The 69,087-nt window shown below is 33.9% G+C and overlaps 11 protein-coding genes and 6 non-coding genes across 18 annotated transcripts; 4 read left to right on the top strand and 13 right to left on the bottom strand.

Moving 5' to 3' along the window:
- Positions 1-1,737: 1,737 nt before the first annotated feature.
- LOC125864643 (protein LHCP TRANSLOCATION DEFECT) lies at positions 1,738-4,810 on the bottom strand. Its single transcript, XM_049544669.1, has 2 exons — positions 4,523-4,810; positions 1,738-2,196 (listed from the first exon to the last, which is right to left on the bottom strand). The coding sequence occupies exons 1-2, from the start codon at positions 4,781-4,783 to the stop codon at positions 1,939-1,941; spliced, it is 519 nt and encodes a 172-aa protein (XP_049400626.1). The 5' UTR covers positions 4,784-4,810; the 3' UTR covers positions 1,738-1,938.
- A 98-nt stretch (positions 4,811-4,908) lies between these two features.
- Positions 4,909-4,980, top strand: TRNAM-CAU (transfer RNA methionine (anticodon CAU)). Its single transcript has one exon. It is a non-coding gene; the product is annotated as a tRNA-Met (tRNA).
- Positions 4,981-8,044: 3,064 nt separating this feature from the next.
- LOC125864644 (uncharacterized) lies at positions 8,045-9,193 on the bottom strand. The gene has a single exon (XM_049544670.1). The coding sequence runs from the start codon at positions 9,156-9,158 to the stop codon at positions 8,658-8,660; it is 501 nt and encodes a 166-aa protein (XP_049400627.1). The 5' UTR covers positions 9,159-9,193; the 3' UTR covers positions 8,045-8,657.
- Positions 9,194-14,100: 4,907 nt separating this feature from the next.
- On the top strand, positions 14,101-21,963 carry LOC125864632 (microtubule-associated protein TORTIFOLIA1-like). The gene is made up of 7 exons (XM_049544659.1): positions 14,101-14,958; positions 17,864-18,055; positions 18,547-18,649; positions 18,731-18,784; positions 18,881-19,326; positions 19,404-20,285; positions 21,368-21,963. The coding sequence occupies exons 1-7, from the start codon at positions 14,245-14,247 to the stop codon at positions 21,563-21,565; spliced, it is 2,589 nt and encodes an 862-aa protein (XP_049400616.1). The 5' UTR covers positions 14,101-14,244; the 3' UTR covers positions 21,566-21,963.
- On the bottom strand, positions 21,951-24,741 carry LOC125864635 (probable serine/threonine-protein kinase PBL23). Of its 2 annotated transcripts, none has more exons than XM_049544661.1 (5): positions 24,572-24,741; positions 23,807-23,988; positions 23,392-23,581; positions 22,732-23,123; positions 21,951-22,460 (listed from the first exon to the last, which is right to left on the bottom strand). In XM_049544661.1, the coding sequence occupies exons 1-5, from the start codon at positions 24,726-24,728 to the stop codon at positions 22,167-22,169; spliced, it is 1,215 nt and encodes a 404-aa protein (XP_049400618.1). In that variant the 5' UTR covers positions 24,729-24,741; the 3' UTR covers positions 21,951-22,166. The 2 variants fall into 2 exon arrangements, with proteins under 2 accessions (XP_049400618.1, XP_049400619.1); XM_049544662.1 differs by having other exon boundaries at positions 23,807-24,008; positions 24,572-24,673.
- Positions 24,742-25,510: 769 nt separating this feature from the next.
- On the bottom strand, positions 25,511-28,551 carry LOC125864631 (protein PLASTID MOVEMENT IMPAIRED 1). Its single transcript, XM_049544658.1, has one exon. It carries the CDS (start codon positions 28,415-28,417, stop codon positions 25,760-25,762), a length of 2,658 nt encoding a protein of 885 aa, XP_049400615.1. The 5' UTR covers positions 28,418-28,551; the 3' UTR covers positions 25,511-25,759.
- A 2,112-nt stretch (positions 28,552-30,663) lies between these two features.
- On the bottom strand, positions 30,664-30,744 carry LOC125866484 (small nucleolar RNA R21). The gene has a single exon (XR_007446539.1). It is a non-coding gene; the product is annotated as a small nucleolar RNA R21 (small nucleolar RNA).
- A 254-nt stretch (positions 30,745-30,998) lies between these two features.
- Positions 30,999-31,078, bottom strand: LOC125866420 (small nucleolar RNA R21). Its single transcript, XR_007446487.1, has one exon. It is a non-coding gene; the product is annotated as a small nucleolar RNA R21 (small nucleolar RNA).
- Positions 31,079-31,370: 292 nt separating this feature from the next.
- On the bottom strand, positions 31,371-31,450 carry LOC125866485 (small nucleolar RNA R21). Its single transcript, XR_007446540.1, has one exon. It is a non-coding gene; the product is annotated as a small nucleolar RNA R21 (small nucleolar RNA).
- Positions 31,451-31,811: 361 nt separating this feature from the next.
- LOC125866486 (small nucleolar RNA R21) lies at positions 31,812-31,891 on the bottom strand. Its single transcript, XR_007446541.1, has one exon. It is a non-coding gene; the product is annotated as a small nucleolar RNA R21 (small nucleolar RNA).
- A 330-nt stretch (positions 31,892-32,221) lies between these two features.
- LOC125866419 (small nucleolar RNA R21) lies at positions 32,222-32,297 on the bottom strand. Its single transcript, XR_007446486.1, has one exon. It is a non-coding gene; the product is annotated as a small nucleolar RNA R21 (small nucleolar RNA).
- Positions 32,298-35,624: 3,327 nt separating this feature from the next.
- Positions 35,625-40,036, top strand: LOC125864639 (vacuolar protein sorting-associated protein 22 homolog 1). Its single transcript, XM_049544666.1, has 7 exons — positions 35,625-35,758; positions 35,858-35,968; positions 37,370-37,505; positions 37,791-37,945; positions 38,792-38,899; positions 39,381-39,470; positions 39,591-40,036. The coding sequence occupies exons 1-7, from the start codon at positions 35,708-35,710 to the stop codon at positions 39,693-39,695; spliced, it is 756 nt and encodes a 251-aa protein (XP_049400623.1). The 5' UTR covers positions 35,625-35,707; the 3' UTR covers positions 39,696-40,036.
- Positions 40,037-40,596: 560 nt separating this feature from the next.
- On the bottom strand, positions 40,597-44,147 carry LOC125864647 (protein FATTY ACID EXPORT 5-like). Its single transcript, XM_049544673.1, has 3 exons — positions 43,773-44,147; positions 41,976-42,063; positions 40,597-40,832 (listed from the first exon to the last, which is right to left on the bottom strand). Exons 1-3 carry the CDS (start codon positions 43,969-43,971, stop codon positions 40,760-40,762), a joined length of 360 nt encoding a protein of 119 aa, XP_049400630.1. The 5' UTR covers positions 43,972-44,147; the 3' UTR covers positions 40,597-40,759.
- Positions 44,148-48,521: 4,374 nt separating this feature from the next.
- LOC125864634 (purple acid phosphatase 18-like) lies at positions 48,522-53,540 on the bottom strand. Its single transcript, XM_049544660.1, has 5 exons — positions 53,366-53,540; positions 50,819-51,487; positions 50,019-50,207; positions 49,859-49,947; positions 48,522-48,902 (listed from the first exon to the last, which is right to left on the bottom strand). Exons 1-5 carry the CDS (start codon positions 53,513-53,515, stop codon positions 48,683-48,685), a joined length of 1,317 nt encoding a protein of 438 aa, XP_049400617.1. The 5' UTR covers positions 53,516-53,540; the 3' UTR covers positions 48,522-48,682.
- A 1,438-nt stretch (positions 53,541-54,978) lies between these two features.
- On the bottom strand, positions 54,979-57,948 carry LOC125864642 (reactive Intermediate Deaminase A, chloroplastic-like). Its single transcript, XM_049544668.1, has 6 exons — positions 57,684-57,948; positions 56,957-57,072; positions 56,795-56,839; positions 55,974-56,047; positions 55,834-55,883; positions 54,979-55,363 (listed from the first exon to the last, which is right to left on the bottom strand). The coding sequence occupies exons 1-6, from the start codon at positions 57,865-57,867 to the stop codon at positions 55,269-55,271; spliced, it is 564 nt and encodes a 187-aa protein (XP_049400625.1). The 5' UTR covers positions 57,868-57,948; the 3' UTR covers positions 54,979-55,268.
- An 814-nt stretch (positions 57,949-58,762) lies between these two features.
- LOC125864645 (protein translation factor SUI1 homolog) lies at positions 58,763-59,161 on the bottom strand. Its single transcript, XM_049544671.1, has one exon. The coding sequence runs from the start codon at positions 59,159-59,161 to the stop codon at positions 58,763-58,765; it is 399 nt and encodes a 132-aa protein (XP_049400628.1).
- A 5,741-nt stretch (positions 59,162-64,902) lies between these two features.
- On the top strand, positions 64,903-67,548 carry LOC125864646 (autophagy-related protein 8C-like). Its single transcript, XM_049544672.1, has 5 exons — positions 64,903-65,054; positions 66,108-66,163; positions 66,280-66,332; positions 66,884-67,002; positions 67,274-67,548. Exons 1-5 carry the CDS (start codon positions 65,018-65,020, stop codon positions 67,366-67,368), a joined length of 360 nt encoding a protein of 119 aa, XP_049400629.1. The 5' UTR covers positions 64,903-65,017; the 3' UTR covers positions 67,369-67,548.
- The last annotated feature ends 1,539 nt before the right edge of the window (positions 67,549-69,087 follow it).

The raw sequence follows: 69,087 nt of genomic DNA, 5'->3' as shown, positions 1-69,087 counted from the left end.
AATCACAAAAAAAATTGAAAAAAACTATTTAAAAGAATAAAAATCTGAAATACATAAATATTTGATGAATATCTAAACAAAATCACATAAAAATCAAAAAAATTGACTGGAAATCCATAATATATAGAATCCGGAATATACACCATAATCGGTGATGTTAAACAGCAAATCAAAATAAATCCAAATAAATAATGGAAACTACCTTGCCAATCGAGAAATCTCTTGAATTAATAAAGAGATTTCGTTTAACAATCGAGAAAATTTCTTGAATTAAAATATATATTTTGATGAACAATTTATGAGCATCTTGAAGAAAGAGAATCTGAAACGTGAAAGGTGGGGGTAGAAATGTGAAAGATGAAGAAGGAAGGTTAATGGGTATTGGCTTTTTTTTTTTTTACTTTTTAAACGGTTATTGGTTTAGAATTTGATCCAATATAGGACTGTTTTCATTTTTATAATTAATTTTAAATAATAAAATCTGAATACATATTATTTTCTAAAAATATTGTCATTCTGACATTTTAAATAAATATTTTGAAGTGTTGTTGTTTTGACTAATTATGTTAGGTATTATGACTTAATTGCTAATTTTCCCAAAAAGGAATTAAACCACATGACGTTTTTGGAATTTAAAGGTAAATATACGTATCTTTTGTTAGAAATCGAGGATATATATGCAAGTTATTGCATCTTCAACCTTTGTTGCTCGGATTCTTCAAAGTGCATGTCAAATCCTCTAGAAATAGTACATTTTTGAAAGATTCAACAATAATTTTGAAAAGTCCGAGCAACATAATCTTCATAGGAAACAAGATTCTAAGACTACTTTACAAGCAAACCAACTTTTCCAGTACTCGAACGAACGTTATAAATCACACAAGGGTAGATTAGTAGTGCATTTTTGAAAGATCCAACAATAATTTTGAAAAGTCCGAGCAACATAATCTTCATAGGAAACAAGATTCTAATACTACTTTACAAGCAAACCAACTTTTACAAGTACTCGAACGAACGTTATAAATCACACAAGGGTAGATTAGTAGTGCATTTTTGAAAGATCCAACAATAATTTTGAAAAGTCCGAGCAACATAATCTTCATAGGAAACAAGATTCTAATACTACTTTACAAGCAAACCAACTTTTACAAGTACTCGAACAAACGTTATAAACCACACGAGGGTAGATTAGAAGTGCATTTTTGAAAGACCCAACAATAATTTTGAAAAGTCCGAGCAACATAATTTTCATAGGAAACAAGATTCTAATACTACTTTACAAGCAAACCAACTTTTACAAGTACTGGAACGAACATTATAAATCACACAAGGGTAGATTAGTAGTGCATTTTTGAAAGATCCAACAATAATTTTGAAAAGTCCGAGCAACATAATCTTCATAGGAAACAAGATTCTAATACTACTTTACAAGCAAACCAACTTTTACTAGTACTCAAACGAACGTTATAAATCACACAAGGGTAGATTAGTAGTGCATTTTTGAAAGATCCAACAATAATTTTGAAAAGTCCGAGCAACATAATCTTCATAGGAAACAAGATTCTAATACTACTTTACAAGCAAACCAACTTTTACTAGTACTCGAACGAACGTTATAAATCACACAAGGGTAGATTAGTAGTGCATTTTTGAAAGATCCAACAATAATTTTGAAAAGTCCGAGCAACATAATCTTCATAAGAAACAAGATTCTAATACTTTACAAGCAAATCAACTTTTATAAGTACTCGAACGAACGTTATAAATCACACAAGGATAGATTAAAAACCTCAGGTAAAATGCCCGCCCGTAACATACAAGCTCTCAAAACAGATACATAACAGAGCTCACATATGGTAAAATGGCGTTGATCTAAAAAATATGACGAAAACGAGAAGATGAAACTTACGCTAATGCTAATAACAAAACTAGATACTCTTATGCCTTCTGGGCTTTATAGTTAACGATGAAGTCTTTAACTTCATCATTAGCAGCCCTGTCAAGGGCAGTACGTCCGTCTGCATCTTTGACTGTGTAATCTGCTCCAGCTCTCAGTAGCTCTTCGATTTTTGGCAAGTCGCCTTCTGTGGAAGCCATCAGCAGTAAAATATCGACCGGGTGTATGTTTTGGCTTAAAAGAGCCTCCATCTTGTCATATGTTCCTTCAACTGCAAGCATGCCCATGTAGTTGAAGTACTACAAGAAGTAACACGAAATTCAGTAAGTCGAATCAAACCCTCACCAACAAGGTGAAAGTTTAGGCAGCCAACCAACTGAGCTGCTAAGATTTCTCGAAATTCAGTGAGTCATTTCCATGATAAATATATTATCTTCATGAAATTAGCGCTCCTCACAAAATGATGGTGAAACATTGACACTATTCTACAACAGTTGTGGAACCAGGAATTTACATAAGAGGATTCACAACATAAACTTTGACCAATATAATTTTCCGACGAAGAAGATTTTGTTGAAACCCTGTGTATGACATAGCAAAAACGTGTTTTTACCCAACATAGTTTTTCCATGTCATACACAGGGGTTCACAAGACACAGCTCTATCAAGTAGAGGTGTTCAATTGGTCACTACTCACTAGGAAAGTTAAGGTGTCTAACTGAAAATTGGTGCAAAGTTTGAGGGGCTATCCACGTATTTGGCCCATCATTAAAGAATCTTGCCACCACAAATTATCACAAGATATTATGATTTTGTAGTATATATAGTACCGTTCGCGAAAACCAAACTATAGATTACAGACACTGATCATGAGATAATTCTATTCAGTTAGGATTATAAAATGAGCAACAGATCTCTGCAACATACAGAGTCTGATGTTAGCATGTTTGCTACGGATTCAAATGCCCCAGCAGTTACAACATAGTGTATATATACATCTTTGTAGAAATTACAAAAAGTTTCAACAAATATTAAATCTTGAACTCGACTATGCTCCTACTATCCTACATACCGAGGCAGACCTAGCGTGTTTGCTACATATATATATCATCTATGTAGAGTGTACTTAAATTCCAAAAGACCAACTTATTAAGGTCGAACACATAAAGCTTAAATCTTGAACCCAAGTACAAAAAAGGGCAACCCGATGCACAAAACATCCTTCACTCAAGGTCTTGGGAAAGGTCGCACCCCAACTGTGTGATGTAGATTGTAGACAGCTCAATGCTAAAATTTTACTGGTCGAACACATCAAGTTTAAATCTTGAACTTGACTATGCTCCTACTCTCCTACATAACAGAGGCAGACCTAGTATGTTTTCTACGGGTTCAACTACCCAGCATTCCCAACAGAGAGTATATATATCAATTATCATCAATTAATGTACAATGTACCACCATTCCAAGAGGCCAAATTTTTTATGGTCGAATACATCAAACTTAAATCTTGAACTCAAGTAAAAAAAAAAAAGGCACCCCCGAACATAAAGCATCCTCCATGCAAGGTACGGGAAAGGGCCACACCCCAACACATTAAGCTTACATCATCTATGCAAAAATTACTAAAATTTTCAATAAATATCAAATTCTGAATCCATAATTCCAAAAGATAAAAAACTGCAACAATCTCAATGCTAAAACTTTACTTGTCGAACACATTAAGTTTAAATCTTGAACTCGACTATGCTCCTATTGTCCTACATACAGAGGCAGACATAGCATGTTTGCAACGGGTTCTACTACCCAACATTTCCAACACACAGTATACATATATATCATCTATATGAAAAGGCAGCCTAGTGCACTAAACCTCCCACTATACATGGGGTCAAGAGAAAGACCAAACCATAAGGGTCTATATAAGCAAAGTAGCCTTACTTTGCATTTCTACAAGAGGCTTGAAACCATGACCTCCAGATCACATGACAACAACTTTACCAGCTATGCTAAGACTCCACACATAATTCCAAAAAAACCAATTTTTTAAGGTCGAACAAATAAAGCTTAAATCTTGAAATCTCAACTAAAAAAAGGGCAACCCCGTGTACAAAGCATCCGAAAAAACTGCAACAACTTCTGCTAAACACATAAAGCTTAAATCTTGAACTCGACTATGCTCCTATTGTCCCACACAACTGAGGCAGACGTAGCATGTTTGCAACGGGTTCAACCACCCAGCATTTCCAACACAGAGTATCATCTATATAAAGGGCCAGCCCGTTGTACTAAAGCTCTCGCTATACATGGTTCCGGAGAAGGGCTGCACTACAAGTCTATATAAGCAGCCTTACCTTGCATTTCTGCAAGAGACTTGAACCATGACCTCCTGATCACACTGACAACAACTTTACCAGTTACGCTTAAGGCTCCCCTCATAATTCCAAAAAAAAACAATTTTTTAAGGTCGAACACATAAAAGCTTAAATCTTTAACTCTCAACTTAAAAAAAAAGGGCAGTCCTATGCAGAAAGCATCCCAAAAAACAGCAACAGCTCAAATGTTAAGAATTTAGTACTCAAAACACATCAAGGTTTAGCATTTAGAGAAAAATTAAAGAAATCCCACCTGCTCAACATCATCTCTATCAAAATCATCACGAGATTGACTACCATAAACTCCAGCAGTTTCAGCATTTTGTCTGAAATTAAACCAACAAGTAGTTCTTGAACCACAATTTGGCCCTAATCCACTTGGTCTACACCATCCTATACTTTTCAATTTTGAAACACCCATAAAACAAGAATTCAATTTTACTGAACATGATGATGAAAAATTGGGTCTTGAAGAAGAGAAAGTTAAGTGGAGAGTACATGGAATTGAAGCCATTGTTGTGTTAAAAAAGTGATTTTAGAAGCTCAAATATCAACTACCTTATCAACTATCTTGTTTTGGATAGAAATGTTTGCTTTTTATGAGTAAAATAAATTGGAGTGTGAAATGTTAACAACAAAATCAGAGTGGCGCAGCGGAAGCGTGGTGGGCCCATAACCCACAGGTCCCAGGATCGAAACCTGGCTCTGATATATGTGAAAAGAGAGCAAGCTTCCCAACCACTATTTTTTTTCCTCCGTGCATTTTTATTTTATTTAGGAAAAACCACATATTTAGACACACTTCTAACTTCACTATCATAATTCATATATACTGTTATTATTACCTATACTTTCAAAATATTATGTATCTTACTATTAATTAAGAGTTTTTTATTATATATTGAAAAGAATACACTTAGATACATGTATTTTTGTTATCAGCTACACAAAAATAGGGAGAGAGATGAGCGAGATTGAGGAGGAAGGTGAACGAGATTCATATGTATACAGATACATGTGAAACACACAAGATACACCCTAGATACATGTATTTATATGTATTTGGGATGCCATATACATAGGAGAGTGGCGAGCGAGATTTATTATGTATCTCATATACATGTGAATCCACTTGTATACAATGTATCTAAATCAAATTACATCATATATTGAAAAAAAAAAGTACACTTATATACATGTATTTTTGCTACAAGTTACACAAAAATAGGGAGAGAGGCGGGTGAGATTGGGGAGGGACGCGAACGAGATTCGTATGTATCCTAAATACATGTGAATCACACAAGATACACACTAGATACATGTGTCTGTATGTATTTGGAATGATTCACATGTATCTGGGATACCATATACATGGGAGATCAGTGGTGAACGAGATGGGAGAGAGGCAAGTGAGATTTGTTATGTATTTCATATATATATATATGTGTGTGTGTGTGTGTGTGTGTGAATCCACTTGGATATAATGTATCTAGAACAAAATACACGTAATTTTGATCCCAGATACATGTATGTAGACTTATATGGAGACATCAAAATCTGGTAAGATACGTAATATTACGAATTGGAGTATATCTTATAAGTAACTAGCTCTTAAACTAGTCAGATTTATGTAAAGTTCTCATTTTATTTATCCACTTTAAACTTTGCTAATACTTATGTCTTATTTCTTATTTTCTCCACCGGAATAAGAATTAAGTAAAAAAAAAATAATACTCTCTCCGTGCATTTTACATATCCACTTTAGACTTTGCATATCTCTTATAAAACAATTAATTGATATGAGTATTTCAATGTAATACTTATATATTTTATTAGAGTCCAAATATAAATATATATATACTAAATGCTAAAAAAACACTTTTTTTTACATGTGAATCTTAAAGTCATAAATATCATGATATTCGATAATTATTTTATGCTCTTCTTATTAATGAGAATTCTATTAATGTAGAAACTAATAATCAACAATTAGTATATTTGGTAAATGGAAAGGTATCGATAAATACTTTTCCTGTTAAAATAACTTAAATATATCTAAAAAAAAGTTGCGGAAAAATATAAAAATACATGCATAGGTATGAACAAATGATGAAAATAGATAGAGAGATATTTTTAAAACTATATTTTATTTTTTTCTCAATAAAGGATACTTCTAAATTACTCGTGACCCCTCTAAAGAATTCTTTCATAATTCACATGACCACCGCAATAAAACTGCAAGTATTAATTTCAAGATTAAATCTATTAATTAATATCAGTTTGTCCTAATGTAGATGGCAAAATTGAAATTTCATAATTTTAAATTTTGATTGTAAATTCAAATATAAAAAAGTTTTAAAAAATTTTAAAAACAAAATTTATATATTTGAAAACTATGTAAAAAAATATTGTAAATCATAATAATTAATAATTTAATATATTTAAAAGACATTTACAATGAAAATTTGGTTTTAAAAAAATATCTCGTTGATTCTCAAAACTTCAATCGTGCCAGATAAATTGAGACGGAGAGAATACTAAGTTTAAACTTTAAGAGACCATCTGCTTTTCACCTCCCTTGTGAGGAATTAAGAATCTAGAATTAATCAGTTCAGGCTGAATATACAATAACAATAATATATTCAACATAATTTTACAAATGAGTATAAAGAAGATAGAATGTAGACAAATCTTACTTTTACCTCATGGAGATAGAGATAGTCTTTCCGATAGAGTGTGGGCTTAAAAAATCAACTGATTGAAAAAGGGGGAAATGAAAATGAAAAATAATACACAACACATGAAAATGTATATAATCTTATTATATAATTATATATATATATTTATATATTATTCAACTCAAAAGTAATAAAAATTACAGATTTTTTGTTTTGTTTTTAGATATATGATTGTGGCCCAGAGAACACAGCTCATTTGCCAGAATTGATAATTAGATCAAGTTGTACACTAATAAAGGACTAAAGCCATAGGCAGTTTAATGCCTATGGCAAATTGTATTAATTACACTGTATAAAATCAATACTAATCTTTTTATTTCTTTGTGTGTTTACTTTTTAATATTTGGCTATTGGTTATAGAATGTTAGGTTCAACAGCAGAAACACAACTTATCTAACAAAAGGTAAGATTGGTTTCTTTGTAGAACTTTAATGAAAATTCTAACTTCATCATTGGGCATAGGATGCTAGGATCAACAACAAAAATACAACATGTCAAACAAAAGGCTAAGACATAATACATAAATATGTCTATTAACTTGACTTTAGATAATATCTATGTCATCCAACTTTGAATATGCGCGAACAGACACTTAAACTTATATAAAATTGAGCAGATACATACGTTCTACATGGCATAATACACGTAGGATAGAAATTGTCATGTACGACACCACGTAGGACACATGTGTCTATTTGTTCAATTTTATACAAATTAAAGTGTTTACTCAACTAAAGTTGAAAGGCGTAAATATCAGCTAAGGCCAAGTTAACTTGGCGCGTTTATGTATTATGCCAAAGGTTAAAGGACAAACTCATCACCATCCTATTCAAGGTTGAAAAACAAAATATAATGAATGCACAAGTAGTTAGAAGTTGAGCAAATTTAAAGTTTTTTTTAACTACAAGCACATGAATAAAGTGATCATAGGGGCCTTCCTATCTTATTCAAGCCTTTAGTTTTCACTTTATAACCAAAAAATAACCAATTCACATATCAAACAAACACTTTTTTTCAACTTCATACCATAATTTTCCCTCATATAATGCAAAGATTTGAGTATAAAGCTAATGGCTTAGGCTTTACAGTTGCTGAGAAGATTGCTGCAAATAATCCTCTTGTTGAGATAGGCAGCAGAGGAACCGTTGGATCCCTCGTGTTACGAGAAATGGAGTACTTCAATAAGCTACAACTAAACCAGCAAAGCCATACTCACAAGGTATATTGCTCGAACTCTCCAAAAATGTTGCCTACTTCTTTTGGAGGATCAGACACGCAGCACCAGTCGACATTTTTGAAGAGTCTGAGTAACATAACTCACAAGTCACGTCAAGTTTTGGATGTGGCTTCTACTAGCAGACCAAGGCTTGGATCGTTGATTGCGAATCCCAAAAAGAAAAGAAGGACCAGTAAGCTGATAATGCCAAGTATGTGTTCAATGGTAGAAGTTGCAGAATGTAATCCACCAGCTGCTATTTCAAGATTCACTTACAGGAATCTAAAGGCTGATGTTTGAAGCTTGTCATGTACTTAGATCCTATGTTGCTCCGACTCTCCAAAAATGTCACTGGGTGGGTGTCGGATTCTTCAAAAGTAATGTATTTTTGGAGAATCTGACTACATTTTTGGAGAGTCCGAGCAACATAGCAGTTAGACCGAGCTGTCAGATAGCTTTGTGAAACGGAGCTTCTTTAGGCTATTTTTTATAGGGGTAGCCCAAGTTCTGTCCATACTTCTGCATTTAACGTCGACGATTTCCACCATGTAAGGTCCCTTTCTGTCAGGTTTCTTGCTAATAGGAGTTCCATCTACTGAAATGTTTTCTGATTCTAGTATTGGAATTTGATGTGTTTTTCTGCTGTTGTGCTTCGTCTTCCTTAACGATTCGGGGCTTTTATTATTATGCTTAGATGTTGTTCCGCTGCTGCTTGCTTCATCACTTGGTGTTCTCGGCTTCATTCTCTTTGGACTAGTCGCGCTACCAGCAATGAAACCACAAACAGTAGGAGATTTATTCCTAGATGATGTTGGTGCCTGAGAAGACGGTTTCTTGGAATGTAATTCTCTTGACATCAATGCACTGACTTTACCTGTAGTTCCCACTTTAATCGAACCTCCACCGACCTTGGTGGCTTCTAATGTTTGAGCCATGATTTTTCAAATTTTCTCGGATTGATCTTTAGTTAGACCCTGCAAGGACGTAGCAATCAGAGCATGAACAAATACATATACGTTTGTATGACGGAATGAGCTACAAAACCAAGATTGCAATGAAATCACGGTTGGCATAAACTTCGTTATCTAGATCAAAAACACACTCAGAGAGCTGTATTATCTGCAATGAAAATGCGAGCAGTAATAATCTATGTTGCTTGAACTCTCCAAAAATGTTGCAGCACCCGTGTCGGATCCTTCAAAAATGCACTAGTTTTGGAGAATCCAACATGCACCTGGTGGTATTTTTGCAGAATCAAAGCAACATATGTAATGTAATAACTATTAACAGATAGTCATTGGAGGGCAGATACAAGATACAACTTCGACATAATAGTGATCTGGAAACATAAATACCGAAACATAAGTTTCACTACCCTGCAAGTTCTACTAAAACGTCAGCGAATTCATCTCAAAATGACAACAGAAAGGGAGAGGCAAAATGGATCCTTTACTAGGCAAATCGAGTTATCTTTACTTATATTTATAGTTCATATATATGATATGCTGCCCAAAGGAAAAATATCCAATACGATTACCAAATTAAATGCAGAATCAGAACGAGAAAGTAGATGAACTATATAGTACACAGTAAGTCGAACCGGAAGAAACTCAATTTGTGTCAACAAGTGTGAAGTTTAGTAAAAATACTCATGTGTTCTCAAACATTTCTAGCAAATATTAACTAGAGCAAAATGTAGTAGATCAATTGGATAACAAATTGAATAGGTATAAAAGGCTATCAACTTTCTTTCATTTGTTTGCCACCGGTATTTGGTACTTGCTTTTGGGGTCCGACTAATCTAGATTCACATGAAAGTCTCACTTTGAGAGTAAACCGATCCCTACAAAAGCGACTCGATACCTAGACCTCTAGTTAAAGATGTAGTAATACTTACCACTAGACCACAATCTTTGACAGTAGGTTGTCAACTATAGATAACGCCAAGACGCATATACCAATCAATTCAAGATTATAAGAGATCCCAAAGTTGAAAAACAACAAAGAAAAAATGAAACTTTATAAAATCAAGATCTAAACTTAGTGACCACAATGCACTAAACTTAAATCTCAATGAATAACTCAGTAACCAACAAGAAACTATGAATAACATTAGTGATAACAAAGTTCTTAATAAGATTATGAGCATAATAATGTCCCATACCCCAAATAGAAAAAAAAACACATAAAAATTGAAACTTTTCATAGTCAAATGAATAGACAGATCTAAACTGAGTTAGACAGCTACACAAATAGGTTCAACAGAATCAAGTAGCTTTACCTCAAACCTCGTATTTGCCTTTTCACTTAATACGCATAAATCATATATCAAGAACCCAAAAATCGCATTTTCTAGAATCCAGAACACATAAACTCAAAATCTTAACTCCGTATCTAAACTTAGTGACCACAATGCACTAAAACCCATGAACCCCAACAACAAACTATAAAAAAGATTAGTAATAGCCAAGTTCTTAATAAGATTATGACCCAAATATTATTCAAAATTAAAAAAAAAAAAAACACATAAAAATTGAAACTTTTCAAAGTCAACTGAATAGACAGATCTAAAACTGAGTTAGGGGCAGAGCTATACCTTCTCCTACGGGTCGACAGAATCCAGTAACTTTAGCTTAAATCTTGTATAAATCCAATAAGCTGCATTTTTTAGAATTCAAAATACATAAACTCAAAATCCTAACTCCGCATCGAACTATGAGAAAAGTTGTGAGAAATGGTTCATATAGAAAGATTGTAAAAACAAATCCCACAAGAAGATAGAGTTGAAGAAAGATGCAAAACCGACCATGCCATCATCAGCAAAAAAAAAAAAAAAGATTATAATATAAAGTTTTTATGGAAGTTCTTAATTGACTTCAAATTTTCAAATTTTTGTGTCAATTTCAAGGTATCTTACATGATGCATCAATCTCTATGTTCTGATGGGGCCTGTGAACATCAAAAATTATTTTGATACATTCTATATATTTTTAATTTAAAATTTACTTTTTAAATATTTTATATTAAATTAAAATTAGAAGAAGAGTTTAGAGGGTGACATGTCACATCTGACAGGTGGTTAAGCTACCCTTTGATTTTTTCTTTCTTATTATTTTATTCATTTCCTAGTTCTTAAACATGACTTCTTTTTAATTTTTTGTGTATTTTTATTTGGCAATTGGAATAAGTTTAGATTATTTTTGTCTACCTTAATATGAATTTTGTAGAAATTAAATTATACGGTATATGTTGTGTAGTGTTAAAAAGACTTAATTTTGTTATACATAAATTTACTAGGAATTAAATTATCTTTTACGATATAAGTCATGAGTTCTAAAATTAAAGTATTGTCTCTATTAATATATGTTTTGTGAAGAAATTAAGTTATATTGTAAAAGACATGACTTATGGGTTCAAATCTAAATTTTTACCTCTATTGACATAAATTTTGTAAAAAATTAAGTTGCATAACTTGTTATGTCTTTTAAGGCATAACTTGTATCTCTGACAAGTTATTGAAAACATCCTAACTTGGCAAGAATTATTAGTTTCATTCTCACACTATTGGCATCCTTAAAAACGTTTATTTACTTGAGTAACTAGATTTACATACACCCACGGCCACGATTATGGTAGTTGTTATTTTGAGCTGATCCAGTTTCGTTTGACTTGCCGCTTTGGTGGCCTTCTTTTATGATATGGCCCATCGAGGTCTTTTGATTATTATTATTATTATTTTAAAAAAAAAGATACGAAATATAAATTTATGTCTTCTGAAAATGTTTTGTTATTTCGGTGACAGTGGTCTATTTAAAATATCGAAGGATAAAATTAAAAATTACAAATTTGAAAGATAAAAATTAAACATCATCACAAAATAGGGACATTTGTGGAAATAGCACTTCCATTTATATTGTGTTCAGTTTAGTTGTCTGCAGCAAGATTGATTTTTTAGGTCACTTACTATTTTATTTTAATTTTACGTTTACAAAAAAAATCTTATTTTTTTATTGTCATTTGACACGAAATAAGATCCTCTAGGGAAGGAAAATCCTTTTAATTAATTGTCTTTAAGTTTCTAACGATTCCGATTTCAGTCCTGCATGTTTGAAATTAATTATGAGGCGGTTTAGTTTGATTTATTTTATTACTATAAATTTAGGCTTCTGGCTATTTTTTAAAGCTATTTTTGCACTTTGGGTCGCAATAAACAGGAGCCTCAAAGTGCTTTATTTTGGGCTTTGAGATGGGCTGTGGCCTAGGTCGTTACTTAGGCCTTAGGGGTGACAATGGTGCGGATTGGATTAAATTTAGCTATGTCAAAATGGGTCAAGATAATAAACGAGTTAAGATCTAAACTAATTCAAATTTGTTTGGGCTAAAATGGGTTGGGTCAAAACGGGTTAGGTAACGGTCATAACTCAATCCGTCCAATTTTTACTAAGTTTTAATAGCTTTATTTGTAATTTTATATGCTTTTAGTATTAAATATTTTTTTCCTTTATTTATAACTATGTATAACTTATAAAATAAAAAATAAAAAATGAATAAGATTTCTCAAAAATCAATTTGGATTACATATCAACCCAATTTTTAATGCGTTGTGCTAACAAATGGGCGGGTCAATAACCAACCCAAACCTAAATGGGTTGGGTCGGATTGGGCGGGTTGGGTTTGATTTTGCCACCCCTAATTAGGCCATAGAGCGCAAATACTTGAACCGGGTCATTTATACTTTTGGTTGGTCTTTAATTTTTGTATCTCGTAATAAATACATAACTTTTTATTTTATATTTTATAAATCTCATTTTGTATGATTATACTGAATAAGTTATTGTTGTTGAATTCTCCAACACGACTTCATTGTCTAGAGAACTTATGTCTCACTAAACATAAATTTGATTGCTTTAAGGCAAATATTAAAAGTTAACATATTTGAAGGGTTACATATAATTTTATGATCACAAGTACTGACGTAAGCTCTGTTACTTAGGCTGATCTTAAGCGGACACCTTTTCAAAAAGTTGCGGAGGTCATTCATCTGAACTATGAACCTCTTTTGGGTCATTCATAGACCTTGTTTAGGTAAGTATGTTTGTTTTATCTTCCAAACCCATTTTTCATCGAAAAAAGGTTTAAGATTATCATAATCATTTGCCACTTGTCTTAATATATCGTTAGTTAATCTAGTGGATGTCAAAGCGGTTAAAAATTGGTTCATTTATATTTTTACTACAATTTGCCTCTATATAACATTAACAACCTTCTCCTATAACAACATTTCATTGTAAATAACGTCTCTTTATCGTGTGTTTGAATATCTTTCATCCTATGTTATATTATACGTTTTACTTAATAACATTCTGTTATACAATAACAACAACAACATATTAGTGTAATTCTATCGCTAGTGTAATTTTTGGTGTTATACTCGAAAGTTATTTCTGATAAATCCTTGATTTAAGTAAAAAAATAAAAAATAAAATATCTATGTAAAGCAAAATACAACGAACAAGTCATGCCGACAACAATAAAAAAGAGAACAATAGCAATGACAAAGATAATACTAAAACCGAAGAATAAGTCAACATTATATAGCAATCAAAAAATATCAAAACAAATATGGCATTATATAGAGTTCGATCGTTATTCTCCTCAACTAATGTTCACATCGAATTTCAAATTCTTTATCGCACGTCCTAAATAGGATCTTTTCCCTCTCACCAAAACATAATATGTTATTATAGAGAGGTTTGATGGTTCATTTAATGAGCCGAAAAAATATTGGTTCCACCCGCACACCCCCTGCCCCCACTCCCACCAGTGTTCAATCAGAGCAGATCTCCTTTTTCCTTCAAATTTTTTTCCATCTGCTCTGTAATTTGTTGCTTCTATTTGCAGTAACCCAAAATCTTCTCGTCTTCTTCTTCTTCTTCTTCTTCCACTATGCTTCCTCAGTGACCTCTAAAATCAACACACATTGTAAAAATTCCCATAATTTCATTGCAAGATTCAGAAAAAATGGCTTCTCAAGTATCCAAATCTTCAAAGCCCTCAAAACCCACACCACAATCATCATCAGCACCCCCTTCAAGGTCATCATCATCATCTTCATCACTTTCAACCCATTTCGCTATGATTGAGCTGAAGCAAAGAATCCTTACATCTATCTCTAAGCTCTCAGACAGAGATACCCATCAGATCGCTGTTGAAGACCTCGAGAAAATCATCCAAACTCTCTCAAACGACGGCGTTTCAATGCTCCTTAACTGCCTTTACGATGCCAGCAACGACCCAAAACCTGCCGTTAAGAAAGAAACCCTTCGGCTTATCCCCACCGTATGTGCTTCGCACGGCGATTCTGCGGCGACCCATTTGACGAAAATTATCGGCAACATTGTTAAAAGGCTGAAGGATTCGGATTCGGGTGTTAGGGACGCGTGTCGTGATGCGATTGGCTCGTTGTCTTCGTTGTACTTGAAGGGAGAAGCTGAAAGTGGGGGGATTGGGTCTGTAGTTGCTTTGTTTGTGAAGCCATTGTTTGAGGCAATGAATGAGAATAGCAAAACGGTTCAGAGTGGTGCTGCTTTGTGTATGGCTAAAGTGGTGGAATGTGCTTCGGACCCGCCTGTATTGTCTTTTCAAAAGCTATGTCCAAGGATCTGCAAGTACCTTAACAATCCACATTTCGTGGCAAAGGCTTCTTTATTGCCTGTTGTTTCAAGCTTATCACAGGTTCGTTAATGCAGCTATATGTTTACCTTAACAGTAGTCTACATGTTTAATTCATTTCTGAAATGTAGTGTTATACTCTTGATATTAAGTTGAAGCCAAGTGAACTTTTGTAATAGGTAATAGGTAAATAGAAATGTCCCATATCTAATAGCTTAAACTTTATATGAGACAGTTCGTGTAATTCAATATCCTCAATCTCAATGCTGCCCATCAATAAATTTTTTCGCATGTTTGGTCCAGAAGCATCAGCCGGCACGTGAGGCCGTGTATTGCCTACTTGAAACAAACAAATAGAAGCGTCCTTTTTCTCCAACAATTTAACACATTTAAACTAAGGGGGTCACACAGTCTAAAACTCGCTTGCCTTAAGATGTACTCCCTCTGTCCCAATTTACGGGCACACTTTCATTTTTAGTATGTCCCAAAAGAGCATCACCTTTCTAAGCTTAGGACCAATATAACTTTTAAATTTGCATCTTATCCTTAATGAGATGCCACATTAATGTCTAGGACTTGTTTTAGACCACAAGTTTCAAATGTTTTATTTTTTGGGTGAAGTAATTAACTTGTATTAGAAAGGCATCAAGGAGATGCAATGGTTACAGTTAAAAATAAAGTTTCTTCAAACATGATACTAACATGAAGCTAACTGTGTAAAAACTTGTAAAGCAGCCAAAAAGATAAACCCCCTTAAACCCTACTGTGCTAGAGTTAGGGAGCTAACAAAATCCAAAAAATCATCCATACTCTTTACAGGGGAGAGAAGGTGTCAATTATAAAGACTAACTAAACACCTAGTCTTAATGGTGCTTATGGGAGTTGATATTCCATCAAAGCATCTGCAATTTCTCTCTTTCCATGCTTGTCAAATGGTGCCGCATAAATTTGGATGGAGGAAGTACCTATTTGTTGTATGTTTATTTCAACAATCAAAAGTGAGTAGAACACTAAAATATTCTAATTTTGCTTAGTATGTTTAGCTACAAAATGAGAATCAAATACTATTACCTAATCCTTACCTTCTGTACAATATTGAGGGATTAGTATAGGCTTTTTGGGTGGAAATAATGAAAGTCAAAGTGGAGTCTTGTGAAGGACTTGAAGGTTATATGCATTTACTATGTAGTGTGCCTGTAGTGCTCCATGAGGAAATGATGATTGCAATGCCAAATGTGTCTCTGCTTGAATATTCCATGCTTCTGGTCCTTCTGGAACTGTTTTCTGTAATCATCATTTGATGTCAAATGCATCTTTTTTTTGAGGGAGCAGCCACTAGTCAGTTGTTATACATAGTAACCTGTTATATGCATATAACAGGTTACATACAGTATGAATTCTGCTTAATTAAGATAGCATTTCTGCATCTTTCTTGGTTCTCAAAGCATTTATACCTCTCTGACCCTGTTTCACAAAAATGATTATTAGTGGATTTGGTCGTTTTTCCCAAGCTGCATGTATCTTTAAGAGTGCATTCAATTTTGAAGTGCAAATCATAATTTGAACACGTAGGTGATCATCACGCATAAGTGCGAGTACAGATGGATCTAAAGTAACTAGAGGGCTAAATTAGGTCTAAAAAGGCAAAAACAGAGGGAGAAACATTTGTTTTCGTAGTTAGTTAAGTGGTACTTCTGGAAAGGGCTGTACTTTCTAGGATAAGATTTCTTGAAGTGGAAAGAAGGATTTGAGAGGAAGAATGTCCAGTAGTTCCCTAAATATATACCCCTAAATTAATATGATGGTGTGAAAATTAAGAGGGGATCAGGCGAGGTGGGGGTAAAAAACAGAAAAAATGGTAGAGCCTTGTCCCTTCTTGCATATGGTGGTCAGTTTGGAGGGAAAGAAATAACAGATGTTTTGAGATTATTACTAACCCAATGCAGAAAGTAAAAGAAAACTGCATTAATACTCTATATTTTTGGTGTAAAGAAGAGGGTATAGATGAAGTAGAACAGCTAGTTAATTTCCTAGGCTCTCTGTAATGATTACTTGCCTTGCAATTTTTCAATGGTTGCCAGCATGCCCTCATTGCTGAGGAATACAACTTTACCTTATCAAAAAAATAAAAAAAATAAAGAGAGGGCCCATATTTGTGAAACTCTTAAGTAATAAATTCAAACACATCAATCAAAAAAAAAAAAGAAATGTTCCGCTGATGCATGGATCAATCAGATCAAGTTATGTTCAAAAGTCTGCTTTATTTATTCCACCACAAGAAGGACTTCTCTACTTGTGAACTCTAGGCTATTCCAAAGTTCTTGCACATGACCTCTAGGGTCATTCTAGAATATTTGAGTCTCCAAAGTGAAGAGCGATGCTGTTTAGTTACCTTATAAAGTGAAGATAATGTTAAGGTGTCAACTCTCAATATCTGTGAACTGCAGGAGCCTCTTCTGCGTATCTAAGAGAAGTAGAAACAGTAAGTTTAAAAAGTTTTTGAGGTACGAACAAGGTATAAATCAAATCATATTGTAAAATTATACCATAGTTTGAGCATGGTTAAGCATACTTATTAACGGGAGAAAAGGCATTTCGTTAAGAGTGTGGGATGGTTATACCTTTTCCTTATAAGCATGAGGTCTAGTTTTACCTGACATATCTTTAGTTCTTTAATTTTTCATAATTCATACATGTTTGGCTACTTGTAAATTCTTCTTCAGTAATGACTTTTGCTTGCTTATGATAGTATTGACTGAGGACTCATCTTGTTATATTAGATTTACTGACCTCTGCAATATTGGCAAAACCATACAAGTATATGAACTACACTCTGAGATACTGCACATCTTTGAATTTTCTTTCTTCTTGTATCATAATATTTGGCATCACATATAATGTGAACTTACATGTCATCTTTAAAGTGGTTGTGCAATATTTAAAGGCTTCAGATAACATATTATTGCAGGTAGGGGCTATAGCACCGCAAAATTTGGAACCTTTACTGCAGACCATTCATGAATGCCTCAGCAATACAGATTGGGCAACTCGTAAGGCTGCAGCTGATACATTAAGCGCCTTGGCATTGAATTCAAGCAACTTGGTAGCAGGGGGAGCTACTTCCACTTTAACTGTGCTTGAAGCTTCTCGGTTTGACAAGGTACCTTCCTCTAGTAATTATGTGATGTAGTGTTAAGGTAATTTCTTAGTTTGAGGAGTAACTAACTAACTATAACCCTAGTTTGGTAAAAGCTTGGTCAACAATAATGAGATCATGTCTAGCCAATGTTGCCATTAAGAGAGTTGGAGTGATTTAGATCTGGTATAAGTTTGGTGCTGAAGGCCAAAGTAGAGGTTCTAATGATTGTACCTTATTTATGCCATGTAATGCAATAATAACACCTCTGTTGATATGGTTATCATGGACCATCTTTGAATCTTAAAAATATAAACTGAATTCTGACGAACGAAAATGAAAACATGGATGAGATATGATTTATCCATATCCTTGAACTTGAAGTTTGCAACAATATGCTAAATGCTAGTTTTGTGGCTACATTCAACTCAGCAGATATATGTTATGCACTTATTTGTTTGTGATTAGAGGTAATTTTCGCTTGTGCAAATCTAAAATGTATTTGGGTTTCCCAGATAAAACCTGTGAGAGATAGTATGTTGGAAGCTTTGCAGCACTGGAAGAAAATTGCAGGGAAAGAAGATGGAGCTACAGATGATCAGAAAACTTCATGTATTGGTAAGCGGGAAAGCATGAAATTTTATATGCTACTTTAGATCTAAGGATTTCTTTCCTGCTTTAATGGGAATATCCTTTCAGATGGCGAATCTTCTGAATCTGCCGGATCATCAGAAAAGGACCTCCGAAATGCTGGTGAGTGGAATGAGACTTTGGTATATGATTCTTCTTAAACTTTTTCAAATGGTTTCTTTCCAAAACTAAGGATTAACAACTTTTCTGATAAAACAGTGGGCATATTAAAGAAGAGAGGTCCTGCTTTGTCAGACAGAAAATTGAACCCAGAATTCTTCCAGAAACTTGAAGAAAGGAGTTCAAATGATTTGCCTGTGGAAGTGGTTGTCCCTCGTCAATGTCTTAATGCATCTAATACACCAACTGAAGTAGAGTCTGTGTCAGAGAAAGCAGAAACAGGACAGAGAATAATGAGGAAAAGCCAGATTGATGCTAGGTATAGTAACACGGAGAGTCAAACTTCTGGGGTAAGTGGCAGAGAACATGATACTGTTGATGAGGGAGATTTGAATCAGAGGGAACAATCCAGTTACCGTACTGGTTTTGCAAAAAATACTGGTCCGCCTGAGGGGTTTATGGCTAACAAAGGAAACTGGCTTGCTATTCAAAGACAATTGTTACTTCTGGAGAGACAGCAGGCTCATCTGACGAATATGTTGCAGGTTTGCTTGATAAGTTAGTTTTATCAAAAAATGGTTTCACTAGCTATTTTTCTACTAACAATTCTCCCAAATTGTAGGATTTCATGGGTGGATCTCATGGTAGCATGGTGGCTCTCGAGAACAGAGTACGTGGTCTCGAAAGAGTCGTTGAAGACATGGCACGTGATTTATCTCTTTCAGCAGGTCGAAGAGGTGGTGCTTTTACGGGAAGATTTGATGAATCTCTTAATAGGCCCCTTGGGAAGTATAATAGCTTCCATGATTACTCTAGTACCAAGCTAGGTAGAGGTAGTGAAGGGAGCATACCATTTGGAGAGAGGTTTGTACCATCTGATGGTAATTCATCGGGTATGAGGGGAAGGAGCCCACCACGTAGATCTGATAATCCTGATGCTTGGGACTTCCATTCATATGGTAAGTATGGGCAATCAGGATCTAGGAGAGGTATTGGTGGTGGTCCCATGGATGCTAGGCCATCTAAACTAGAAAACGAGATAGATCAGGTTGGCACAAGGAGGGGATGGGCCAAAGGAGCAGGACCTGTTAGGTTTGGCGAGGGACCTTCTGCTAGAAGTATCTGGCAAGCTTCAAAGGATGAAGCAACTTTGGAGGCAATCCGTGTGGCTGGTGATGACAATGGAACTGCTCGAGGTACTAGAGTAGCTATTCCAGAATTAGAGGCTGAAGCACTAACAGATGACAATAATATGCAAGAGCGTGATCCAGTTTGGACTTCCTGGACCAATGCAATGGATGCATTTTCTGTGGGTGATATGGATTCAGCGTTTTCTGAAGTTTTATCTACTGGAGATGATTTCTTGCTTGTGAAGCTGATGGATAGATCAGGTCCAGTGATTGATCAACTGTCCAATGAGGTGGCAAGTGAGGCTTTGCATGCTGTTGCCCAGTTTCTTCTGGAGCCAAACCTGACAGACATCTGTTTATCTTGGGTCCAACAGGTACAAATTTCTTTAATGCCCTGGTTGCAGCTTTTTTGACTTTATGTTAATATAGTATCTCCCAGAGTAAGTTGTGAAAGTAGAACTCTGCGCAGATGATTACTAAAAAATTTCATGTAGTTTTAGTTGTTCTTTTAGGGGAAGCGAGTAGATGTCATAGAGCTCCTCTGAGACACATGTAGTATGATATACTGTGCCTAATAACCTATATTGATTGGTATCCTTTTGTTGGTCTGAGGTAAAAACATTTTGGATATATTGCTGCACTGCCTTTCTAATTCTTCCAAGAGACTATTTATTGTGTCATGACCGAAGGAACTAAATCTGTGGGTAGCTATGCCATGCTGTTTGTTCTTGTCTAACAGTAATGGAGATATATGTGGAATACTAAATCAATTGCATGCATTAACATTTATATTTTGTTTGGAACCTGCTGCTACCTTGTGGAACCATTGAGAAAGGGCACATAGATAGATACTTCAACTTGGCCTCAAATGGCAACTAAACACTTTAATTTTGAATATGCACATCTAAACACCTCAACTCATCTTCACTATGTCAATTGAACACTCCAACGTACAAAATGATTTAGACACCTCCAAAATTTATGTGGTCAACGTTGGGTGTCCATGAGACACAATGGGAATGAGTTGGAGAGTTTAGTTGCCAGTTGAGACCAAGTTGAAGTGTCTAGATGTGCACTCTCAAAGTTGGAGTGCCAGATACCAAGTTCTGTTTTTAGTTTGTTTTTTGAAAAAAAAAATGTTTGTTTGGATAGGGTATTGAAAGAATTTGTTTTGTTTGCGCTGGAAGAATTGCTCTTGGAAGAGCCTTTTGATTGCATTTTATTTTATTTTCGAAGAAACAATTTCCCGATTATGTGTTTCTTCCCGAAAACAAAACAACTCTCTCTTTCTCTCTCTCTCTCTCTCTCTCTCACACACACACACACCCCTCGTAATCTGTGTTGAACTCCTTTGTTTCATCTATGAAGGGAGAACCACTTAAGCTGAAGTTTGATATATGAAATTAAGTTTTATACTGACTATATCGTGTCCTTTTTCTTCCAATTGTATTTTCAGTTGCTAGAAATTGTTTTAGAAAATGGACCTGAGGTAGTGGACCTTCCTATGGAAGTGAAAAAAGAGCTGCTGTTAAATTTGAACGAAATTTCATCATCAGTAGACCTGCCTGAGGACTGGGAAGGTGCAACACCTGAGCAACTGTTGTTGCAGTTGGCATCTGCTTGGGATATTGATCTGCAAGAGCTGGAGAAGTAGCTGCATTCTACGAATTCACCCGTTACATGAAGTTAGTGTCTCGTGAATTTTCTCCTGGGCAAGCTCAATTTACTTGGAAAGCAACTCTTTTCCCAGTTATTCACCCGTTGCATGAAGTTAGTGTCATGAATTTTCTCTGGGGCTTGCTCACTTTACTTGGAAGCATCTCTTTTCCCAGTTTACTAGTTTGGTTCGGAAATATTTCTACTTTGATTGATATTTCGAGATTTAATGTAAATTGCAATGCTTTATTCTTCGAATTCGTGTACTTGGGCAGCCTGTTTCAATTGCAAATCACAATTTTGCTGTTATTTGTACTGTTAATCGCGAGTTGTTCTCGCAGCTCAATAGTGAAGTGGTCCATGAAAGTTATATAAGACTTACATTTTTCATATATAGATAAGTTGTCCAGTTAACATTGGTAGATTGAAACATTAGTCATGTACTATATCTTTGAATAAACTTGAAAAACTACATGATTTTGGTCATCTATATGCATTGTATATACATTAGCCTTCTAAATATTTTACCACAATGTACAAAATCTGAAGAAACTTCACAAGAAAAAAGTGTTGTTTATGCTTAGAAGGCTTTACTTTTGTTATGTATCAACACTAGCTTCACTAGTTCCAATGTTATCTGTATTACTTTGCAATGGTGTTTTTGGAGTGTCTAGTGCAGCTTCCTCCTCGTCCTCGTCCTTTTTCTTGTTCCCTGCTAGAAATGCCAAAGCTGTAACTACATCACTGATCAACGGACGAACACTGGCTTCATTTTGCAGGCACATTGCTGCAATTGCTAGTGCTTGATACAGTCCCTTCCTTGGATACTTCCCTTCCAACAATGGATCCACCATTAAGTGAAATTTTTTCTTGTTTCTGAACAATGGTTGTGCCTGTCAAGCAGTTTTTTATAAGAGTTTAATCATCTATCAGGTCACCTAAAAGATAAATACAGATAAACTATCCATAAAGTTGGGTGTTTACAGGGCCAACTTAAACCAAGTTAAGGTGTCTATCTATGTATTATGCGGCTGGAGTTCTGTACACCATCTACTCTTTTTAGTGGATATAAGTTTGGCATGGTTCATAACATTACAACTTAGTTTTTAAGTGGAAACTCAGTGCTTAAGCATTACATAGTGACATTGGATTCTTGTAACTTACCCACAGAACAAGATCCTGTTCTTCACTTGGTTTTGAGGTGTCAATGACTCTTCTTCCTGTGATCATCTCCAAGAATACAACTCCAAAGCTATAAACATCGGATTTCGCGGTCAATTGTCCTGTGGAAGCATACTCTGGTGCACAATAACCATAGGTTCCCATGACCCTTGTAGACACATGACTCTTATCACCAGTTGGACCTAGCTTGGCAAGTCCAAAATCAGAGAGCTTTGGATTGAAGTTCTCATCTAAAAGTATGTTAGATGCTTTAAAATCGCGGTAAATCACCGGAGGATTAGCTTTTTCATGCAAGTATTCAAGTCCTTTTGCTGCTCCTTCTGCAATTTTCATCCTTGTTTCCCAATCAAGTGGTTTTCTATCCGGACTAGTTTCTGTCAAACAAGATGATTATAGTCGGTCATTAATCAAAACGTTTTCAACTTCTATACGCTGATAGTATAAAGTTTTGCCATATGTTATTCTCAATGCTCAAACATGTTCTTTGAGGCAATGATTTAACAATGTAAATCTATGTTACTCATATTCTCGAAAAATGCACTACTTTTGAAAGATCCAATCTCAAGTGTCCAAGCAACATAGATGTCAACTACTTAATGTACACATATTTTCAAGATTTGTAAAGACATATTAACACATTACCAAGTAGGTGATCTTCTAATGAACCATTTGGCATGTATTCATATACTAAAATTCTCTGGTCACCATCTGAACAATATCCAACCAGATTGACAAGATTAGGATGATGAAGAAGACTCAATATGAGAACCTCCACAAGAAACTCTCTAGTTCCTTGGAAACCATTCCTGTCAAGTTGCTTCACAGCAACATCCTAAAACAGAACAATAAAACAAGAAGAAGTTAAACCTTTAGTCAACAACAACTACGCCTCAGTCTCAAACAAGTAGTACAATCAGGCTTCTCTATAACAACAATTCACTAGAATGGTCAAGTTTTCTTTTGGAACTGATTTTTCATGTAATGTGTTTCAAAAAGTATCCAGACAAACGACGTTGTTATAGAGGGGCAAAGATAAGAAGAGATGAGTGGGAAGTACTAGATTCTTGCTTTCAATGTGGCCCTTGTACACTCTTCCAAAGCCACCTTCACCAAGCAAACGATCGTTGTTGAAGTTTTGAGTGGCAATCTTCAACTCCAGGTATGAGAAGATTTCAGCAGAAATGTTGCCTTTTCCAAGTTTTGCTATTTCTTCTGCTATGTACTTCCTTCTGCTGCTATCTGCACACCAAGTTTACAAACTTGATTTTCTAAAATATGAATTACAAGGGTGTTTATCATGTGAAAGTTAGAGAAAACTCAGGATATTCGATGATCTTTCGACGAAGCATTTCATATTTCTGTTGGCTGTCAAACTATCATAAACCTTAGCTTTTCGATGAACTTCCAGCACAAACATTTCATATTGTGGTTCGACTATTTTTACATTGGTTGTTAAACCTATCACAAATCTTTATTATCATCCGGTTTTGAGATTGACTGTCTATCTATTGGAGCGAATTGGATGATTAGGCCGAGGACTACTCCCTCTATCCCTCACTCTCCCTACCCCAATATGAACCTTGAGTCATCAAAGTCTTTCTGACTCCTACGTTGCTCAGATTCTTCAAAAATGTCACTTGACACATGTCGGATTCTTCAAAAGTAATGCATTTTTGGAGAATCCAACACAGGTGCGAATGCATTATTGGAGAGTCTGAACATCAATTTATGTTTGATGTCACAAAAATGAAATGCATTTGAGAGAAAACACAATGCAATTACAATTAACTTGAAATAAAAATAGATGAAACAATAAAATTACCAGTTTTTAAAGAAAGATTGTCAAAGGAAGATTGAGATTTGTTGTTTTTGTGTTCTTGATTACTCTTTTTCAAAGTCTTTTTATGAAAACTTTCCTCCTTTGCAACACAACATCTAAAACAATTCATCTTCATTTTATTTTTGCTACCCAATTTCATTCCTAATATTCACATCAATCATCAACAATGGATTTTTTTTTTGTTAACGGATTTCGCTCATCAAGTTCTTGTTTGATAGTCCGTTGTCACAACACCACAATATTCCTCTTCCTGGGGTTAATGTTCTCCGGGATTTGTCCAAATATGTCCTTATTGTTATCGAATTTAACGATGAAAATTTCAAGATAGGACATCAATAGGAATACATCAACAGAATTGATAATCCACATGAAGATTTTTTTAAAAAAATTAAACCCCTTTGATCCCAGAAAGAACCAGTTTTCTGGTCTTCCAGGGAATCAATTTTTTTTTTTGTGTTGGCAAAAATGTTTGTTTTGTTTCCTTGACCTTGAGACACAACAATTTGTTTGGTATGAAAGGAATGTACTAAATACATTTTATTCTTTCATTGGAGATTATTACACTTGTCAGAAAAATATTTATCTGAAAAAAAAACATTTTTTATGACTTTTCTATATATATATATATATATCTGGTATTCCGCACCTACTCCCTCTATTGTGTTTTGTGTGACGTACTTTCATTTTTAGTTAAATTCTGACAATACTACTTTGTGGATACCGATTATTAGTTGATTGCCCTGTCTTCAGACTCTCCATAAATGATGTCGTACTCGTGTTGGATCCACCAAAAATGCACTAATCATGGAGGATCCGACATGCACCCTTCAAAATTTTTGAAGAGTCCGAGTTCTTCTTCTTGCTATCCTTTATCACGAAATGACTATTCAAAGTACCAAAAAATTATCGACAAACGTCAAATTACAAACTGATAGCATCACTATTACTGGTAGAAAGATACAATGTCTCATTTACAATCTTGAAGAACATTTCAAAATTCTATGAAAAAAACATACAAACAATGATGTTGTGCACATGCCCTGTGCATAGCACCCTAAACAAATGCAAACATTATACAATTTCCCCCTTTTTCTGTTGCTTATTTCTATGGAATGTGAAAAAATGACGAAAAAACGATTTACACCACCCTTGCTGCTGCCGTCTGTCTGTCTACATGATGAACTTGATATCCGGATTTCTTATCGATTTCAGCCACATATCTGCCATTACACGCGATGATATGCTCCATAGCAAGTCTTGGCCTTTTAGTGGTGAAGATTTCTTTGCTTTCTTCCCCATTTTACCAAGTCCATAAGCTACTAGCCACTGCATTGCTGTCAATTTCTGCTTTTCTGTGTCCCACGTGTTCTTCCTCCCTCCGCTCCTGACTTTCAATCCTCCAATAGCCAGACACGCGATTTTAAACTTCTTTTCCTCATCATCAAAGTTGTTAGTTTCCTCATCAATAGGAACTGCTTGAACCAGTGCTATCATAGGTCCTCCAACTGCCTCGAATTGCCTCAACGGATCCCTCAGTTGAACCACAACTGAGATCATTATACTATCACTTTTGTCATCTTTCGTCCAGTCTTCGAGTGGGACAGCAGAGTCCAACGGGTGACCATCATCATCTTTCTTGATAGCTGAAACGTCGAAAGGAGCCTCTTCTTCCGGTATATCTGCCTGAATTTTCAATGCTTCGACTGTCATTGCCTCCATTTTCTGCAGTGTGAAGGCAAGAATCTCATCCACTGTCAACGGTTTGTCACTGATGTTCCATATCCCCGTAGAGATCCTCTCGTTCCTGCTCGTGTTCATTGCTGTTGCCATTGATTTCACTACTGCAACTGTCTCAGCAGCACTTGAGCTGGCACCTCCTTCTTTGTTCCTCCCTTGAATAATTGCTGAAGCAATGCCTTCAAACGCTATCTGCTCCGCTGTCTTGCCCACAAGCTCTTCCATTGGCATCATCGATAAGATCTTGGACGTAAATTCCTCTAGTCCGACAGCTGCCATCCTCTGGAACAACTCGAATCCATTCATAGATGACGGAATAGATGGAAGGACAAATGGTTTTGATATCTGCATTGCAAGTTTCGGAGTGTCCTTTCTCAAAACAGCAGTATTCAGAGGATTCATAGCTGCCAAAAAACCACCATTTCTTGTTTGAACAACACATCCTAACCCCTTAGCAAGATCAGGTATAAATATGCCTGATTCTCTCTTTTCGTTATCTTCATTTCCTCCTCCTCCTTGCAGCTTTAACGCGGGGGTTTCTTGATTATCCGTCTTCAGCTGACTAACACCTGGATCTTCCAGCATTTGGAGGAATTCCCTTGTCACGGTTTCCTCATTCGCGTCCAGCCTTTGGGATTCAGAGTCATCCTCCTCCATCTTAACTTGGTTTTCATCTTTAAACATTGATTCAAGTGCTTTGATTTGCTGTGCAATGGAATCTAGTGCTGACAATCTTGTCAAATGCATTTGATCGTGCACGACTTCCTTAACAACCTCGTGACTAGATGATACCGATCTTTTATCAGAATTTCCTTCTGATCGCTCGTCTCCATCTTCCTCATCCTCTCCTACTTCTTTTGTTGCTTCATCTTTATCTTCCATTTCAACTCCTTTATCTTGAATTTCAATTCCTTTATCCACAATATCGAAATCAGGGAGATCAAGATCCTCTGCTTTCGACTCTGGCTCCTCCTTTACAGGCTCGTCGTCTAGATTCAGCTCATCAATCCCTTGAATATTTGCTGTTGTTCCTGTTTGTGATGGAGTCCAATTAGCTGAACTTAAACTAGACATTCTTGGACTCTGGACGCTAAAAGACGTTTTCGATTGCTTTCTAGCAAATGAAGATGAGTAGCTCTTCGTGTTTTTCGTTCCCCCTTCAGCTTGGCTATAAATCCCAACTCCACCATCTTTCTCCATAATCTGAAATCCCAATTTCAAAACTACCTCTCCTCCTTTCGCCTTCCCGGATAGAGTATAACTCGTATCCCATTGGCGAATTCGATTTCCTTCAAAGCTCTTCTGTACTGAGTCCTCAATCATTTCACTCAAATCAACCATGTTTTTTCCAAAATCAAGTTCCTCTGCATCAACTGCAAAGACAAATATGGAAAATGGACGGGGCTCGAATTTATATCGAGCCCTTCCATTACTAGTACCCGTCCCGGGTGTATAATAAACATGACACCTGATAAAAAGTGTTTCTTCAAAATCTGCAGCTCCTTGTGAAACTCTAGATGGCATAGTTTGTACTGCTCCATCTTTAGTTTCTTTTTTTCTTACACAAACAGATAGTCGTAGACCGTTCATGGACGCTGGTAGTCCTTGAACGGTCACGACTTCAACTGAGAATAAACAACTCAACTTTTGCTTACCAATGTGAGCAAGAGCTCGAATTGGTTTCCAGTTCCACAAGCCTTTCTTCTCGGAGTTCGAATCAGATCCTTTGCTATCCAATTTCTTAACTAACTTCGTGTTACTGGTGCTGGTGTTGGTGCTGGTATTGCTTTGTTGTTGTATATTGTCCTCGCTCTGGATGTCCTGTTTAGGCCGAGAACGCCATGGGGATAATGACATCCGCCTGGCTCTCGGCTTAGGATTGACAACGATACTATCAGTATCGTTGTCATTTTTAGCACCACCTGTTAGGGACTCGATTGAAGGGATCGAATCTCGAGGCAAGACAAGGGAGGCGGTTCTTCGAGTTGTTGTAGTGTGTGATGGTGGTTGATAGAGTGTTTCGCTAAGTGCTTCAAGTTCTTGCAATAATTGTGTATTGGAATTCCTTCTATTAGTTACATAATCCGCCATTACAAGAAGTCGTATGATACAACAGATAACCTTTCCTAATTGATCAACGCGAGTGAACTATATGCTTTGAAATTCACAAAAAGAAGAAAAGAAGTTTTTTTTTTTTTTGGGAAATGATTTTGCAATGTAGAATTGGTGGTAGAGATAGGATGAGGGGTTGGTTAGGTGAGTAGATTGATGTGTGTATTTGAGGACTGGAAAATTCTGTAGGGATAGATTACTTGGTGCTCTGTGAACCAGGTATTTGCATGAGCATTGTATGTGATGGATAAGGCAAGAACGTTTGTCTCTATATCTATCCCCACCCCACCCCTACCTCAAGTAGGGGCCAAACTATATCATTAGCTACGGATCTGTAGAATTCAGTAACTTTTATTCACACATTTACCTTGTGTCCGCTAGGCAAGAGGATAACAAGTTCCGAGCTAAGACAATTATTGTATGAGGTTTACCCAATGCTAAATAGAGGTGTATAATAAGTCGATATGAATATCATGGGTTGTCCGATAATAAAATGAGTGTGAACCCAATAAGTTGTTGTCGTATAATAAAAGTCATGGAACTTAAAAACTATGAGTCTCTTTTATATATGCTTAAAATCTATAAATTTAACTAGATTGTTTCAATTTATGTGAAATTATTAGACTAAGCATAAATTGATCTAAAATTCATGAACTTAACTGAATCGTCTAAATTTATGTGATATTATTTGACTAAGCATAAATTAATCTAAAACATGTGATTTAATTGAATTGTCTCAATTTATGTGATATTATTTAACTAACCATGAATTTTAAAGGGAGAAAGAAGACATTTTAAATTTATGATTTAAATTCTAAAATAAGTCATTAATATTTATGTGCTCTAAATCAGTAATAAAGGACAAAATAAAATGTTTAAACTCAAATTGTTTATAAATAGTATACATATATATTGTAATACGCAAACTCAAATCAGAGCTTTGGATGCACAACATGAGAATCAATCTTCTAATTTTGTACATATCTAGTTCTCTATCTATTTTCTCATATTTGTCCCTTCATATATTTTGGGCTATATTCCTTGGACCCTTCTTTTTGACCAACAGTTTATCGAAGACGCCACTTTTGCATACATTCTATCCTCTCCAAACATTCATATATTTTGGGCTATATTCCTTGGACCCTTATCATTTGATTGGAGACGGCACTTTTGCATACATTCTATCCTCTCTAAATATTTATATATTTTGGATTATATTCCTTGGACCCTTATCTTTTGACAGACGGTTTATCAGAGACAACGGCTTATCGAAGACACCACTTTTGCGTACATTCTATCCTCTTCAAACACCACTTGTGAGATTATACCGAGTAAATTATTGTTGTTACTTGAACCCTTGATGTGGATGACAACTAGAAATAAAGCAACAAACAATGTCAAGTACAATCTTGTTCTCTTTTTTTGAACTCCACACAATCTTACAACAAACAAGGGGACAAGTACATCAAACAAAGGAAGAATCTAAACAAGTACCTTTGACAAAATCTATTCATCACATCCAACTCATAAAACTATAATATGGTACAACTCAGAATTGACAGTTGAAAGTTGAGTAACATTACATAAGCATCTTAGGTATATATATACAAGAAAATATATTAAATGTAATATTGAGTGCCATTGTACAAGCAAATCGACACCACAATGTGGTACAATTAAAGCAAAAACAAGTTCACCATATTTTTTTTTGGCTCCACACAATCTAACACAGGGATCTGAATAAGAACCTTTAGCAATATCTATGTACTATATCTGCACAATAGTTGAAAGCATCTTATTAAGCATCGTATGTATAACCAATGGTAAGGCCAAGATTTTCACTTAAGGGATCAAAATATGAAGAAGTTAACACACAAAGAAGCCGAATGAGGTTCAACATCTACTATGTCTACAAAAAAAGTAATTTTAACCATATAATTTTCCGGCATCACCTGGCTATACCCATGTATGAATACAAGAAAATACTTTAAGATGAAGTATATTACCAAATTACTGACTAAGAAAACAATAGTAGTAGAAGGATGATGGCTAGCAAGAAAAAGACAATATGTATTGGCAAAAAGAAAAAGGGCTTAAAAACACTATCGCGTACCATTGTACATGCGAATTGACACAACATATGTTTACTAAAACAAAAAACTAGTTTTACCATATCAAGTCCCTTTGTGAAGAAGAAGAAGAAGAAACAAAGCAAAGAAACATGAAATCCCTCAGAGTAAAGCTTTTCATCAATGGTCATCAGGCCACTACTTTTAAATTATTCAGCTAACTTCATCATCGGGATTTAAATACTTCTGAAAAATCAAGACACGTTATAACATATCGCAGTATAACAATATTCTAAGACGATGTAAAGAACCATATTATTGACTAGCACTCCAGAATAGTGATGACTGATGCCTAACAAGAAAAAAGACACCACATTTTTAGATTTTTAGGCATAAACATGTAATACCGAGTGCCATTGTATATGCAAATTGACAGTACATTTGTGGTCAAAATTAAGGCAAAAACTACTTAACACTAAATGTAAACAAGAAATCCCTCGGAAAAATGTTTTTCATCAATGGTCATCAGGCCACTACTTTTAAATTATTCAGCTGATTCATCACAAGTATCAAAGAAACTTCTGAAAAAACAGACACATTATAACATATCACAGCAATAAATAATTTTTAAAATCACCTGTCACAATGTAAATCATCAATTGGCTTCAGTTCACAACCTTAAATTGCCATAGCTAATATTTATGGAGATGCAAGTTGCATATTACTGACTAAGAAGACGATAGTACTCGAGAACAATAACACCTAACAAGACAGACACCATTTAAAGCAAAAAAAAGATGTTTAAACATAACATCAAAAGCAAAATCTAGCTTTTACCACATCAAGTCAATAAATAAACAAAGAATCCTTCAGAACAAAGCTTTTCATCAATGGTCATCAGGCCACTACTTTTAAATTATTCAGCTAATTCATCAGAGGGATTCAACAACAACACGACAAACCACAAGTGAGGTCTAAGCAGGGTGATGTGTACGAAGCGTTACCCCTACCTTGTAAAGAGGTTATTTCAGTCCGACCATCGTCTCAAGTAAAACACAAGACACATTATGACATATAACAACAAATAATAATTTTTAAGATGAGGTACATTACTGACTACGAATATGATAGTACTCAAGAAGGATGATGTCTAACAACAAAAAGGCACCATCTTTAAGCAAAAACTAGTCAAACATATTACTGAGTGCTACTCTACGTGCAAATCAACACTACATATGTGGTAAAATTAAAGCAAAAAACTAGTACCTCCTTTAGCGCCACTTCGCCCAACCAACGTTCAGCAGAATCCCTCAGAACAAAGCTTTTCATCAATGGTCATCAGGCCACTACTTTTAAATTATTCAGCTAGTTCATCACAGAGATTCAAATATTCTGAATACAACACAATTTATAACAAATCACAGCAAATAAAAAAGAACTTTTTAATTGGCTTCAGTCATTGGAACAAAAAAGTTCAGTAATTTTCAAATAGCAGCAAATAATTAGAATCTTAACTTGTCTATCAACTAGAATTTGTAAAATTTCCAACTAAAAAAAAGGACTAATGTAAGAAAATAATTCATCCCTCCGAATTGATTATTTTTCTTCCTTTAAAGATCAGTCTACTTAAATTTAGAAAGAACTCATCACGGGGATGTAGTATGAAAAATGAAAAAAAATATATAACAAAAGATAAATAAGAACATGAAATAAGCATCGCTCAGAATTAATTTACTCATCAATGTATTTTTCAGTCCACTACATTTATATTTTTAATCGTCAGAGCGATAACAATATGAACTCCAAATACGATAACGATCAAAAACACATCTGAACAATCATTTTTCACGAATTTCATACTACAATTATCAGTTACATAGATGTTTAAAATACAAAAAGAAAACAACTGATAGTTGAAGCGTGGAATTCGCAAAAAATAAAAATAAAAACTTTAATGTTTTTGATCATTAACTACTCAAAAACAACTTTTTACATTCCAAAACAGGATAAATATTTATCAATATCAAGTGTATACACCAAATCAAGTAATAAACTAGAAGAATCAACAAATAAAAGTGAAAAATGCAAGACACATGTCTTACTTTAATTGGTGTAAACACTCGACGCGCGGATAATGTTTTTATAAAACATGGAAGATCTAAGTATGAACATAAATATCGGAACTGAAAAATCACCATTTAAGCACAGTGGAGATTTTGCGAAATGAGAAGAGTGGCGGCGGCAGTTATGGAGTAGAGGGTTTTATTTATATAGAAAAAAAAAGATAATGGGGTAGTAAGCCCAAATCTTGTTCAAGGCCCACTTTATTATTTGGGCTTCATCAATTCTATTATAGATTTTTTGTTATATTTGATAGGGAAACTTTTTTTTAAAAAAGGGAACTTTCACAAATAGCCACTATAATAAACTTAATTATATTTCATAGCTATAGTTTGCATATTTACGGGTTGTAGCTACATTTTAAGCCATTTCATTTGTATAATTCGTAGATTTGTATAATTCGCAGGTTGTATAATTCGCGAGTACATTTGAATAATTCAGTTGTTTTTGTATAAACTTGAAGTAACGGATTTATACAATTACAAATTTCAAAAATGTAAACAGTTATACAAATTATATTATACAAATTCCGAATTATACAAAACGTGAGAATTATACAAAACTAAAAAGTTGAGCCGTGTAATTATAGTTAAAAGTAGGCCGCGAATTGTAATTAAGACAAACTATGACTATGTTAACTAATTAGTCAGTATATGTTTGCTTATACGCGTAATTTTCTCTTAAAAAAACTATAGTTTGGGCTTAACTAGAGATGTTTTTGGGAGTAGAGAGGCGAACGATACTAGGGGAAGGAGCATAGAGGCGAGCGAGGTATGGAGAGAGAGTAAAGAGGCGAGAGAGGTTGAATATATGTTATATTCGTTGTATCAGTTTGTATCATGAATACAACTGATTTGCAAAATGAATACAATTATATCAAAAATTATTGTATTTAGCTACATATTAGGAGGAAAGATGCGGGCGAGATCGAAAGAGGGAGGAGAGAGGTGAGCGAGATCGAGAGAGAGAGGAGAGAGGCAAGCGAGATCGGGGAGAGGATGAATCCATANTTGAAATTTTTGAAATAAGTAGGGATAAATGAATATTAATATAGGTAAAGGAGTGTAGTTAAGTAATTCGTCCTAGATTTTTTGTTATATTTGATAGGGAAACTTAAAAAAAAGAAAAAGGGAACTTTCATAAACAGTCACTATAATAAACTTAATTATATTTCATAGCTATAGTTTGCATATTTATGGGGTGTAGCTACATTTTAAGTTGTTTCATTTGTATAATTCGTGGATTTGTATAATTCACAGGCTGTATAATTCGCGGGTACATTTGAATAATTCAGTTGTTTTTGTATAAACTCGAAGTAACGGATTTATACAATTACAAATATCAAAAGTGTAAACAGTTATACAAATTATATTATGCAAATTCCGAATTATACAAAACGTGCAAATTATATTAAACTAAAAAGTTGAGTCGCGTAATTATAGCTAAAAGTAGGTCGCGAATTGTAATTAAGACAAACTATAGCTATGTTAACTAATTAGTCAGTATATGTTAGCTTATACACGTAATTTTCTCTTAAAAAGACTATAGTTTGGGCTTAACTAGAGATGTTTTGGGGAGTAGAGAGGCGAACGAGACTAGGAGAGGGAGCATAGAGGCGAGCGAGGTATGGAGAGAGAGGAAAGAGGCGAGAGAGGTTGAATATATGTTATATTTGTTGTATCAGTTTGTATCATGAATACAACTGATTTGCAAAATGAATACAATTATATCAAAAATTATTGTATTTAGCTACATATTATGAGGAAAGATGCGGGCGAGATCGAAAGAGGGAGGAGAGAGGCAAGCGAGATCAGGGAGAGGATGAATACATGTTGTATTTATTGATCACCAATACAATTGATACAAAATACAAATACAGTTGATACACAATACATGTATAGTTATCTGAATACAATTGCTATAAGATACAAATATCACCTATATTTGATTGAATACATAAAGCATGTTACAAAAAAGATGAATGCATATTGTATTCATTGTATCAAGTAGCAGAATATATGATTTACGTGTATATAATAATAATAATAAAAAAAAAAAAAATCATTTTAATTGAAAATCACGCAAATACATTGTACATGTAGTTAATTGTATGTGTAAGTTTGTGTTTTCAAAATAGAAGTTCAATGTGTGGCTAACTATGAAATTTGAATACACAAATACATATATAAGTATGTATAGGCTATAAAATACATAGTCAATAGCACGCAAGACATGATAATGTATCTTGATTTCATATTATTAAACAAATCATAAATCACATCCAATTGTCATAATTCAAAAGCTATAATTAATAAAAAGGAAAATTACTTCGAAATTATGGTATGCAAACCATCACAAACTTGCATAACTTCGTGTAATTAAAATAAGTGTGATGGTTATGATTTCAAGTTACAAACAATTTACAAATAACAATAACAATTATAATTATATCGGCTTTGATCATAATTTCAAGTTACAAATAACTTATAAATAACAATAACAATAATTATATCGACTTCGTGATTTATTATAGCCAACATATTACAAATTTAAGATGTATATTTTTTACACCTTCTTTTAAGATTGCTCACAAGCCATACATCGATTTCAAAACTACAAACAAAAAATATTTTTTTATTATTTTCAAATTATAACATGCAAGTTATGACAAATCAATATACGTATTTTATTAAGAAGGTATTTGATCATAGAAATTTAATATTTTTCACTTTATTTAAAAATTTTGATACTGCAATTAAAGATGAAATTGTGTTTAATTATACTTTTTAATTTTTACAAATACAAAAAAATATATTTAAAGTTATACAGAGAGCTAAACCAAAAAATAGATTCAAATTTAGAATTCAGCTCGAAGTTGAATTTAGAATTTAGAATTTTTATGGTCACATTACTCACTTCTAATTAATTTTAATTTAAAGTAAGTTGTGATAATTAATTTTAAATAATTTTTGTTTGAAAATAAAAAAGTTTGTCCTATCATTTTCTTCACAAACGAAGAAAAAGCTAAACTGGTAAGAGGAGAGAGTACGACGAAATACTTCACATAATCAGGTAAAGGATGAGGCGGAGACCGGGAATCGGAGGTCTGCAGAACGCCGCGGCGGCTAGGGTTTGTGATCTAAGTTTATTTACTTTGAGTTTTTTTAAAAAAATCGGTATTTTTTGTTGTTTAATAATCTAATTTTTGTTTTTGCGATGTTTATTGAAGGATCAATATCGATTGTTAGGGGAAAATGTTGCGAAATTGAGAACAGATCTTATGAAAGAGCAGCTCGCTACTTTTCGATCTCAGCTTGAAGATTTCGCTCGCAAACACAAGGTTTTTTCATTATTTCGTTTTATTTTTGTAGTGATTGAGTATTTTTTTTGTTATTAATTTAAGGTATTTTATTATTTTTTATCACGCTGTGTTGAAGCTAATGAGTTCTGGATATACTGGATTAGCTTCGGTTTGGCTGTAGATTTTCAAAAGGAAAAGAAAGTTGAAAATATAGTTTGTCTATTAAACTTGGTAAGTTTTTGAAAATTTATCTTCAAATTTTTTTAAGTTCCAACAATTTTTGGGTTTTTGGGACTTCCACTCACAAAGCAACAAACTTCAAAAACTTGTTTTTTTTTTTCCAACTAATTCTATGGCCAAACAGTTGCCAAGTTAATAATATGCACATATTCAATGAATTTACGACCAATACAAAGTTTGAACTAAAGTTGCTTGTTGGGTGAAGCTATTACCGTTACTGTAGCTCTTCCCGTGCTACCTTTGCCTTCAGTTGAACGATTTGGTAGGAGTATGATGATTAAAGCATCTGATTTTGCGAAATTGAGACATCCATTCCTTAATTTCCTAAAATAAAAAATGACATAATACATAAATGTGCCCTTTAACTTGGCATCATTTCACATTTATGCCCTTCAACGTTGGGTATGCACAAGTAGACACTTAAACTTGTATAAAGTTGAACAAGTAGACACATGGGTCCTACGTGGCACAATACACGTAGGATAAAAAATGACATGTAGGACATGTGTGTCTATTTGATCAACTTTATACAAGTTTAGGTGTCTACTTGTGCACACCTAAAGTTGAAGGGTATAAATGTGATGTGAGGCCAAGTTAAAGGGCATATTTATGTATTATGCCTAAAAATACCAATGTATTGATAAACTACAGAAAGAAGAGTACTGTGAATCATAAGCTATTTTGTAATTAGAAGTACTTGTAATTTGTAAATATTTGGGAAGAAAATATAGCTAAAGAAAGAACTATATAATTCCCAAATTGTCAGTCTCATATATGTTGCGAGGAAACATGTATATGACTAACTCTAATTTTCTGTACTTGGCCACCTGTTGCTAATTCCGAAAAAGACATGAAAAGATGCATTTTCAGCTTATTTTATGGTCAACTTGGGATTTATGTGTGGTTATATTAGCAAAGGGATCACAATTGAACTTTACCATTTGTATTTTTCTAGAAGATAATGGTATTGAGAGAGTATATGTGTTGTTTATAATGCTTGGGCAGCAACCAGGCTGGTTGAGTTTGATGGACATTTTCCTTTTTCTGTTCTAACTGGAGTCTTGTAAAAGAGGTTTCGTTGTGCGTTCTGCTTCTTTGGTACTTTTTCTAATTGAAATTTATATATATACCTTTACTTATTTAACAAAACATTTGAAATAAAAGAAGAAAGTTTTGGTTACTCCTTGTTTTATTTTGCAGAATGACATTCGCAAGAACCCTGCATTCAGGGCACAGTTCCACGAGATGTGTGCTAAAGTCGGAGTAGATCCTCTAGCATCAAACAAGGGTTTCTGGGCAGAACTGTTGGGGATTGGTGACTTCTATTATGAACTTGGTTGGTATCAATCTCCTCTGTAGTTTTGGTTAATGCAAGGCATGCTTAGAAACTTCTTTTTAATGGTGCATGAGAGGAACATTGCATATTATTTCCCACTGCAGTTTGACACGCGACATCAAACTTTGAGCAGTATTCTATGTAGTGGCGTGTGCCTGTTATTTTGTGTAAATCGTGCTTAATTCTTACCTTTTTTCTTTTGAATATCCATAGTTTTTAAGTATTATGGTTTTGTTGATAAATCTCCAACAAACTGGACTTAAATGAAGCCACCTGTCTAGGCAGGGGTACAGATTATTGAGGTTTGCCTAGCGACTAGACCCCACAATGGAGGTTTGATAAGCTTGGATGATCTTTGTAAACTGCTTGGTCAGAGACGGAAAGCTGTGCGCGAGACAATATCTGAAGATGACTGCTTGCGTGCTATAAGCAAACTGAAGGTATGACTTAAGCTTTAATGTTTCAATTGGCAGTAACTGAATGATTCATTGAGCAACCGATGCTAAATATACCAGATCCTCTTTTTCATATACTCTGAAGAGCATATTTCACATTTTAGTGCTTTGCGCATCTAATTATGAAGATTCTTCATGTTTCAACCCTTGGATACCAGGATATTTGATTTACCCTTCGGGGTGGCCCAGTGGTTTGGGCTTGGGACGTCCATGTTGGAGGTCTCAAGTTCGAAACCCCTTGCCAGCGAAAGCAAGGGGTTTGCTTCTGGGTCGAGCTTGTCGCACCGGGCTTGCCTAGTGCGGGTTACCTCTCCTATGTGATTTGCGAGCTATTGCATAGGAGCGGGGGTTTTACCCTGTTTGCACCCAAAGGGTAGCGGCTGCGGGTTTCCCTTGTCATAAAAAATAAATAAAAAAATACTAGGATATTTGATTTTGCTAGTTGCTTCATTTAGCAAAATAAAGTAGAAAAAAAAAATCTGTATTACAAAACTAACCTGTCAACAAAAAGAGGGTAAACTGCAGGATAATTTGTTTTTATTTTTTTAAAGAAAAACAAGTACGGTCTGTTTTCTTAAGTTTTATAGGTTCCTTAGCACATGAAGCATCGAAGATAATGGTGACCATATGTTGCAGGTCATTGTTGCTCATTCAATCCCTCCTCATTTAGATGGAAGATAGGAGAAATACAAAGTTGTTTAAAAACATGATTTAAAGTTTGTCATTTGACTCATTTTTCTTGAACGTGTAGTAACCTTCATTTCTTTCTGGACTGGTATGTTTTGCTACTGTTTCCCGAACTATAAGCTAACATCTAATTTCATCTTTCAGGTATTAGGTAGTGGTTTTGAGGTGATTACAGTGGGAAAGAGAAAGCTTGTTAGATCTGTCCCTACCGAACTGAATAAGGATCACAATGAAATATTAGAGCTGGCCCAGGTACAACCTTTGTTCTTTGTGTTCCTCCAGAAATATCTCTCCTTCGATAATTTTGTAGTTGGGTAATTGCCATGCTGCAAAAAATGTCACTTTCACTTGATGCAGTCATTTTCTCCCTTGTAGTATTTCACAAATTTGGTTTCTTAAACCGGTCCTCGACTCATTTTGGCCGCTTAAAAGGAAATCTGTTATTTCTGCCATCAAAATTTTCTTCTGGATCCATGAAAATTATCAAAAGGTTTACAAATTACAAGCTTAGAGAGTTTTCCCCAAATTGTCAGTGCTTACTTAGAAACATTGCCTATTAGGTGCAGCTGAGCTTGCTTTATTATTATAGATATTAAAAGAGGAAGGGAAGAGGGGCGAGTTTATTAGCCACATAGTTTTGCACCGTGCACCATTAGCCGTGGGGCTTTCTTGGTTATCTAAAAAAAAAAAAGAGGAAACCATGTGTGATTGTTTTCTGGTGCCTTTGCTGCAGGCTCAAGGTTTTGTGACTGTTGATGAGGTTCAAAGACGCCTAAACTGGTCTTCAGGTCGTGCAACTGATGCGCTTGAAACACTGTTAGAGGTAAGTTCTCAATGTTATTCCTTGTTCTTTCCTCTCTTCTTTTCCATCAAGGCTCTAGTTATATCCTTCTAGATTTTTTGTGGTTGGACCTAACAAATATGGGTCTCGTGCATCCAACAGGAAGGGCTTGCCATGATCGATGATGGACATAGAGATGGCAAACGTCGATACTGGTTCCCTTGTGTGTCCTCTGTCTCCTCCTATGTAGGTGCAGACACTCTTTAGCGTTTTCCTTGTTCAGATATGAGAATATTTCACTTTGCACCACGAACTTGGAGGATTGTTTCAAATAGAGATGCTACTTTTTTATCCGTTTCCGTGGTCCAACAAGCTTTTGATTTGCAGTTATTGCATATGTTAAGTGTGTTACCCTATTGTGTAATCTTAGTGTTGAATCATTCGTTGTTATGTCGTACACTTCAACCAAATTGGTATTATAAAGTTGTGAAAGGTTGATGGTATTGCCGAGGGTCTATTGAAAACAGTCTTTCTACCCCCACAAAGGTAGGGGGTACGGTCGGCATAATTCCTACCTTCCCCCATACCTCAATCGTGGGATTACACTTCATATATCATTGTTGGTTGAGAGTATTGATTGTTTGCTGGAAAGTGTTGTTTTGTACCTGGCACGAGTCTCTGAATTCGTTTGATAACCAACTAGTCTGAGGACTGATGAACTATAAGTTGGAACTGTATATATGTGTACCACCCAACTATAACAACTTCATAAGTGAGATCCGGGGAGACTTTTAGGATGTACGTAGACTTTATTCCTACCTTTGTGGGGTATAAAGACTATTTTCTATAGATCCTCAACTAAAATCTTAAAAGATAAATGTACCAGAACTCGTTCAACCAGCCACTAGTTTGTTTAAGATAAATATACGAAAACTCATTCAACACAAGTTTCAGGTAACCCTTTCTACAAAAGCTTAGGTAGATGAAAAGAAATCACTTAAATATGAGCCTGAGACATCAGTCTTATCGTTTATCTAACTATTTCATCAATTTCTTTCCAAGTGGTTTTTGGAGATCCACTAATAGCATTGCAATTCATTCAACATCCACAAATTACACCATAGCTGCAAATTCAAATACTGAATCAAAGACAAAATGACATGAACGGTAACACAAACTCAAATTCTATTCATTGAGGCAATGTTGTTAAGTTCAAAAACAAAATAAAAAGTGTGTTAAGTGTGAACGTATACAGTAATTCGCGATAAGAGTCCCAGCTCTTCTCAGTACAAACAGTCTGGACCTGGAACCTCGGTTATAATGAAATGCTATTACTCAGCTTTAGATGGGAAATGGTTTCCACCACTGGCAATCTTATAAAGGTAAAATCCAGTCATTACCACACTGCAAAAAGAAGATATCAGGTCAGCATTTTCGATTTTCCTGACTATTTTTCGCAAGATATGAACAAACAAATACTGGAAAGGAAACTAAGCATGACAGTTTGGTGCATCTTCTAACTTCTGTAATACACAATAATTTTTTAACATATACATGTATTTTGATAACAATGATGTTTGGATTAGCTTGCGCACCTTGACCTTTCCACTGATACCTACTAGCTCCAGCTGAGTAGCTCCATCCACCAAAATTAAGACAAATGGGAAGAAATAACTTAGTTTATTTTTTCTCTGTTGGAGTTCCCACCTCTTTGCTCCCTTGGTTACTCAAACTCACAACCTCAGGTTTGGAAGAAACGGGTTCTTACCATTCGAGCAACTACCACTAGGTCAAACTGTTAGGTGCAATCCACAATCAGTTATATTATGACCACCCTTGGGGTTTCATTGCGATATCACGCAAATTGGCACCACGCCTTCCTGGACTTGGTGTATTTCATATTTGCTCATTTAATGGCACTATTCCTCCCTAAATTGTGAACCTATGGTCCCCTGTACTAACCTAAAAAAATGAAAAACAGACACATTACAACCCGAGATCAAGGTCATGTCTGGGCTTGATTCAAAAGGAGATTGGTTGGGATGGGGAGCTCAGGTCCTCGAGAATCCACATACCACCACGGGGGAGCATAAAGGGGAAGGTGAACCACTGAACTTGTGACATTGTTCAGTGTTCACTCAGGGGTAGTTATAGATGGAAAAAGTTTCTTTCTGACTGTCCGCACTAGACGGAATCAGAGAAACATTTTTTAATCTAGACAAAACTTGTGAACTTGCATTGAAAAAGCTATCAAGAGATCAAAGAAAAAACATTAATTTACTAATTGGATAGTATAAAAGGTAATGTAAGATGTTCTTGGAAATTCGACTTCACTGCACATAGCAACCTAATGTTCAGTTTGCGACTAGGTAGTCCACATATATACATACCACGATAAAGCAACTTGACATATTATGTGTAACATGTATCAAGTGAATCACGCCATACAAATCTGATGTATTTATGAACGAAACGGAACAGATAAATGAAATACTACCACCAAGTTAATAACACAACTTGTATGGCATGCTTTCTATTTGGAGTTACCTGATACCCGCAACAACACCAGCTGGCATTATCTTTGAAGTTTGCATGTACCGCTGTCCCATGACCCATGCTAACACAACAGCACAAACTGTTTCAAAAGAAAAAAAAGTTTAAGTGGAGATAATTAGTCCAGCCAAAAAATATAGGAAATTCAATGTGAACGCAAGAAAATGACGAATCAGAATATGATCATGATTACATAAAAAAAAATCAAAAACTTAAACACATTTTCCCCATATCTTCCGTTTCTACAGAATTGAACTACAAAATATTAAGATTGAACTTGACACTGCAGACTACTTGACATCCAGACTGTTAGAGGGATCCATACCAAAGGATGTTGTGACTCTTGAGGTCTTTGGGCAACAACAACAACATATTCAGTGTAATCCCACAAGTAGGTTGGGGGGGGGGGTAGTGTGTACACAACCTTACCTCACCTTGTGAAGGTAGAGAGGTTATTTCTGATAGATCCTTGGCTCAAAAAAACAAGTATGTTAAGCAAATATAGTAGTGGAGAATTAAACAGAACAGAAAACTAGGGACGTAAAGAGAATTACATAGAGTAAAAGCCTATGCAGTAGTAAAGAATGTGACATTACACTGGAAGCTAATGAATCATATGATTGAAGGAGTTAGAAATGCAATTGATGCATTTTTCTTTGAAAACCTTCTTTACACATCCGTTATAGTTGTCTTAAGAGTTAATGATAAGCTGATAAGAGGACCTTTTGCCTTTTTATCTCCCTAGGGTTGTCGTGTTGCGCGTTACCTCTCTGGCATGTGACATGCAGAGGTGTAAAACATAAAATGCATTATGTGACTGTTTTGCTTTTACCACGGCTGTAGCATGATCAGCATCATGCATTAGCTAAAAGTTGGCACGCGGACCAAGAAAATATATGAGATAAAGGTACATGGAAGGAAGGGCGAAAAGATACACAATCATTCCCTTTCTATTTGGTCTAAGCTAGTTCAGAACTCGTTTTTTTTTTCCAGAATCATTGCACAATTCAACACCTATTCAAATGAATCCATCAGTTTCTCATATGTTTAGAATCATTATTCACTTTCCTCAAGGCTAAGAACCAAGAAATTCTCATTTCGCAGAAAGATCCAATAGCAATGTCTTATCATCTACTGCAAACCATACAACAGCTACACACAAACTTCGTAAAACAGACACATAAACAATCACGGAGAAAAGCTTTCTCCCCTTGAGATATCTAAAGCAGAGCAACTAAAAATCAGACCTTTCCACAGTACATAGAATCTGGCAATCTCATGGAAACAAAACCATAGCCATATCTAAATTTAGGCTGCAGCAGTGTCCAATGTTACTTGGACTCTTCAAAACTGTCATTAGGTGCATATCGGATCCTCCAAAAGTAAAGCATTTTTTCGAGGATCCAACATGGTACAACAATATTTTTGGAGAGTCCGAGCAACATTGGTAGTGACAAAGTCATGACTTTCACAAACAGGATTCGAAATATAAAGAAGTACACACAGAAGCTAAGATCCAAGAGGATTCAACATCTACTCTATATATACATAAAGAAAAAGCATTAAATTTATATATACAGTATAATATTCAGGGAAGGTGATTTGGATGAACTCCTTGCACCCCTAGCTCATAAAGCCACTGCCATCAATTCCAGTAATATTCACTCCATATGATTAATACAACATTTTTTCACTTACAAAAGAGTAAAGGGTACAATATTACAACTTTAATTTTTTTGAATTTCTTCTATACCTGCAAATAACATATAAGGAAATGAAAAGACTATATACCTGTTTCAAGAATCCAAGCAAAGCAAGAGTTTTTGCGCTTGTGAAATGCTTGGAGACTCAAGTAACCAGCTAAAATAAGCAAAAAGCCAGTACCAAAACCTCCACCCAATGAAGCTAAACTTCCTTTCTTGAAATACCCTATAATTCCACCACACACAAGAATCAAACCATAAGGGATTGTAAAGCAAAAATCATGCATTTTTATCAAATGGGGTTTTAGGAAAGATTGAATCTTGATGAATTTAGCAAAAAATTGAGAGATCAAGAATGAAAAGATTCAATTTTTAAAGGATCTTGGTGGGTAAAACTTGAAATTTTTTAATTTTTTGAAGTGGGAAATGGCATATAGTACATCTGATACAAACCAATTTGGTCAGAAGGCCAAAAGTCTCATGTTACCTATTACCTAACCTCCATGTTGTTTGTTTTACTGGTCAAAATTACCCTCTGAGTTTTATTAAATGACACTCATATTTGGTTAATTTACAGCTGAAAGGAAGAAGTATGTGAGGGTAATATTGTCAAGAAATTGAACTGGTAGATGTTTGACCCAATGTGCTTGTGGCTTTGTGGAAAATCCACACGACATTTGGAACAATTTTGTCTGTTGTGTATTGTTTTTGTTATTTATAGTAAAACAGTTGGGTTATGTTAGGTAAGGCTATTAAATATCACTCTTGAGTTGGTCAAAAACACATCGGAGTTATCATTTTTTCACGAGTTTCATACTCATTATGGATTGTTCTATTTTTCTATTTTAACTATTACATTCGCTATTTCATATTAGTTGGTCACTTTTCTTTTTACACGCATATTAAGAAATCATAAATAAAGAGATAAATTTTACTAATTTAACCCTTTTCCGTACAATGTAACTTCCCCTTAAATGGCAACTATAATACAAACAACCACTTGAGTATGTATTTGCACGTCTAGTGATGAAATCAAGATTTTCACTAAGGATATTCAAAATAGGAAAAATCACACCATATACACATTTAAGGGTCAATATTACAAGTTTTAAACACATTCTTAAAATATTCTTACTTATAACAATTTATTTACGGGTTATAACATATTACTTAAATTTAACTTTATTTAAAAATTAATTACAGGTTTATTTAAAAATAATTAATCTCTTTATATTTTTATATTATTAATTATTAATAGCTAGCTAATATAATTTCAGTTCTTTTATTAAAATCGAAATTATCAGTTACACGAATTTAGGGATTTACATTGATTAGACTTCCTTTTTTACCGTTACACTCCAATTAATTTTATTTAAAAATCAATTTCCATTTATTTAATAAATGATTAATCTATTTATGGTTTTTTATTATTAATTAATAATATGTAATTAAATTGATTTCTGTTCCTTTTTTAAATCTGAAATTATCAGTTACATAGATATAGGGATTCACCTACAACAAGTTTCCTTCTTTACCGTTACCACCTCCCATACGTCAATCCCACCCCCTCCAAACCGCCCATACGTCAATCCCTCCCCCCTCCCCCCACGCTCATCCAGTTCTACATGCCATTAACACACTAGCCCAATTTTACCTTCATCTATCACATCTTTCTCACCACCAAACTACACTAACTTTACAATCCTCCATTCAATTTAGTTTTTTCAACAAAATCATGTCGAAGAAAACGGTTGTAACTCCTCGAAAGATCCCTCGATTAGTCGAAGAAACTTCTACGGATGAAGTTCATGCTCCATCTTTCAACATTTTGACTCAAACACCGCTGCCAAACATTGTTGAAACTCCGGCTAGGGGTGATTCATCTCTATTGAAAGATCAAAAAAAAAAAAAAAAAAAATGACTCAAATAAAAGGGTGAGTCCGATAAATCAAAAGGGGAAGAAGAGGAAGGGGAAAAATGTTGAAACCCCTTTTGAATCTGATTTTGTTACTGAATCAAAAAAGAAAAAAAGAAAAAAAATAATGAATGTTGAAGTTGCTCAGTCGTCAAAACCATCTACAAGAAGATCCAAAAAAAAAGAAGGAATCAGAAGTCCCAACACCCAAAAAAGACAAAAAAAATTGTTAGGGTAAATATTATATTCAATTTATTTTCACATTATTAAAACTACTGATTTTTTCCTAAAAATATCACATTATTCTTATATTATTTTCGAAATAGTTGTTTGAATGAAACGTGTATGAAATCTGATTAATATGTGTATGATTCTGATTAAACAGTTGATTGTTGGATATTGTATGATTTGTGATATAATAGTGGTATACAAATGGTATGAATTGTGTTTTAACAGTAGTGTGATTGTCTATTAACTGTATATACAAAGAGTGAGAATGGCGCGATAAGTGAGAGTGAAGTTACTGGTACGATTGCTAGCAAATTTGGTGGACCTCGCATAGCAAAAGAACATGTTTCGGATACTACCAATTATCCTACACCAAGACCACGTACAAGAAATTTGAAATAGTTGATTGCACCTTCTACTTTTTTAGAATTACATGTTTTTTTTTTTACTTTTGAACAACTTTTTTGTATTTAAGTATTTGATGATATATAATATCATATGTTTTCTTCCAATCAGATACCATCTACATATGAATTACTGTTTGGCTATTATAATTTCAGGATACTAGTAATAAACAGATTTCATACCATTTGGATTCACTATTTTAAAATATCAGTGTGAATCCAAATTGTACAATTAATGGATGAAACGTGTGTGAAATTTGATTAATATGTGTATGACACTCAATTTAATGTTTGATGGTTGGATATTTGTATTAATTGTGATATAATATTGTTATACAAATGATATACATTGTGTGATTATATGAAATTGATTTATTGTTAGTATAATATGTGTGATATAAACTGAAGTTCGTGTTGGAATGAAACTTGAATAAGATTGGTATAAAGTTTGTTATATATTACACTATATTTACACTATCTTATATATTAATCTGGAATAAATTTTATTTCCAAGTATATTAAATCTGTATAAATAATTAATGAATCGCGTATATGAAATCTGGAATCTAAAATCTGAAATTTGTACAAATATTTACACTATCTTTATATATTAATCTGAAATAAATTTTATTTTCAAGTATATGAAATCTGTATGAATAATTAATGAATCATGTATATGAAATCTGAAATCTGAAATCGGAAACCTGTACAAATAGTTACACTATCTTATATATTAATTTGGAATAAATTTTATTTCCAAGTATATGAAATCGTAAAGAAATCTACATTAGCTTTCTTTTGATCTAAAAAAACCCGCACACCAACATCATTGTGGATACTAACAGGGGGACATCTATCACTAACTATATATTTTATCTCTATATTGTGAATATTAACATCTATCATTAGTTGCGATGTTATCGCACTTACTAGACCACTATAAAGACTAGAATACTCATATATAATCCCCTCCATCTGAAAATCAACATATTTCCCTGTTTCATTAAAAAAAAAATAACAATTAGTCTTACATAATAAAAAAAAAACAAAATTATACACACTTGTCATTATTTTTTCATACAAAAATCATTCAAACAGTAAACTACAAACATATTTCATTAAAAAATAAAATTTCAGATTTCATACCCACTTAATACAAATTTCATACATACAATCATCATTTATACCAAATTTATACATTTCTCATACCAAATAGTTCATTCCTTTCACACAAATTTATACATAATTGACAAAACTTATATAAACAATAACATTTCACATTTCATACCAACTTAAAACATTTTTAATACACTTATTCAAACTTCAAAATAACTTTTTTTACTAACTAGTTAACACACTTTCATACCAACTTAAAACAACTGTCATACAATTCTTCAATACACTTTCGTACCAAATTAATTACAATTACACTAACAAATTCATTCAAAACTATACATTTTAATTCATTTTTTCACGAAAAAAAATCAGTAATCAATAATATTACAGAAACTTACCAAGAAAAAAAACAGTTATCAATAATATGGTGACACTAAACCACTACCAAAAAACAGAAACTTACCAAGAAAATCACTAATATTACAATTTCACAATGACTAATAAGTATTATGAACAAAACGTATTGTTTATACAAAAAAAAATATCACATTCAATATAGTGGCGATTTACAGTTTCATTTTTTTTTTTCTATTTCATTGAAATCCAAATAAAAATAATAAACAATTAAAAATACTCACCTGAAGCAACCCATCTTCCGCCATGTTTAATTAATATTGATACGTGGTTGTCCATCACAAAAAAACACGTTTTTTCAACAAAAAAAAAATTCAATTTGTCGCCAGTGACAATTTCTGGAAGAAAAACGAAGAGAGAGTAACGTGAAAGAAAAATGGATAAAATCTGATTTTTAAATTAATTTTAACAAATTGGAGTGAATTAAGAAAACTGAATATTCTTAATTAGTTTGAAATTCCTTAATTCATGCTAATTAATAATTATCTTAAATTAATTCAAATTTAAGATAATCCCTATTTCCGTTTTTTTTCATTTTTTCCTTCAAAAACGTTTTATTTTAAATTTTTTTTATCTTTTTATTCTTTTTAAATCAAATGTTTTTAATTACTAAATTTTTATTTTTTTTAAATAATATGTTACAACCTGAAATTTTTAATGTTATAACTTGAAAGTCTAAATCTACTGCTATAACTCGAAAATATCAATATAGTATATGTCATATTAGAAATTTTCACTTCAAAATATAAAGAAGTAAAATAGAAAGAGTCAAAGGTATTCAATGTCTACTATATATACATAACAGATAATTTCAACATTGTAAATATCGTGTAATTTTCCAGCCAAGAGAGTTTGGATGAACCCTTGCGCCCCCTAGCTCCGCCTTTGTACATGCCAATAAAATTCAGTCGAGGGGAGGGACTAAGAGGTCATAAGAATCCTTCTCATTTCATGGCTACCTCTAGTATTGCACCCTGAACCAATCAATGAGGTTATCCAAACCTGATCGGACCTCACTGATTCATCGTCATCGTTCCTATGCCAACTCCAAAAGGCATGTGTTGAGTTAACCATCTTAAGTTCGCCATGACCAAAGCTTGCTTCGCGGAAGACTGACCATTCTGGTGGGGGCTGTTTGTACCTGTTGAAGGTGCCAAGACATGTAAAGACTCTTTCAAATTTTAAGGAACTCTGCTTTATGTTTTTAACTACAGTATCAACACAAAGAACATGAAAAGAGAATCTTATAGTTGGACTACTAACAACAACAACATAACCAGTGTAATTTCACAAGTAGGGTTTAGGAAGGGTAGTGTGTATGCAAATCTTATCCCTATCTCAGCTAGGACTAGTGGCACGTTAAAACTTCTGTAACTCAAAATGAAGGGGGAGGTAGGAAACCTATCATTCCCATGGGGTAGTAGTTGATTAAGTTTCCAGAACAGTTTAACATGAGTTTTCAGCTTCACAAAGCCTGGAATAAAAGAGTGATTTGAAGAAAAATATTTCTTGAAAAATAAGTCATTTTTCTTACTTATTTAAGGTATTCGTAAGTGTAAAACAATCTCGAGAGGGAGTGGGAGGTCGTGGTTGGTGCTGGTTGGAGGTGTTGAGGTGAGGAGACAATGGACTTGTTCTTCGATCTGGCTCTTGTTCCCTGTAGGTTTATAGCACGCTAGACTAGCTAAGAAAGGTATTCTATCTTTCTCTTTTTGTTGTTCGGCTCGATAGAATTGTTTAGAATCCTCTCCTAGCTTCATCTTTCCATAGATATGAAGACTATAAAACGTCAATCAGAGAGCAGGGTTGTTCTAAGATATAGAAGTAGTTAAGGGCTTGACTAAGTAGTATATATGGGATTAATGCCACTTATGAAACTTGTTTTCTATATTTCAACTAGGGAAGTCATTTTCCTGATTTTCAAGGAACTTGTTTATCTAAATTTAGCCAAACTGTGAAACTTTTTCCGGAAGATGTTTTCCTTCATATACCAAAGACACCAGTGCTTTGCCTTTTTACGTTTTTACTTTCTCCTTTGTTGTCAAATATACATACAGTGCTCAGCATGATGGGAGAAATTACTAGAAGAATAGTTACCGGTGAGCTAAACCTTCTCTATTTCCTCCATCGCCAATTGTAATGTGGACAGCACCACAAGGATCAGATTTACCATTGTAAACTCGTTTCTGTTGTCAAAGAAAACACTCAATTAGGTAAAAGAGTTGAAAAAAAAACAGTACAAGCAATGCAGGCATACCGTGCGTTCATAAGCATGAACATGCCCAGTGAACACTAAATCTGCGCCAGCAGCATATAGCAAAGGCTCCATAGACGCCATCATGTCATCACCTTCACCTTGATGGGCTCTGTTACTATTATACCATGGCACATGGAATAGCACAACTAACCAAGGTGTTCTTTTACGATCCACTTTTAGAAGATCAGCCTGCAGATCAAGATCCATAATTGAACTAATTAGCAAGTATGAAATGTGAAGAGATTCTTAAGTTTCTTTTTTTTTTTTATGACAAAGATTCTTAAGTTTCTCCTCATATAATACTCCCTTTGCGCAATATATGTGAAGGGGTTCAGAGTACGAGAGTCGAAACACTAAACTTCGACTATAAATCAGGTATGGATTCTCCAAAAAATTTAAATAAAAATTTACATATTTTGAGAACTACACAAAAAGTACTACAAGTCAACATAGCTACTGTTTCAAAATATTTTTAAAAAAATGAGAAAATTATAATCAAAGAAAAAACAGTATGACTCTCCAAACAGTAACATAGTGGGCTCTTTTTACGTGTAAGCTCCAAAGTTTCTTATTATGACAATGGATAGAAATATCTTCAGATCTAAAAGTATAAAGCAACAAAATTATCTTCTATTTTATATTGGCACTTCCTAAGGATTGGAAATTTCCTGAAATGTCATGTCTGAAACTGTAAAACAAAGGCAACTTAATCTTTTTTATGCTGAATTCTACATGATTATAAATTCTTCAAAGCCATATGAGATTTTCCCATTTTAGGAATAAATGAGAGCTCATCTAACCTTCAGCCAGCTATATTGATCAGAGTGCTCATCATAAGGAGCATAAGAACCGAGCATAATGATATGAACCCCCGCAACATCAAATGAATAGTATAGATTTGAAGCGGATCCACTCTCCGCAAATGGCATCTTCCACCTTGAGTTATAAGAGACAAATCCATCCTCTAGAAATAGTATTCTTTCTTTTTCATGATTCCCTTGTGTCACCATCCATGGCCTAGAACTAGCGAGCGGCTGAACAAGTTCACCAAATGAGTCCCACCTATGTTGGAAACAATCAGCATAAGAAAGGTCACCAGGGAGCAAATGAACATCGTATTTGCACTGGTCTATGTGATCCAAAGTTGACTTAGTCCATCCAGTCTGGCCCAAATCACCGGCCACAGCAAAAGTAACTGGAAACTTAGAGGGGGGAGTTTTCAGCTGGAATTCAAGACCTTCTCCTCCACATCTATAGAAGTAAGTGGTATTATCTTGCAATGGTCCAATGACAGTGTGATGTATCTTCCCCGAACTATATAATACATAACTATACTTGGTACTTTCTCCTTGAGATATAGCACTATATTTTCCGGGGGATGTTCCATATTCAACAATAGAAGGAGAAGATCCATCATTGGTAATCCATGTGACCCGCATGTGTTTGTCCCCAGCTAATGAGATGTGAACCTGCAATGGGAAAATCAATTCCCTTGATGAGGTCCACAAGCTCAAATCATGAACGCAAATACAAAGTATATCACTTTACAGATTAATATCAACAGGTCTTTTGACAACTTAAAATAACATTAATATTTGAACAAACATAAATGCCACAAAAACCAAATAGTTTTAGGCAGCTTACAAACTGTACTGGTGTTATCAAATGGACCTAGGGCATACCAAGCTAATTTAATTATACTTGTCGTACAAAGAAACACATATAGTCCTCCATACTAGTAATTGGTAATGTACCTTTCTACGAAGAAAATAATATAGACTCAGGAACCCAAAGATGGTGCAATTTATATAAGCAGACTTACACTGATCGTCAAGGCATAACTGTCGTTAAGGCTTTAACAGAATTCTCAGACTGATCCTCAAGGCATAATTGTCATTAAGGCTTCAATAGAATGCTCAAAGTGGAAGCCTTTAACCAAACAAAATACAAATTCATGATTAAAGTCAAGTTTCTTTCTCTATTTTCTGTTGTGACAATGATAGCGACCAGGTCAGCTTGTTCACACAGTTGATACCGCCCGACTCTCAATAGATGTCAGTAACTCTGTCCACCAAAACCACCTAGCTTTTTTTGCTCTACTTGGGATTTAAATCCTGGTCTCCCACCAGATGCATTGATCACTAGGTACTAAAAGCCAGCTTGTTTAAAAAAAGAAAACTGGTAATATTGTATTCCTCGGTACTAAGGCTGTGCTGGCAACCTCCAACCAAGCTCGAAGTCTACTAACTGAACTTCATCATTTACATATTCTTCTTTACACCAACTTATTCTAACAAGGGAAAAGGTCTATTCGCCATGTACTATTCAAAACTTCTAAATTTTGCTTGGTTGGGAACTAAAAATTTATCCCAAGATTATCTCCCCTTATCCATCACACCAAACAACCCCTTAGTTCATTCATACCCTTGTTATTAGTAAAATTATCTTGTATTTTCCCTTGACGCTAATAAAGCTCTAGCGTGAAATGTAGATTCCACATGTCCAAATCCTTCATTAAAAAGGTCTAGCTTTACCCTTCAACTTGACTATAGTTTAAAATTACTCTCAAATTGGAGTGTCAGACTTCTGTTAGGGGTCAAGGGAAAAAGTGAGCCCCTTTGTAAGGCCCAAGGGAAGTCAAAGTTGCTCAATTTCGGAGAGTACAGTGACAAATTTAGACATTTTCCCCTCCTAACAAAGACCCTTTCCTCTGTATGTTGTGTACTGCTCCCATTTCACATTACTTCGTTGTGATTACAGCTCTCATTTTTGTATTCCCTTTTTCAAACTCCTTGGAAATGATTTATTTTAAGCCGAGGGTCTTTAGAAAACAGTCTCTCTAATACTACGAGGTATGGCTAAGGCCTTTGTACACACTAGTGCTCTACCCTCCCAGACCCCACTTGTGATATTACACTGGATATGTTGGTGTTGTTCACAACAGCAAGATGAAACCAACTCCCCCTATATGACCTCCGCAGACTGCAGCAAGCAGCTGGTTCCAAGTCCAGATTAACGAAATGGAAATTCAAGCAAAATCACAGTAATAACAGAAGAAATGAACTTTTAAGTCCACATAATTAACGAGATAAAGGGGGAATACACGTCCAAACAAAACTTCAACTTTCGAAGTCCCATACTTTTTCAACTAAGTTCAAATACTTATTTTCTTCAAAAATAACCAAATTCACGTCCAACAGCTTACAAAATTTTGATTTTTTTTTGTGTCCGAGCCAGGTTGCACCCACCAATTACACACGATACCTACCAACTCCCACCAGCAACAGGCTAGAACATAATTAACCAGGTAAAAGGGAGAATCATTTAACTTCGTTGATAATTTATACCTGCTGAGGTTGCGAAGAAGGTTTCGGATCCCATGGAAAATGGAGGGTTTTACGCGGCGGCGGTCGGACATAATCGCCGGCAAATACAGTTCCGGCGATGAACAAAATAACCGTCAAAAGGTGTAGCAATATCTTCATCGTGAATCTCATTGACTGAGTCGTCGTTACTGCGAAGTGTATATATACCTAACTTCGGAATATTTTATCCTTTTTTTTTCTTGGCCAATTAATATAATTTAAACTTGTTCATAATCTTTCACAAATTTATTTTTAGTTTTATAATATGTAAAAGTTACATGAAATCGTTGAAGAGATTTTTTTTGTATATATAAATTATAAAGGATTATATTTACTCACTTCCTCGAATAATAATGTGTTTGAGAGACTTTGTCGAATTCAACTATAAAATTTGGGTCAATTTTCGTATAAATTAGATTACGTATAGATATTAGAGTGGGGGCACGTGTTAGCGAAATTTAAGCACTTGCGTCATATAAAAATTAGAAATTGTAAATACGTAATTAAGGAAATAAAGTAACTTGAGAAGTAGTAATTAAGTAACTTTAGTTTGTTCAATTACAGTTATAATAGTAATTTAGGAAATAAAGTAACTTGAGTTTTTTAAGTAATTTGAGTTTTTCCCATTAGGGTAATAAGATGTGTATAAATAGATAACTATCTTTGTTTAGATTTCATAATTCACATAATTAGTTTAGGATAATTCTAGATCGAAAATCAATGTCAAAGCTAATGAGAATACGTTTTCATCCTATTGATACGGAACTAATCAACTATCTTAAAAGGTTTTTCAAAGGTAAATTATGTTTGAATCAACAATGTCCTGTCCAGTTTGCGGATATATATGGAGATCAACCACCATGGGAGATATTTGAAGCTAATTCTGAAGAGAAGTTTTGTTACTTAATTACTCCTTTGAAGAAGCGAAAGATTAAAGATAAAAGGTTTTCTCGAACTTGTGCTAAAGGGACGTGGAAAGGGCAAACCGGAGAAGAACTTATAAGGAGGAATCGTATGGGTCCTGTGGTAGGGTTTAAGAGAAATTTCAAGTTTGTAACAAGTGAGTGTGGCCAAAATAAAACTTGGTTGATGATAGAATATCATGTCGCGGATAATTTCTTTAAGGAAAAAATCATATTCTTAAAGAAGATTTTGTAGTGTGTCCAATCAAGAAGAAGATGGATAAAGAGAAGAACGTGGATCATGCTATGGAGGCACAAGATGTATAGAACATTCGAGGACATTCGTGATGATTGGTTGCAACATTCATAGTTTTACAAGATATATAATACACATTTATATAATTCATTAAATGGACTATTCACTTGAAAAGAGATTGTATATAGTTCAATTTTGCCCATATATATAAATGTCGATGTTCTGATTATTAATATTTCTTCATGCAGCAAGAATTGTGCTAACCTGTTTTCATATTTATCACTTATTTCTCTTTGTATGCCAATTTAAGCTCAGCGGGACGAGACAGCAAAGAGTAGTTTCTGAAGAGCTGAAATTGAGGCCAATGTTTTATCAAATTCAATTTGCATCAACAAATAGGAAATGACTTGGTCACTTCAAAACAATACGAAAAAGGATTGAGGAAAGACTAAACAGGATACACAGTAGGGCCAAAATATCACCAAGTTTGTTCTTCACATTAGAGTAGCACAATCGTATGTAATACTCATGGCTACTGAGTTACAATACATTCTTACATAAAGTTTATTCTCAGCTCCGCAAAGTTGGAGCTGAAAGAAGGTAGACGAGGGATCCGGAACTAGTAGCTAACTCCCAGTTTATTAAATCTACGAATGTAGGCTAGGAAGTCAACAAACTTTCACCTTTCGAGGTCTAATAAGTTGTTGAATGAATAGGTAAGGGAGAATCATAATGCTGCTATGCACTCGATTTCAATCCTTGCATTCATTGGCAGTGCTGCAACCTGATAAGTTGCCCGAGCTGGTGCAGGAGCTTGAAAATCTGCAAGATAGTCTAGTTACCAACAGGGGACTAGCACAAATGAAAAAGTAGCATTCAAGTGCTGAATACTGTCACGATTATTATTGACAAAAGTTTTTATCACGGTCATCAGTGTACATATGGTCAGGCTCATGGTTCTTCCGAAAAATAAGAATGAACCTCCCCAAGCCGTAAACAATGCTCTAATCAAATGCATGAGCACAACAGTAGACCTTTGATTGTTTCGGGCACGAGCTCTCTGATATCCCAAAAGGAAACTAGGCAGGACGTAGAATGAGCCTTCATGCAACCAAATTAGAAGTATGATATGCAATGCATCCACTTTTATTGTTCTTAAATCCATTCAGGTTTATCTTTGATTTTAGTTCAGTGTTCAAGTAAGCAGAGGGAAGAATCTCATACTGATGGAATGTTGCAAAGCAAAAAAAGTACCAAGTATAAAAATTGTAACTCCCAATATCATGACTCACATTTAGCATAAATCTCATTCACTTTCTTGAAGTCATTCAGATCAGCTAACCTGTAGAGAGAGAAGCATCGGAAAAAAAATCAAGACTACCATGAGAGCAAAAACCTAGGGGGTGGAAGAAGAAATAACAAAAGATCATACAATATAGTTGTCTTAACAACTGAGGAGTAGCTAACGCCACTTGCTTTAAGTATCTCCCCCATATTCTTGAGAACCTGGATATCAATATTAAGCTCAAAATCTTAGAGTCAGCATTTTTTAACTAAAAAGACGGAGTACTAACAACCCAAATATCAAACTAAAATCAAGAGCTGTTATTTGTCGGCTATCTACTCTTTTGTCTTTAGGTGGAAAAATTGGAGATTACAAGCAGATGCAGAGAACAATTTGTGAAGTTGGGTCTGCACCTACCTGGCTATCTATCATCTTTTCCATTTAACTTCTTAAAACAAGCTCTCATTTGGTCTTATCCCATGAAATGCAAAGGTCAAATTATTCAACATGATGATGGAATTTAACTACCTCTTTATATCACGTAAACTTAGAACCGGACAATTAGTAATGCACGACTACTCAGAATTGAGGGTTGAGATAGATATAATTGAGTATTAAAAAAGCACCTACAACTGTCATGGCAATGATATCTTCAAGTACATCTTTAAAGCTGAAGAAAGAGTTTCAATTTTCAATTTTTGAACTATTACTATTTGGGATTAAGCGTAGAAATCTACTTTTTGGCATCACACTTCTTCACAAGCTTTGCAGCTGTAGGCAAGAAGAATATTTTACAAGAGAATACTGCATACCCTATAGTGCAAGAGAAAAGAGCCATGCAACACTACACCACATGTGAGTTTCCTAGATAAGTTTGCATCAAAAAATGTATCCAATAATGACCACGTGGAGACACAACTTTCAAGTACTGACATGAATATTCTAATCACGACTGACTACCAAAATACCTGCTCTGTTTGATCCTCCACACTTTCTGAGACAAATTTCCCGGTCTGCATTCAATCATAAGTTAGTTAAAGATAGCAAAAAGCAAAGACAAATGATAGAACTACTGTTTCAAGCTTGTGATGTTGAGCATTTGCTATAGCTGATACGATCATAGCACAAACCTCTGGAATAAGACCCAGACATCCAGAGACAAAAACAAAATTATTAGCTTTGATGGCTTGAGAGTATGGCCCGAGTGCTGCCGGAGCCTTTTCAGTGTGAACAGCCTCCTTTATACCTAACGGCATACAACAAATGTTCATTAATAAGGTTAAGAAACTCTTTGAAAAATAAGTTAAGATACCAGAAATTCAAAAATGTGTGAGAGAGAATTTTCTCTATACCCTTGTATATTTTTAGATATAATGCTTGCCTATTCAATAACAACTCCGAATCTCAAGAACTTAATTTGCCTAGACAAATTAAATGGTTATGGTTTAAGTTTTACTCATTAACAATGTACTTAAAGCAAATTACAGATAATCGTCTATAATAAGTGTATTGTCAACAAATTGCTTTTCTGAATAAGGATTATAGTCTACGACCAAATTTTAAACTAAACTCTAAGCTCAAACACAATTCAGAAATCACTGCATATTACCTAGAACTAAATCCAAAAAAAACGTCAAAAACTATGCCTCAAATCCAAACAGGTCTGAGTATAATATATAAATCCTCTATAACCATTCAAGAAGCAACAACACTCATCAATCAGCTAAGAAAATCCCAAATTTTATTATATTTACATCAATCAACTTAGTTTCAATCCAAACTATTTGTGTCCGTCAGAAAAAAAAACTAGAATGCAAACAGAAAAAACTCCATGGTATGCTGGTTGAGGGAACTTACTGGCATCAGTGGAAATGCTTAAGCAAGCGAAGGCTTTTGATCGAGCTGATGAAGAGCCACAAAATTTTGCCCCAGCAAGTGACACACAGCCAACTCCGAACACTACCGGAGCTCGGCTGCGTAGGGCTGCGACATCCATTGCCGGAATTTGGAAGCGACTTGCTGCGGCGGCGGCCCACGTCATTTTCCGATTCGGCTTACTATGTTTTTCTCCTGTGACCCTTTTTCTGTTACCTTATTGGCTTATTATTCTCTTCCTTTTATTATTATTATACTATGGCGGCATATTTTCGGAATATTTGATATGGGCTACACTTCCTATGGCCCATTATAGGCCCAAAAGTCATGCAGGACAATATTTAGGCCCATTTATTGTGTGCTACTCTAATCTGCACACGTGCTACGATGACAATTATAACGTAAAAATAAGTTATAAGTGGCAATTATATACATATAATTTTTTTTATTTATCTACCTAGTGTAATATTACGACAAAAGAATGTTTATATGTGTGGATCCCCCACTAATTATAAGGCAAAACTAATCCAATTCTTTTTTGTAATTTGAGAGGTCATCATATGGTAAGCTATGATCAACGATAAGTCAAAATAAATTCGAAAAAAATGTCTTAGTTAAGGTTATTCTATGCAATACGTAAAGTTTCTATTAATATTAATATGTTATATGCTACCTAACACATGAATACCACGATCCGTAAGATACAATTATAAGGCGAAACGAATCAAAAAAAATAATATCAACTCAAGAGAGCTCCCTAACAATAGGAATGTCCATTGTATGATAACAACACTTTAGCATCTTGAGTTGTTTTACAGAAACATGACAAAATATCTATAAACATTTGATTGTGAACTCAATTATCGTTTAATCATTATAAAAGTCTATAAACTTTAAACTCGTGATCCACTTCTGCGAATGCCACAACTCACAAGTACAAAAAAATCCAAATATATTACTTGGAAAAGAAAGTTTCATTATAAGATCTCAAACAAAAAAAAAACATAACCAACAAAAAAAAAACCACACACAACTAGTACTAAACATTATGCCTCTAAAACTTAAAAACCATGAACCTTGATCTGTTCCTTCTTAACAATATCAGCCTTCACAAGGAACTGTGAAACATTCTTACGTTGATCGCCCTGTAATTGTATCACTTTTCCAAGCTCCTTGTCCTGAATAATGGTTCCATTGCAGCAATACTCTTTTTTTAGGTCTTTAAGTATTTTTTCGTAACTAAAATCTTTCTTCAAACCTTCAATCATAGTCCAACTTTTCTTACCATTCCTTTGTTGTACACGAATATGCACATACTCCCTTTTTGTTCCACGGGCACCTAAGTCTTTCGACTCCGCGAACGGATCGAAACTCCGTGGGATTTGAACATCAGAGTCTGAGTCCACGGCATCCGCAAATGGATCAAAAGAAGTTGAGATTTGAAAATTTGTATCAACCATGTATATTGTTTTATGTATGAAAACTTTAATTTATAATCCAAAGAGAAATCGTCGTTTGCTAATTGGACAATCAGAGAGCTGAAAAGAAAAAAAAAATCAATTTTTTTACAAGTTAGATATTCAATAAAATAGTGAAACATCAAGAATTCAATATTTAAATTTGTATACCCCTATAAAAATTGGATATATATCAATTAAACAAGAGTTGTTATCAAAAATCAATTAACTAACCTATATTACGTAAAACTTGTTTATAGATACAACAATGACAACAACAACAATAACATATAGGACACTTGGTTCAAGAAAAATATAAGAAAATAAATCGGGAAAACAAAATCAAAGATGACACAAATCCCCCAATAATAAAAAAGTAAAGTACCTCACCCCAAAAAGTTCAAAAGAAACATGATTAAATTTTCAATAACTTCCATAGTATATGGGAAGGAAATTAAATTCAATAAAAACGTTAAGAACATTCGAGTAATATGTATAAATAATTTATTCAGTATCAAATAAGTTGTCGAACACCAGTTGATTTGCAAGAGAAAAAAAAGAAGAAGAAAGAACTCACCTTCAAACACCAATAAAAAATGGAGAACTTAGATGGAGTATCAATTAATAAGGTTTCGATTGTTTATAGGAGATATATATAGGAAACGTTATGGCGGTTTTCCTTTTCCTAGTTATATATGATTTAATTTTTTTCTCCTAAATCCTAATAAAAAGGAATTCTAATTCTAATTTGATAAGGAAGACATTTTAAATAGGAACTATTTTTATTTTTATTTTTATTTTTATTTTGAGTCTTATATTGACGTGAATTTTCATAATTGAAATTAGTAAATCTAATATTGAATGATTAAATAGAAATTGATTAATGATATTTCTTTTTAAAAAGTCGATTTGTTTATGGTACTAAGTTTAATAAATTGATTAATATTAGTTTGGTTTTAATTTTAAATAGAAAATCTCCGAACAAAATAAACTACATATATACATATTTCAAAATTATAATACTCTCTTTGTTCATATTTAGTTGTTCAGTATGCTGAAAATAGTTGCTTCATTTGAAAAGGGGAAATTACGCAGATAAACAAATATATATTAGTTAATATTAGCTAATGTAGCTATGATTTCCATTAATTACCACTTGCAGCTTAATTTTAGCGATAATTATGTCGCATCTCTCCTCTCTTCTTCTCTCTCGCCTATCTCCTCTTTATACATTATCAAATTCAAATAAATATATATATGACAGATAAACAAATACAATTAGTATCTCTCCGCTCTCTGCCCTCTCTCGCTTGCTTCTCTCCTCCCTCTCCCGATCTCGCTCGCCAGATATATAAATACATATGTGTATTAGTTACATATATACAATTATCTGACAGATATACATATACATTTTGATAGATATACATATATAATTTGTGTAGTCTCTACCATCTCTCGTTCGCCTCTCCCAATGTCGCTTGCCAAATATACAAATACATATGTATATTAGTTACATATATACACACACACACACATATATATATATATATTCGACAGATAAACATATACAGTTTGCCTCTCTCCACTCGCTGCCCTCTTTCGCTCGCCTCTCTCTTCCCTCTAACATGTAGCTACCAATCGTAATTAGCAAACTATAGCTATGAAGCGTAATTAAGTTTATTTTAATGGCTATTTACAAAAATTTCTTTTTGAAAAATCATTTATGTAAAATGATTTATGAGTGATAGGTGTGATATAATTAATAAAATTACTCTTCCATTTATTGTTTATCAAAAAGTGTGTCTAGTTAAGCATAAACAAGTAAAGATGAATGGAGGGAGTAACACATACAATTTCTAAGATCACCTAGCCAGCTTGTATGAGTCTTTGATTATATCAGTAATACTTAATATCTTTCACCAACATAAGTATCAAAATGTCAAAATATGTAACAAATTTTCTATGAAATAATGCATATATAGTGATAGTTGAACTAAACAGATGGATCATCCTAAACTCTATCAAAAATAAACATTGGGTCACAACTATACAAAAAATACAAAACGACGCAAAAGATGAAGCATACAACTCAACAAAGGGATGAACCAAACACTTACATGAATATAGAAGCTAATCAACCAAAATCGAGACTAAAAGGAGAGGAAAGAAACCACATTATTTTTCACTTCTAAGACAATAATGCTTCAGCTAGGTGATCTGAATTATTTCACTGTCCAGTTGCTATCTTTCATCGCACAAGTATCAATTCACTTCAAAGATTCATGTACAGATGAAAGCACAAATATTTACAAACTTTCAACATTCACGTACAGATCAAAAGAAATCACGTCACGTTTTTTTACTTATAGACCAAAAAAAAAAAAACAAGAACAAAAATTTCCACCACCACCAATACTCAATTGGGACCCAATTTTTCAACCTTTTTTTTCCAACCACCCTCCAATAATCATCATTGATGATAATTTGCAAATTTATTCAAGAAATCCTGTTTTTGTTAAAACAGCATCTCTTACCCTACTTAGATCTCTCCCTTTTAATGTTCTTCCAACACCTTCACACACTGAAAAAGAAGATATTTCTCTTCTATCAATCCTTTTAGCAAGCCATTCATGTGGTGGCATAACATTTTCTTCAATTTCTTCATCATCATCATCACTTCCAAAATTACTAATTTCTTTTTTTAATTTTGTACCATAAATCTTTGACCAATCAGGTATTTTTACTGGGGCGGAGTGTTGGACAATCTTGAATTCTTGAATTGAATTCTTGTTTTTTGACTTTGGAATCATCTTGGTTGAAGTTGGAATAATTAGCCTTCTTGAATTTGTGATGAACTTTGAGCTAATTTGGTTTTTTTCACCAACAATGTCATCATTATTATTGTTATTATTATTATTATAACCCCAAATGTCTTCTTCTTGAAATTCTTCATTCTTGATTGATGCCATCTTCTGAAAAAAATAAAAATTCAATCAAGTCAACCAAGTAAAAATTGAATCTTTTTTTTTCTTTCAAAAATAGAGGGATGGGGAAATTGTGGTAGCATGAAAAACACAAATTTCAATAAAAATCAAGATCGAGTCTTGAGTATGAAAAATATTGTAGTAGAATGTGCCCTTCAATAGATCTTATGTGAATTCTGATTAGTCAGACTACAAAACAGGTTCACAATATTTATGTTGTTCGAACACTATAGAAATATAATCCTCCAAAAATGCACATTTTTGGATATTTCAACACGTATTATACAACATTTTTGAAAAATTTGAACATGACGGGACATCAAGTAGAAAACCAAAATAATTAAGCAAAGACTACTTACCAGAATGTACTTTTTTTCTTCAATTGAAACGTCCAACAGAGAGAGCTTATTCCTTTAGATTTAATATATCTGCACATATAGAATAACAAATAATTTTAGCTCATAGAAAGGGGAATTAAAGAGAAAAAAATAACTAAAAAGAGATGAAATTATTATTTTCTTCAATAAAAATTTCAACAACATGAAGAAGAATTTTTTTTTCTTTACTTTAAATCCTTTGAAGAACTCTATGCATAGAGAGAGAAATATGTAAGCAATCAAGATGAGAGATAAAGACCTAAAATTTTGTCCTAGAGATGTCTTAAATAATAGACTTTATTTGTATTTTATTCATTTTTTATGTCTTGAATAAAAATTTGATGATGTGATAGGTGAAGGTTAGTAAACATGAATTTAACTCGATTTTTTTACATCGAATCGATAAATTTTGAATATTGAATATATATTATGTTGGTATTTATTTAAAGAGATATAAGAGTTTTTTAAAAATATTTACTTGAACGTCATAATAGAAAATTTATTAATGATTCATTGCATTTTGACAATAGGTTATAGGATGTCATTTTGCTATCTGTATTTGATTGGCAATGTAAATTAACTTTGAAGCCAACGCTTTTTATAATGTGTCTTGAATCGATTTTTCACATCCAAAACTCTATTTCTTATTTAATGATTAATTATGATATCGTATTTATTGATTAATTACAAATTAAAAATCCAAAATTCAAGGTGACTTTGATGAAGGTCTGATAATAACGACCTTTAATTAATTTTCTTGGCCAAAATAATCTAGTCACCCTAATTAACTTTATCTATATAGACAAACTTTCAGAAACAAAAATAATAACTAAAAAAGGTGTTTAATAATTGGTATTTCCCAAAGACCAGGAGATTCTGCTAAACGTGCATAGCACGTTCAATAGGATTTTACAAATGGCATAGTTTTATTTATTTGACTTGTAATTAATCTTAATTAAGATATTAAGTATACTTATATAAGTTGTAATAATATACAATTTAAACATATTTTTGCTCATTGTCAAAAGTCAACATCTACAATTCTACATGCAATGTTTTGGGTAGTAATGCTATATTGAATTTAAATCATTTGAAACATATATATAGATTGAATAACTGTTTGTCATATTTGATTCTAGGTAATATTAAAACTAACACATTAACTAATTTATTCGAAGAATACGTGACTCAAACAAAATTTGACAAGATTCACATAAATGATGGAGCATATGAATTAATTAAAAAAACTTTTAAATGCATATATTTGGGTACGATCATAATTATGTCTTTATGACAAATCAATAAATAAATAAATAAATAAAATACTTCAAGTGAATTTTTTTTCCTCAATTCTATTAATCATCACATTGTTGTAGTAAAATAAAAATGTTGAATACAACGATATTAAATTATTTAGTATATGAAATCGCGATCTAATAAATACACATCAAAATCTACAATATATTTGTCTTTGATTCGAAAATGAAATTTTTTATTATACAATTACTTAAATATTCCCTATTTTCCATCAATAACTTTGTTGAATGACTTCTTATTGATCAAACAAATTTAACCAGAAAATAACCCCCGTATTATAATCCGATATTATAATTTCAATATAACTCGTTCACTGATTAAATGATTAAATGAAAAATGAAAAAAAAATGCTAAAAGGAATAGTAGATCAAAACGGCATCGTCACACGAAAGTGATAAAAATGGACCCTTTTTTTCAGTTAATTGATGAGAAAATGACAAAAATGGTCTCTCATGTTTGGTAGTAAGTTCAAAAATCCCTAAAGTATGTTTTAAATAATTTTGGTTCTTTAAGTTTTCCAAAAATTAATATTTTTATTTTTTAATCAAATATTTAACGAACTTTATAGGTTAAATTTGACGAAAATTGTAAAAACTAATTAAAAGCACTAAATAAAATCTTATCAAATCTTTAAAATTACAAAAAAAAACAAAACTAAACAAACAAAAAAGGACCAGAAATAATGAAATTTGAACTTTAAAAGCTACACTAGACTCCAGAACAACAACAATGTAATTCTACAAATGAAATCTGAATATGAAGAATGTGATATGTACGATGCTTTTATCCCTACCTTATTCTACTAGACTTTAGAAAAATCAATCAAAAATAGCATAAACCACAAAACTCGTACCTTCTAATGTGAGTTCTCACTAAGCCTTTTTTCATGTTGCGTCAAATGACCGAATTTGTTAAATATTTGACAAAAATTTAAAGAACCAAAACTATTTAAAGCATAGTTTAAGGAAGTATTTTAAACCACTCCAAAACATAATGGACCATTCTTGTCATTTCCTTCACAATTGATAAAAAAGAGTTTGTGTTCGATCAAAACTCTCAATTTGACCATTTCATTGGTAAGATCCTTTTCATATTCCTCTTCTTTCAAAGTTTTTTTTCCCTTTTGCTGCAAAACCCTAATTTTACTTTGATCTCTCTCTAATTGTAGCTAATCCATCACCATGGCTAAAAGCTCCTTCAAATTGGAACACCCTCTTGGTATATTTTCATATATACCTTTCTATTTTGTGTTATTATTGTATTTTTGGCTCAAAGATTTCATTTTTAATTATTTTTTTTGGCTCTAATTTGCTTGATCCATTAGCCAATTATTTTCCTTATGCTATTTTGTGTTGTTATTTGATGGGAGGTGGAGGTGGTCAAACCATTTTTACATATTGGAAAAAAAATTACTTTTTTATTTGTTTGAGGAAAAGCCATTGGTCCTTTCCTTTTGGGATTTTGTTGTGTTTCTTTGGAATTTCATACTCCTTTGTCTCAATTTAAGCGTTTTAGTTTGAGAAATAAAGGGACACTTTTGAATCTTGAGTGTTATAATTAAAGATGTGTAGTTATTTAAATCATGTGGTCAGGTAGAATGTTGGAAGTAGTAAAATTTACTAATGTAGAAAGAGACTATTTTTGGAACGGACTAAAAAGAAAAGTAGAACACTTAAATTGGGACGGAGGGAGTAGTAGTTTACTTTGTGCAACTGGAGAGTTTAAATTTATATCTCTGCTCTGTTACATGTTTAAATTTTTCTGTAAATTTCTGATGGGCTGCTTCTAATTGTGTCTATTATGTGGGAGCGAATATTGTTGCACTTCCAATGATTTGTGAAAAATTTGGTCCAAAAGTGCCAACTGTTACTTACCGAAGGGACTAAATGGTACAAAGTGGTGTGCAAAATTAATGGGAAAACATAGCTTTTGGAATGTGCCAATGATTTTTGTACGATCAATGTAAGTACAAGAAACAATAGATAGTAACAACCTCTCTACCTTTGAGGTAGAGGTAAGGTCTGCGTACACTCCACCCACTTAGTGGGACTACTACTCTGGGTATGTAATTATGTTGTTGTTGGCATTGGACTTGTCAAGGGTACCTGTCTGTACTATGTTAGTTAAAAAAATTTGTGGCTTCTAGTTTAAAATGTATTATAGTGATTGACTACCTCATCAATCAATAAGGATCGCTTATATAAATACAGATATATCCTCTAATCTAAATTATGTTCCTGTGTTATTAATTTTGGTGGTGCATTGTTCCAGAAAGGCGACAGGCTGAAGCTGCTCGTATCAGGGAGAAGTACCCTGATAGAATACCGGTACTAATGCCATTTGATCTGTTATCTTACAATGCTCTTTTATTTTTTTCATCGTAGACATGTTGTGTGCCTTAGTTTTAATTTACATTTCATTGTTCTCTTTCTGCCATGCTTAGGTTATTGTGGAGAAGGCTGAAAGAAGTGATATTCCTGATATTGACAAGAAAAAGTTAGTCGTCTTGATATTCTTCTGTGCTTTGTCCTTTATTATGTTCACGCTCGTTATGCTTAGTTTTACTTGAGTTGCTTTTGTTCGATAATGAGTTTTTTATTTCTTGAGAGTGTTGATGTGGCTACTGTACTTTTTGAGCTACGATGTGACTGATGGAAGTTTATTTTACACCTTTGTAAAGAGTAATGGAATATCAGAAGTATTTTCTTGGGTAGCAGATCATTTGTTTAAGATTTTAAGATGTAGCAGTTATTATTTTAGCTGAAAGAGGAGTAATTTGCGCTTGGAAGGAGATATTTAGAGAACAAAATTGGCGTTATTGTCTGTTCTAAAGCATATAAATGAAATGCAAGATCTTTTAAAATATTCTTCCTTCATTTGAAAGTGGTATGCAGCAATTGAAGATATTGCTTTAAATTTGTTTTTCAAATATCAACCAATTCATGTCCAACAGCCTTTTGTGACACTTAGAGTGGAGGGGTCCGTACCCTCCTCCCCCTTGCCAAACGTTTCTGTTTTAAAATGTCTGTTAATCACAATTTTTGCAGGTACTTGGTTCCTGCTGATCTAACTGTGGGGCAATTTGTTTATGTCGTTCGTAAGAGAATAAAGCTTAGTGCTGAGAAGGCTATTTTTATCTTTGTGAAAAATATCCTTCCTCCCACAGGTAAGCAGAACCTTAGCACAATTGTCAGTATGTTTATTTTTTTCTTATCGGATAACCGAAAATCCCTGAGGGCCAGTGGTGCACGGTTCGAAACTCTGTAGATAATGCACTGCCCCTCTACCTTTATCCTCTTATATACAAGGCAGACAAATGCTTTTGTATCCGTGATGTTACTTTCTTACAACTAGACCAAGGCCCGGAGGCATAATTGTCATTATGCCTTGCTCAACTCTTTTCCTTTCTGATCGTCTTTATTTCCGACCTTTTACAGCTGCCATGATGTCCGCCATTTATGAGGAACACAAAGATGAGGACGGCTTCCTGTACATGACCTACAGTGGAGAGAATACATTTGGATCCTTCTGAAAATGCAGTCAAACTTCTCTGCCTGTGTAAATAACTCTTACTAGAAAAAACATGTAAATTCGTTCTTCTCGCGTTATCTTTCTTCTAAAAGACAGAATCTTATGTCTGTTGCGTACTTGTTTAACTTTGGTTAACATCAACTGGTTTCAAGTATATATATCTACTCTATGGAGTTACTCATTTTCCCCTCTGCTGTTGTGTGTTGTTGGTTTCTTTTCCTCATATTTTTCCCTTTATAATCTCAAATGTATTTGAACTGTGTTATACTTTTGTAGTTGCTACTGCTCTCGTCTACATTATTGTCAGCATTACTTGCTTCATTGTTGTGTTTCTTTCCCGTACTTGATTTTGATATGTTTTACTTTGAGGGTCTATCGGAAACAACTTCTCCGCCTTCACACCACCCTCTTCAGACCCCACTTGTGGGATGCATTGGATATTTTGTTGTTGTTGGGTTTTGTTATAACTGTCGAGGTCTGATACATATGCTACCGGGAGGTAGTTAGTACCAATGGAATAGTCGAGATGGACGCAAGTCAACTTGGATATCACCCATAAACAAAAACATGTATTTGAATGGAAGAAGTGTAAAATCGGACACGTTTGAGCGGTTACACTTCTCTACCATTATTTTTACCTAATTTATCGAGTTCAAGATCTATTATTTGTCCTTGTTTAAAGAAATCTTTTAAATACATATAAAATTTGAACCAAGATTATTGGGTTCAGATGAGCCCATAGTTCCATCATTACATCAGGGCTTGAGTACACCGAAACCGGGAGTACTTGTTTCTTTTTTGGAAATAGGCCGTATTGTTTCTATAGTTGCTTGGTACAAAAACTCATTTTCAATAGGAAAGAATAGCCAAACCAATTCAGCTAGCTGGTTAAACTCAAGATCTTATCGATTGACAAATTGAAGACGACCACGGTCCTAGCCTTATCAAACACCGGAGTATACTAATCAATGAACCACAAAACCAACAAATAGTTGCATTAGCACTCTTTCAAAGACATACTTGGACGAAGTATAGGTTCAATCGGATTTAGTATCTTCTTCAACAACTACAATAATAGCATATCCAATATAATTTTACAAGTGAAATTTGGAGAGAGTGGGATGCACACGATCTTACCTCTATTTTATTAAAATAGAGAGGTTATTTCCGAATGATCAGTATCTTCTATGGGATGAAAAGTCAAAATTCCTGATGCCAATATTGGAGATTTCCACTAATTATTCTAATGTTTGTCATATTTGTATTCATTATATTATATCCATGCATCTGTCCTCTATAATGCATTGGAATTTTCGCCCCTATTTCAACACACGTTTTGTAGTTACAACTAACAAATCGATTAATTATTTTTTTTGTCACAAATTATCTATCGTATTTCTTTTCTTAGGGAAAATATTACACAAACATGTCTTGTATTCATTTATTAATCTAAAGAATGAGTATACTTATTTGGTAGATCATGGCACCTATAAATTGACTATAAAAAAAATGTCATTTTCACATGGAAAATGCATATAGAAAGCTAGAACTATCCCATGCCTTTCAAATTTGTTCATATATTGTTGCATCTATCAATATATATATAGTGCTTAATTTATCATTCACCAAAAAGTACCCCAATTTTTTCATCAAAAATATATATACAGATTTTATATGTTTTATGGCTTTGTTCAATTTTAGTAGTTGTTTCTCCAAATCC

The sequence above is a fragment of the Solanum stenotomum genome, chromosome 5, assembly GCF_019186545.1.
Source record: "Solanum stenotomum isolate F172 chromosome 5, ASM1918654v1, whole genome shotgun sequence".
Taxonomy (NCBI): Eukaryota; Viridiplantae; Streptophyta; class Magnoliopsida; order Solanales; family Solanaceae; genus Solanum; species Solanum stenotomum.
The sequence above is the reverse complement of the archived record's forward strand: the minus strand, read 5'-3'. Positions and strand labels throughout refer to the sequence as shown.

Bases quoted from the DNA above. Each gene is read 5' to 3' on its own strand.
- LOC125864646 (XM_049544672.1), top strand. From the start codon at position 65,018: ATGGCTAAAAGCTCCTTCAAATTGGAACACCCTCTTG. The intron at 66,333-66,883 runs GTTAGTCGTCTT...CAATTTTTGCAG, and splicing joins CCTGATATTGACAAGAAAAA to GTACTTGGTTCCTGCTGATC. The intron at 67,003-67,273 runs GTAAGCAGAACC...GACCTTTTACAG, and splicing joins AAATATCCTTCCTCCCACAG to CTGCCATGATGTCCGCCATT.
- LOC125864642 (XM_049544668.1), bottom strand. From the start codon at position 57,867: ATGACGTGGGCCGCCGCCGCAGCAAGTCGCTTCCAAATTCCGGCAATG. The intron at 56,840-56,956 runs GTTTGTGCTATG...GATTGAATGCAG, and splicing joins GTCTGGGTCTTATTCCAGAG to ACCGGGAAATTTGTCTCAGA. The intron at 55,884-55,973 runs GTATGATCTTTT...CTCTCTCTACAG, and splicing joins GTTGTTAAGACAACTATATT to GTTAGCTGATCTGAATGACT.
- LOC125864639 (XM_049544666.1), top strand. From the start codon at position 35,708: ATGAGGCGGAGACCGGGAATCGGAGGTCTGCAGAACGCCGCGGCGGCT. The intron at 35,759-35,857 runs GTTTGTGATCTA...TGTTTATTGAAG, and splicing joins AGAACGCCGCGGCGGCTAGG to GATCAATATCGATTGTTAGG. The intron at 35,969-37,369 runs GTTTTTTCATTA...TTTATTTTGCAG, and splicing joins ATTTCGCTCGCAAACACAAG to AATGACATTCGCAAGAACCC.
- LOC125864645 (XM_049544671.1), bottom strand. From the start codon at position 59,161: ATGGTTGATACAAATTTTCAAATCTCAACTTCTTTTGATCCATTTGCG.
- LOC125864631 (XM_049544658.1), bottom strand. From the start codon at position 28,417: ATGGCGGATTATGTAACTAATAGAAGGAATTCCAATACACAATTATTG.
- LOC125864635 (XM_049544661.1), bottom strand. From the start codon at position 24,728: ATGAAATTGGGTAGCAAAAATAAAATGAAGATGAATTGTTTTAGATGT. The intron at 23,124-23,391 runs GTAATGTGTTAA...CTTGTTTGACAG, and splicing joins ATTAGAAGATCACCTACTTG to AAACTAGTCCGGATAGAAAA. The intron at 22,461-22,731 runs GTAAGTTACAAG...ACTGCTTGACAG, and splicing joins AACAGGATCTTGTTCTGTGG to GCACAACCATTGTTCAGAAA.
- LOC125864632 (XM_049544659.1), top strand. From the start codon at position 14,245: ATGGCTTCTCAAGTATCCAAATCTTCAAAGCCCTCAAAACCCACACCA. The intron at 18,056-18,546 runs GTACCTTCCTCT...TGGGTTTCCCAG, and splicing joins AAGCTTCTCGGTTTGACAAG to ATAAAACCTGTGAGAGATAG. The intron at 18,650-18,730 runs GTAAGCGGGAAA...ATATCCTTTCAG, and splicing joins TCAGAAAACTTCATGTATTG to ATGGCGAATCTTCTGAATCT.
- LOC125864643 (XM_049544669.1), bottom strand. From the start codon at position 4,783: ATGGCTTCAATTCCATGTACTCTCCACTTAACTTTCTCTTCTTCAAGA. The intron at 2,197-4,522 runs GTGGGATTTCTT...TACTTCTTGTAG, and splicing joins ATAGAGATGATGTTGAGCAG to TACTTCAACTACATGGGCAT.
- LOC125864634 (XM_049544660.1), bottom strand. From the start codon at position 53,515: ATGAGATTCACGATGAAGATATTGCTACACCTTTTGACGGTTATTTTG. The intron at 50,208-50,818 runs GTTAGATGAGCT...CTTGATCTGCAG, and splicing joins ATCAATATAGCTGGCTGAAG to GCTGATCTTCTAAAAGTGGA. The intron at 49,948-50,018 runs GTATGCCTGCAT...CTTTGACAACAG, and splicing joins TTCATGCTTATGAACGCACG to AAACGAGTTTACAATGGTAA.
- LOC125864647 (XM_049544673.1), bottom strand. From the start codon at position 43,971: ATGCATGATTTTTGCTTTACAATCCCTTATGGTTTGATTCTTGTGTGT. The intron at 42,064-43,772 runs GTATATAGTCTT...CTTTTGAAACAG, and splicing joins TGCTTGGATTCTTGAAACAG to TTTGTGCTGTTGTGTTAGCA. The intron at 40,833-41,975 runs GTAACTCCAAAT...TTCTTTTTGCAG, and splicing joins GGTGTTGTTGCGGGTATCAG to TGTGGTAATGACTGGATTTT.
- LOC125864644 (XM_049544670.1), bottom strand. From the start codon at position 9,158: ATGGCTCAAACATTAGAAGCCACCAAGGTCGGTGGAGGTTCGATTAAA.